The sequence below is a fragment of the Pempheris klunzingeri genome, chromosome 2 (genome assembly GCF_042242105.1).
Source record: "Pempheris klunzingeri isolate RE-2024b chromosome 2, fPemKlu1.hap1, whole genome shotgun sequence".
Lineage (NCBI taxonomy): Eukaryota > Metazoa > Chordata > Actinopteri > Acropomatiformes > Pempheridae > Pempheris > Pempheris klunzingeri.
Window position 1 is genome coordinate 21314701 of NC_092013.1, and position 61203 is coordinate 21375903.

The 61203-nt window shown below is 41.2% G+C and overlaps 4 protein-coding genes across 4 annotated transcripts in view; 3 read left to right on the plus strand and 1 right to left on the minus strand.

The window, feature by feature from the left end:
- The first annotated feature begins 378 nt into the window (after nt 1–378).
- On the plus strand, nt 379–12166 carry atrip (ATR interacting protein). The gene is made up of 17 exons (XM_070847407.1): nt 379–580; nt 1202–1527; nt 2688–2773; nt 3436–3606; nt 3704–3816; nt 4174–4421; nt 5414–5519; nt 5802–5966; nt 6441–6693; nt 7226–7279; nt 7422–7597; nt 9480–9616; nt 9781–9872; nt 10641–10727; nt 10825–10903; nt 10997–11218; nt 11838–12166. The coding sequence occupies exons 2-17, from the start codon at nt 1203–1205 to the stop codon at nt 11909–11911; spliced, it is 2388 nt and encodes a 795-aa protein (XP_070703508.1). The 5' UTR covers nt 379–580; nt 1202; the 3' UTR covers nt 11912–12166.
- Nucleotides 12167–13047: 881 nt separating this feature from the next.
- On the minus strand, nt 13048–19304 carry trib3 (tribbles pseudokinase 3). Its single transcript, XM_070848383.1, has 4 exons — nt 18825–19304; nt 15690–15968; nt 15199–15491; nt 13048–14714 (listed from the first exon to the last, which is right to left on the minus strand). The coding sequence occupies exons 2-4, from the start codon at nt 15966–15968 to the stop codon at nt 14225–14227; spliced, it is 1062 nt and encodes a 353-aa protein (XP_070704484.1). The 5' UTR covers nt 18825–19304; the 3' UTR covers nt 13048–14224.
- Nucleotides 19305–47978: 28674 nt separating this feature from the next.
- pnp4a (purine nucleoside phosphorylase 4a) lies at nt 47979–53451 on the plus strand. The gene is made up of 7 exons (XM_070846046.1): nt 47979–48123; nt 49128–49291; nt 49759–49862; nt 51333–51508; nt 51786–51976; nt 52773–52852; nt 53048–53451. Exons 1-7 carry the CDS (start codon nt 48101–48103, stop codon nt 53192–53194), a joined length of 885 nt encoding a protein of 294 aa, XP_070702147.1. The 5' UTR covers nt 47979–48100; the 3' UTR covers nt 53195–53451.
- Nucleotides 53452–61092: 7641 nt separating this feature from the next.
- rem1 (RAS (RAD and GEM)-like GTP-binding 1) overlaps nt 61093–61203 on the plus strand; it is a 6082-nt gene continuing 5971 nt past the window's right edge. The window contains exon 1 of the mRNA XM_070847371.1: nt 61093–61203. This exon is cut by the window's right edge and continues 72 nt beyond it. The gene's annotated coding sequence lies outside the window, so the exon portion shown is untranslated.

The following is a 61203-nucleotide window of genomic DNA, read 5'->3' on the forward strand; positions in this document are numbered from 1 at the left end:
CTAGCTGTTTCCCCCTCTTTCCAGTTTCTGTGCTAAGCTAACCTAATCAGCTGCTGGTTGTGGCCAATTATTTACAGTGCAGGCATGAGCTTGATTATCAATGTCATCTATTTCACGGCAAAAACATTCAGAAAACTGACGACCTATTCCTTTAAAGAATTCTTTCGCGTGTTTAGCACAATTTGTCTCAAACGGGGACCTGTACAGCACCCAGTGTCACGCATGGGCGCCTGTGATTGGTCGGACGGCCTGTGCAGTGCTGTGATTGGTCAGATTATCAGCTGCAGCGGAGCGGGCCGAGCGATGCACTTTTTAACCCTGACAACTTTAACTTCATGATGTTTAGCTGCTGGTTGGCTGTTTAACTAATTTCACCGTTTGAAGGAACACTATCACCAGACTCCTCTCACGTCTGTGTCACCAAGTGTTAATCAACATTTAAGCACTATTGAGACTTACGGAGGTGTGTTAGCTTAGCAGGACTGTTCCCTACCGGAGTCACAGCTAGTTAGCTAGCAGCTAACAGGAACGACAGCAGCATCACCGGGAAACAAGCTAACACAGGACACCTAGTTCAGAGGTAGTGTTAAGATCTTTTTCCTTTCTGACAGGCAGTAACCACTTGTTTCAGTTTGTTTCTATGAAAATCAACTGGAAGAGTCTGAAACCTGATGGTGGATAATCCATCAATCAGCTCCACTGTGTAGGATAAATATCATCAGTTGTGTTGAAGAGACGGTCTGAAAATCATCTAAAATGAGATTTGTTCTCGTCAGAAAGGAGGATCGGGGCTTAGTTGATGTTAACGTTAGTCCTCTTTAAATGAGACCAGTAAGAAAAATTGAATCGTTTGAGGATACAACTATCTGTGATGGTGCCATGAAATGTTTGTAGGCGATTGCAATACATGTTTAGTTGTTGACCTAAAATGAAACATTTCCTTAAGTGTCTACTGGCAGATTTATATACATACATAAAATCTTACCGTCTCATATCTTCCATATTGACACAGATTAAATGTTCACTGACTTTGATTATATCCATGAATCCATCATGTTATGATTTGGCTGATTTAATCTTGATCATTTTATGTGGGTATTGTGACGTACCTGGTAACTTACTAACATCATACAACACTGTAGACCAAAGTTATGTGTAGCTGTCTTAACCTGTCTATCTCTTTCCTCTCACTCCCCGACAGCATGAACTGCCCCCCCACCAAGCGCCTCCGAGGCCTCAACCAGGAAGTGGCGGTGGCCTTTGATGATCCATTTGGAGATGACGATGACTTCACCCAGGATGACTTGGATGAGATTGATATCATCGCATCGCAGGCCACTGCATCTGGGTTTGGGTCTAGACCAGGGGACAAACCGACGGAGGTGGCCCGTGGGGCCTCCTGGCGGCCGTCTGCCGGACAAAGCAAATCTGTGAACATAGCCACAACCAATCAGAGCCGAGAGAACGCATTTGGGTTCAGCAGCAGCAACAAAAGGGATGCAGGGATCCCAAGCAGAGAGCCTCTTGGTGAGTTCAGAGCAGAACTGAACATTGCTGACAGTGTTTTCCGAGCCAAATATGGTCATATTTTTAAGGACCAGCCCTGGTTCATTTACACCCCACTGACTACCCTCAACATAAACCATCCGTATGAATTTCTGCTGATCGTCCTCTGAATGATTGGTTTTTAGATTGATTTTCTTCCCTCTGGGCAGCCATTGACTTCACTTCATTTTATGAACACTGACTAACATAATCCATCACAGTATTACAGTCAGTGTTTAGTGTTTAATGTTATTGTTGTAGACAAAAGCAGCAGTGAAAATAAACCATGAGAGAGGAAGATTACTTTTTTATTCCTCCACTGGCATCAAGACAGTGATTTAAACAATCAGTGTGAAAATACGTGCAAATTTATCTGTCCAGGCGCTGAGTCCAAAATACTGTAACTGTGAATTGTATCCCATCTGATCCTGTTAAATTTCTTCTTCATCACATGAAGAAAAAAATCAGTATTTTAGCCCTTTGTCTGGTACAGAGCTTGTTTGTCTGTATGTGACAAAAAGCCAATTTTAGAGTAAGAGAAAAGTTTGATTGGCACAGATAACAATATTTTGTCCTTTGGGAGATTTGGGAGAATTCACAAACACCAACATTCAGTTATAATTCTTATAATACTTACAATTCTTAATGATACCTCCTTAAAACTAATATAAGGAATAAAAAATGACTTGATACGAGTTGCCTTAAAGAACAAATGGCTGAACTAGGTTGGAGGAACTTTCCCCTAACACCCCAGTGGGTGTAGAGACAACATGAGCACAGTCTAGATGTGAAAGAGGCAATCAGATTTGAGTCCACACTTTGAATGTGGGTGTAGATTGTCGTGTTGTATGAATCCATAAATGTAGAGAAAATACAGAAAGACTCTTAAAGAGGGGAGTACAGAGAAAAACTGTGTATCTGGTGTGTTTTTAAATCAGTTAATCTAATCAGTCGCTGTGTGTTGTCATGGTAAACGCATACTGTCAGCTGGGGAACTTATATACTGTATGAAGATGTATTGATACATGTTCTCCTCGATTTTGTTTTAAGTCCTGCTGAACCACGACAAACAGCTGTTACAGTCATTGATGAGTTTTTATGTTGAACATAAAAAAAACATTTTGGTTTTTCTGTCCGCTCAGGTAACAGGCAGCAGCATCGTGGATCCGAGAGAGACGGAGACTCCTACAGTCTGCTGGAGGCTCAGCATGCAGAGTTAAAGAGGAAGGTGAGACTCACTCGCTGCTTTCTTAACTTAAAAAAGTAACGACACAGCAGAGAGCCATACACACATGAACAGCACATACAACATGGCTTCAGCACACGAGATTCTAGAGATTCTGTTAGATTGTAATAGATTATAAAAGAAACAAGAGAAGAGTGCAATATACATAAGACTGGTGTTAAATCCTCACTGTATTTGTTAATATATCTTTACTAACACTATGATTATTGCTTTTTAATATTGTTCTGCACGCTTATAAACTTATAAACAGAACTTTAATCTCATATTCTACTGTAAGGGGACTTTATAACATCTGTCCAGAGAGTACAAATGAACCATAGCTGCTTGTTGAGGGATTTTGAGATAAAGTCATTACAACACATTCAAATTTGTATATTTTTTGAAAACTTCCATATCTGACCAGATGTTCGGTGTCAGCTTTTAGTACTTGACAGAGTTTGATAGTCAGTCTCACTGTCTGGACCGAAACAGTGTTTAGGTTTGACACTCCCACCTAATAGGACAGTGTAACCATAACAAAAATGGGTCTTCAAACCAGAGGAGATTTACTATCAGTGTGGTGAAATTGAAAATTAAGGTGCGACTTGTACCTGCTGAGAACAGACCCTAGATGAATATGTGCTGGTGAATGTGTATCTTACTAGCTGAAGGAGGTGGAAGAGGAGATTATGTTGAAGAGCGGGGAGATCCGGGTCCTTAGGGACTCTCTGAAAGTAGTTCGCCAGGAGAAGGAGTCCCAGAGACAAAACCAGGTCCTGCTGGAGACTCAGAAACAGAGAGAGCACAGCGAAAGGGAGAAGGAGCTCAACAGGAAGGTGAGGAGCTAAAACACACACACACACACACACACACACACACACAGTGCACATAATCGTCAGAATAGCATGATAATGACATGTTGTCTATGTTCAGGTTCAGTCTTTGCAGTCAGAGCTGCAGTTTAAAGAAGCAGAGATCAATGAGATGAAGACCAAACTGCACAGTTCAGACAAAAACAAGACGGCCTCGCCACTGCCTAGAAACAGGTCAGTCATCAGCATCACAGATAATTAAAGGTTTTACGGTCTTTTTTCTCTGTTTTATGTCATTATACATGGTGGCTGAATATATTTGGGGTTGAAACTGACATGACATTTGAAGTAAACTAATTCGATCAATCAGTCCAATCAATGTGTGTGAGGCTGAATACAGTAAAACGAAACCTAAAGGAAATATCCGCTGTTTTATTCTGTAGTGAAACAGTTGCAGCTGTGGCGCCAGAATGAACATGTATGACTGACGAGTGTGTGATTTAAATGAATTTACCACAACCAGTCAGAATGACGGACCTCTGTCTCCTCATCTCTCATCTGTTGTAATCTGTTCTCTCTTTTGCCTCTCAGTCCTAAAGTCCTGAGTAGTCTCGCCCAGGTGCACCACGGGAGCGGCGGCAGCTCCTCCTCTCCAACAGGAAATGGTTTCATCACCAAGGAGACGTTCGGAGCCAACATCCCATCCAGAATGACGCCTGTGAAGACACGGAGGGACGGTGGGGACAGAGCGGGGTCCAGCAGCAGATCTGGTGACAGACAGGAAGTGTCCTGCCCAGACCCCTTCCTGTCCGTCAGACCTGCACCCCTGCAGCACCGAGGTCAGTCAGGCTGTCGGTGCGCAATGCAGCTGCTTCATTAGAGGTTTAATGGAAATAGATAACCTGCAGCACAGGTTAAATTAAAGTTTCTTTGCAGAGCTTCAGACTGCTAACCTTAAGTCTAAACCTTTTGTGAGTGTGCGAGTTATAACTTCACATGGTCACATGAGTACATGATGATCTGCCCTACGCACAGCACTTGTGTGTGTGTGTGTGTGTGTGTGTGTGTGTGTGTGTGTGTGTGTGTGTGTGTGTGTCGTGGTGCACAGCGTGTGATACACGTGAACGTGGCGATGTGGCACTTAACGACACAATCCATTTAGCTCTTGCCGTGTTCCTAAAGTGAAGCGGCCTATAGATGATTATTTTAAAAAGCAAAATGAGGAGAGTGAGGAGGAGGCTGGTGGGGAGGATGCCCCCCATGATGAAGGAGCAGGCAGGAATAAGAAAAACACCACTTTCAACCACAATGGCTAGTGGTTTTACTTAGGTGAGAGTAGTAACACTACACTATGAAGATACTCTGTCACAAGTAAGAGTTCTGCATTGAAAATGTTACTTTACAAGCATTAGCATCAAAATACACGTTAAGTACTTCAAAATAATATATATTATTGGATTATGTTTATTGATGCGTCAGCGTTTGTGATCCAAATATCAAGTCACTGTCAGACGTGATATCAATCGTAGAAATTATTCATCAGTATGCATGTTTATTGATTAATACCATGCTGTACCAAAAAAAAAGTTGCAATCAAATCGTGCTGGTGGGACCAACTGATACTGGATCAGATTATCAGATTACAGACAGAAAATCTGGAGAATTAAAACTTCTCCTCTTCTTCATCTGCAGAAACACCGGCGTGTTAGATATACTACCGAACAGCTCAGATAGATATTAAACCATCCAAACATCTCACAGGAAGAAACACAATTACGTCTGATGATAAAGGGGCATTCCATTGTTTTTGTTGTTCTGTGTTGTCCCACAGGTGGCGTCCTCCTGGGGTTGTTGCTGCAGCAGCCTTTGTCTCCCAGCAGCATCGGCCTCTCTCATCTGCTGTCTATGAGTCTGACTGACATCCACCGGACATCCAGGTAAACACCCTGCACTGTAACCATGACAATGTGGATATGAATATGTATAATACAGTCCTGTAGTAGTAAAGAGTTGAGGAACCTTAAAGGCAGCCACCTCAGCTCAGTCACCACATGGTGGCGCCAAATCCAAATGACGTAGTAGTGATGTTGTAGCTTCGACAGCAGCAGCAGCAGTAGTAGTGGTGGTGGTGGTGGTTGTAGTGCCACTAGTAGCACCCATTGTAGCTCAAGCACAAAGGAGCTGAACTGTTGGTGTTGTGTTGTTTGTTTCGATTTCAGCGGTCTGTCAGAAGGTCTTCTGCTCCATTCTGATGCTGCACTCGGAAGCAGCGAAGGCCGAACCCCCAGAGCTGCTCTGAGTCCGGTCCAGAGTCTGGCTGTGACTGGACTCAACATGCTGAGTCAGAGCCGACCAGAAGCTGCAGCCAGCAGCGGAAACAAAAGGTAGACTGACTGACTGACTGACTGAGATAATAGAGCTGCTCTGCTGAAACTTTACTAACTTTTCTATCTGCTGCTTGCCAAGGAATCCAGAGCAGTGAAGCACAGTGAAAAGCTCAACAGTTTTGTGGACAGCAGAGCCCTCTTGTGGCCAAATGATGTAACAGCAGCAGACCTGTTAATGTAGATAAAACCACAGACCATCAGCTGTACACATCAGCTGGCACATTCAGCCCATAAGGCCAGTGCACCACTGAGTACTGTCTTCACACAGAAGTACAACTTTCCAGTGGCTCCCTTAAGGACAAGCCAAGGATGCTTCAAGATTGATTCATTTGCATTTTTACACTGTACATTTTTTTAAAACTTTAAGAACCAATGATAGAGAGATGCAGTGTGATTCGGTCAACTAACATTCATCCAAGCACAAATTTAAAAATAAAGTCTCAATTTTTGTGTGTGTGTGTGTGTGTGCAGGTCGTGTCCCGGAGCTGTCCTCCTCCTCCCTCTGTTGGAGCTTCATCTGTCTCGACTCTGTCAGGCTCTGGACTCGCTCCGCTCCACCTCTGCTGGCGATTCAAACTGCACCACCGCCGGCTCGCTCCCAGCATGCAGTGCTGCTGCCGGGATAGGGAGGCTGGAAGAGACTGGTTTGACTGGTCTCAGTGTGGAGGACACTGGTTTGGCTGCTCTGAGGCTCCTCTACCTGGTGCTGGCCCACAGTGACGAGGTGATGACACTGCAGTAACACCACAGACACAACAGAGCTAGAACTTCCAAACCAGACGGTACATCACCCTGATATATGCAGACGATCAAATGCCAGAAGGATGCCAGATATCAAGTTTGCTCCATTATTTACAACACTCCACGGCCACTGCATCTCTTGCTTCTTTTTCGTTTTTGATTGAGACTTTGCCGACCCAGTTTAGGTGTCTTTCTCCTTGTTATCGTGGTTGACACTTGACAGCAGTGTAACAGGCTAAAAAACAATACAAGTATATAGGCCCAATTATATTCTTATTTACGTTTGACTACACTCCCACTTGTGACAGGTGGGGGGGGGGGGTTCTCCAACACACCTAAGGAAGATCTTCAGACATGGTTACTCTGCTTTCAATAATAGTTTGTGTCTGATATAGTTTTTAATACAAAAATTACTTTTCGTTCAGTGAAGGTTTATATGAATGTAAGCGTCCGTGTTTTATGTACATGTTTACAGAGCTGTGTTTTCTGACCTTTGACCTCTGTGATGCTCCCAGGTGGTGGAGGCCGTGTTGTCCAAGGGGAGTCTGACAAGAGTTACAGACAAGAAGGTACACACAGAAGCATCACTTTTAACTTTATTGTACTGTATTTAGCTTTCCATCTTATCTCATCTCACATCAACTTTGTGATATGAATCTACATGTTGGACTTAAAATTAGCCCCCTTCCTGATCTTAACCCTCCTTTGTAGGATGAGTGCTCTGCTGCAGGCATGGGTCTGTTCTCCCAGAATGCTTTGCTGCAGTCAGTGTTGCGGCTTTGTGAAGCGGAGCAAGGCAGCGGCTCACAGAGGGAGGAACTTGTCCTGAATGCCATGAAGACCCTGTGTGTCCTAATTCAGAGGGCGCCTCATGCACACAGTGACAGGTACACACACACACACACACACACACACACACACACACACACACAGAGGCTGTGTCTTATTTTATATGCATTGAGCTAGAATGTCAAAGGTCACAGTAGGTCTCATAGTTTCTCTTTATAATAGTATGGTGACCAGATCTGAATGGAAATATGATCTAAAGTTAAGTGATCTGATAATTTATAACAGAGTTTTGCAAATTGGAGTACATTTGTTTAACAGCAATATAAAAGCATGCGATTAAATGGATGAACATGAATTTAACTTGTGTTGATCTAACATAAGCACTGCCTCTGGTTAACACCAAGAGCCAAAGAAACCATTTGGAAAATTGGACTTTGACTGAAGAGCCACAAAAAAGACAATGTTTTTTTCCTCCATGACCAAAAGTCGGCACACAAATACAAAACATTTAAAACTCCAGTTGACAATTTCAGCCTCAAGTTTAAGTTCCAGCAGTACCATCAGTTTGAACATAAAACACCCATTTTCTAATTAAGCGTCATTCTTTAAAAAATATATTTGAGTGTGAATATTTGTTTGACCTTTAATTTATATCTGATCAATTAAATATTGTGTATCTTCAAACCTGCTTGCCTAACTTAAACACTTACCAGCCACTTCTTTCTTAACCTAACCATATGCTAACCTCACACCAAGTCTTCATCCTAAAATGTAATGATTTAAGTTATGGGGACTTGGCAAGTGCCCACATTGTGATGGTGTAAAAAAGGTTACATCCCCACAACATGAATAATACATGTCCACACACACACACACATGATGCAACACTCACCTGGGAGCAATGTTGCTGGAGGTAGAGGAGCGGCTGAGCAGGGAGTGTTTGTGGGTTTTATGGTTTTTCCACTTGGACTTTCAGATCTTCTATAATATCTGTAAACAACCTGCATTGACTTACTGTCACTGTGGTGATGTAAGAGAGAATAGGAGTAACTGGAATATAAAGACGGCTGCAGGAGGTGAACACCTGGAAGATCAGCTTCAGGAGACAAACTGCTGATTTATTTAAAGAAATGTAACAACAGTACCCTCTGCTCAGGGATCAATCCTTTGAACCCTTTTAGTGCAGTTTGTGTCAGAAAATGTACAACTATTACTGAGAATCACACCTCAGTCAGTTTTTAACTGAGAGCTCATTCACACGATGCTGAAATAGATCAACTCCTCCCAGTGAAAACGTATCTAAATAACTAAAAAGTAATGTGAAATAAATAAAAAGATGCTTTGTATGACTTCACATTGACATAATCATCAGTTCGACTGCTTGTCTTCACTGGAGGTGTTTTTCCAGTCGATTGTCTCACGGAACAGATTTATTTCTCAATCAGTCCACCTGTCTGCACAGGCAGTAACGGCTTGTGTTTTGCTTGTACTGTAGGCACATGAACGCAGCTGAAAGAATTTTTTCATGTTTCAATGTGTCTATTGTCTCCGTTCTGGGAGGACCACTGCTGCTGATCTGCTAATGATCTGCGTGGACAGTCGGACTTGTTCTTCAATATTAGTTATTGTTAAGTGATTGTTTTTTGTTTCCATGGTTACAGAGCAAAGAGAAACTGCTACTAGCTAATGCAGTATGACCAACCTGAATGTCAACCAATGTGTTGTTTTTTTAGTTTATTTATTTACTTTTAGACTCTTGCATCATCATCAGTATCAGCCTCAAAAAATGTATTTGTCCAAACTAATGACAAATAGATTCTTCAGTCTGACCAACAGTCCAGAAACAAAAAGAGATTCAGAGAAAGCACAACTTCTGTTTAGTTTTTACTGCTGTAATCACTAAAATGATGACCAGTAATTTATTAGTTTACACTGGTCACATTTCTCTCTCTCTCTCTCTCTCTCTCTCTTCTCTCTCAGGTTGCAGTGTGTGTTGCAGGTGGTGTGTGTGTGTTTGTCAGCAGACAGCAGGTTGCGGACACTTTCAGAGTGTGTGTCTGTCCTCACGTTCTTGTCAGACCACCAGACGCTGGCTCAGCAGCTCTGCTCTCAGCACGGTGAGGCTGCAACAGCTCTGTTACTGCACTGACCTGAACTCATCTGTAATTTAATGTCATTTATACAGCGAGTAACCACCCAGTGATGGTTGTTGTATTTTTTAAATTTTGCAACTGTACCTGAACATCAGCAGATGTTTGATGTTTGTCGTTGCTCTCTTTAGACCCGTGTGTTTTCCTGAAGTTGTTCCAGTTCATCAGAACCAGACCAGACAACCAGGCAACACACAGAGACTGGATTCTGCTGGACCTGCAGGTAACACACATACACACATACACTGCTGAGATATACTCAATCCAACATCCTCCAGGAGATGTAGATGAATAACAGCAAAGTTAATGTCTTATTATGTCTCAAGCAAATTGTTATATGCAGTCGGAGTGTTTCCACCTGCTCTGAATCTCTACACATCCAAGACTGTTTATAAAGATGCACCATGCGTCTCTGCTTCCCTCCACTGTACCAAAACAAAAACAAAATATTCCAGATGCACCCACTGCAATCTTGCACTGGTTTTGGAGTCAGAGTCTGCGTAGCTGTGATCGGGGCTGGAGCTGCGATCACTACTGCACAGACTCTGGCTCTGTATTCACCCTACAACCCAACCACGGGTTGGAGTTTGCTATCAATCATGATGTTTCAACCTGTTTTTATAACATCAAATATCTGATTAAAACCAAACTGATCAAAATGAACACACGTGAAATGATAGAAGCCATCTTCTGGAACAACTAATGTGATGTGTACTTTGGTACTTTGGGGGATCTGTCATGTCGTCCATCTTTATATGCAATCTATGTAACACATCCATCACGTCCTCCAGGCTTCCTCCCTCTGCTAATCTCTCTCTCTCTAACAACAACATGTGTCTTTGAAGTCTCAATATCAAAATTTCTTTTCAAAATGCTCAAACTGAGATATTGGCACACGTTTTGAGACGGTCTACATTGCACTGACTCTGTCCATTTACAGCATCATGGTACAGGCGATTCCAGTAGCCATTGTTGTTTTTTCGTGTCTCAGGTGGTTTGTTTGCTGAGCAGACTGATGACTCAGAGAGTAGAGAGCTGGACCAGCAGTCAGCACAGCACCTGTCAATGTCACACTGAGGTACAACCTCTCACCCTCTGCTCTGTCTCTTTATAGAATGGCACTAAACTTTGTGTTGCACCTTTCTACACAAGCCTCTCTCTCTCTCTTCTCTCAGTTGGTTCAGACAGTGGTGATTGTTTTCCACCGACAGTGGTTGGATCTTCGTGGTTCTCAGGAGCCGACGGCCTCAACAGGTCTGCCACATTCAGACTGAAAACTTCCCAGCAATCTGTCCTCATCATAAAATCATCAACTACCACCCGCTTTTTCTGTTTTTCTCTCCTCAGGCCTAGCCCCACCCCCACAGCACTGCTCCGCCCCCTCGTTGCCATGGTGGCGTGGCCCAGGGGCGTCTCTGCTCAGAGAGTGTCTGCTGCTGCTGCACTGGCTGCTGCTGCACCACAACAGCTTCTCAGAGAGCTGCAGGCCGCTGCTGCACATGTATGACCAGGTGATCCCTGCTGTACGAGACACGCTGAGGAAGATCCCCGGGCTGAGCGAGAGTGAGGGTACGCACACACGCACATTTTCCTCCAAACATGTTGAACAAGCAACACCGTAAACACACTGTAAATGGAAGCTAGCCTAGCAACACCGAGGCTACAGAGCACCACTCTCTGCAGGAGCTTTCTCCTTTAAACAGAATATCTGCCGTTTGAAAAATGCAAATATTTAGAGTCCTCAAGTGTCTCTATTACAGTCCTCACTTTTTCTAAACCTTATTTCTGGAAAAGAAAAATAGTGTCTTATGCTCAGGCCAATACATCACATCTGTCTACACTGTTTTGCATTTAACGTGTTAGCGGTCACTTCCTGGCTGATGCACTTCATCAGGTCAGTATCAGTGCTTTCCCACGTCACACCTCATACCAAAGTCGTTGCTTTTCGGAACCAACTTCTTTGTCACCAGCAGCATTATTTTCACTTCCAGCCATGCGTGTTGCTGTTGTATTAACTTGGTGTAACGTGTCGCAATATTGTTAAAAAATGTTCATAGCATTAAGATTTATGCACACAGGCACATCAATGTCCTGGTGTCCGCATACTTTTGGCCATATATAGTGACATCATTTAGAAGTCAGAAGTAGGCAGACTCATGTTTTCCACTTCCCGTTTCCTGTCCGTCAGAGCTTGCGTTGGAAGAGATTTGCCGTTCCGAGGGCGACGACACTGATGACATGGACACCGATACTGGCTCCTGATTGGCCGCTGCTACTGACTCCAGCAATGAGCAGACCTGAGGCACAGTTAACTGACTGTTGATTGGGCGTTTCATTTTGACAGAACCGGGATTTTTTTTCTGTCAAACTTATCTGTGATGAAGTGGATGTTGGGTAAATGAAGGATTGAAGTCTGACTGAAGTGACGGGCAGATTCACAGGATTTCTTCTACTGTCTGATGGGATTTAACAATAAAACATAAAGGTGAGAAATACTGTTGCTGTCAGGAGTTCATGGTCTGGACATTATTTCTTAATTCCTGTCAGTTTGGCTGCTGTTACTGTTACCTATCAGTATGCCCACTACTTCTTAACTAACTACTGCTTTATACTGTTGGCTTATTAAAAAAATCCACCTAGTAATTTTTTCCATTTTTAAGTTTTATATTTACTCTGATACTAATTTCGCTTACTGCTTTGCAAGGAAACGAAAAAATGTAAATGTGAAGAGTCTCCAGACTCTGAAGGAATTGTTCAGCCTTAGATGAGGTATTATTTGCTTTTTTGCAGTTAGAAAAGATTAGTACCACTCTGATATCTGCCTTGTTAAATTTGAAGTTTAGTTTAGCTGACTGACCGGGAACAGTTCAGAGCTCTGACACCTGCCTATCAGCCCCCTAATTCACAATTCAGTCTCTGTTGACTCTGAGCAGTTTCCTGGCAACCAGAAGACACTTGAGGAAGTTACTGGTCCCAGCTGAGAAATAATCTGACACATAACACCACAGACGATGGCAAATAGTTTTTAAAGTTACTGTATGGAACTGTGGGCACAGCTTGTTGAGACACTACATTACCTGAAATTAAACTGCCTGTAGCTTCTCCTCTCTGGAGGGTTTTTGGCATGTGTGACAAGTGTTTCGTCGTCGTCTTGGGTAAAATGTAATGGCGCTTGAGATGATTTCACTCTCTGCTGTGAGCTCAGCTCTGACACTATATATATATCCATTGTTTGACACTCTGCAGTACAGAAAACAAAACGTTTTACTCTCAACAAGGCAAATAACTGTCGGCCAGATGTACTGTTGGGGATGAAGATTCAGAACACTGTAGGAATTAATACCAGTGATAAAATGTTTCCTTAATTAGAACCAAACAAAAACCAGAGTGGGACCAGAACAGTTTGTGAAACATCTTTATTTACTCTCCAGCTGTAGCTGAGGTCTGTTGTACATATTCAGAGGAAGGCATACAATTGGCTGCAGGTCTGCTGGGTCGTCATCGGACAGCCTCAGTCAGAGGAAAGACTGTAAGAGTGTAAGAAATAATTCCAGGCCTGTTATCTCAAGATCACAGCTTCATTATGTCCTCGTTCTAATTCAACACATGATGCTTATTTCAGTTCCTTTATCCTGAGCTTTAATTACACTGTTGGACTGACACATCACAGATAGTTTCCTAATGACCAAACCTGCTGTGCTGAGCAGTGATGAACATGTTTATTATCTACTGAGGATGAGGTGTCATGCCACAAAAAAACATGAGTATGGTGTTTGTTATTTCAGAATAACTGTTTTATGAGGATCACAAAATGATGTCAATGAAATTTTGATGTTGAGATAACAGGACTGAAATACTTTTAGAGATCGTGGTGACTCGGCTGCTGAGACACTTAAGTCAGAGCAAAACTGTATTTCTATGTTGGCATCGTTGGCCACTTAATGCTGCATTCGTGTCATTTCCCTCATTTTTTCTGTTTTTCAGAAAGATTTCTGTTGCTGGTGATTTTCCAAAACTGACAACACTAACCAATCTTTTTCTGATAGTCTTAGGGTGCAACCAGGAAGCATAAACACTGAGAAAGAAGCTGTGTCCCTTTTTTTTTTTTTTTTTTTTCTGCCTCCTTCAAGGTCCACTTTTTAAAACCAATGGTGTGTTCAGGTGGTGTGACATCTTTCCTGCAGGATGTCAATAATGAGTTTTAGCCTGATATGCATCTCTGGCAACTGAGAAATTCACCACTTTACGAGCTGACAAATAGCACCTGAACACACCATTTGTTCTGGTTTGTGTCAGATACTGATGTAGCTACAGCGAGAGGAAGGCACCTGAGGGTCGGGTCAAGTAATCCAGGATCAGACTATGTGTGTGTGTGTGTGTTTGTGCTCTCCTGTATGTCTATCTTTGTGAGGAATCAGTTTTCTGACAGGGAGTGAGGGCATTTTTTCTGATCCCCATTTCAGCAACAGCTGTTTGTGGGTTCAGATTTGGTTTTAGGTTTAAAGTTAGAATCAGAATCAGGGTTAAAGTTAATTAATGTCACTGCACGTCCTCACAAGTATAGAAGTACAAGTGTTAGTGTTTTTCTGTCCATGTTGGCACCACCTGGTCGTCCTCCTCTGGTTTATTCTGTAGTGTTTTGTGTGAGCTGTGATGTGTCTTGTGCATGTTGTGACGTGGCGTGCAGGGATTGGTCAGCCACGGGTGCATCAGCAGCTCCGACGCCTCCAGCCTCTCTGCGGGCGACTTCCTCAACATGCAGCCAATCAGACACTTGGCTTGTGGCGACAGCCAATCAGGCAGGTTGAAGGCCCCACGACGGATCTTGGCGAACAGCGCGGCAGGCTGCGTGTCCTGAAACGGGTATCGTCCAATCAGCATGGTGTACAGAGACACGCCCAGGCTCCAGATGTCTGCGGCACGGCCTGAGTAAGATCTGTTCCCATTGGTCAGCAGCTCAGGGCTGACGTAGGCGGGGCAGCCGTGTCTGTCTGTCAGAGAGTCGTCATTTTGGCTACCGTGCAGGAGGACGCAGTCGTTGAGGCCAAGCAGGGCGAGACGTGTCCTGTAGAAAGAGAACCACACAGATCAGACTTTTAATGTAGTTGATGCATCATTACAGTAGAATCAGTGTTAGTGGTTCAGTTAACAGTGGTGTCAGAGGTATTAGAGGTCAGATTTGTTCCTGTTAAGTGGACGTAGGCAGCTTTTCAATGCTAGCACTACAGGTGTAAGAAGTACTGGTAGTACAGTTTTAGTATTATATTATTGTTGCAGTATTTGGAGTAAGTTACTCAGTAGAAATCATATCAGTCATTAATATTTTCAGTAGTATTAGCAGTATCAGCAGTATTAAGAAGTTAATTTTGTAGATCAAGTAATATTGGGGTTGAATTAGCATCAGTATTTGTAGCAATATTAGTAGTAGCTTTTTAGTGTCATGTGTAATAGTAGAATTAGTCAGCTGTGTATATCAGTACTACCTGCCCGTCTCACCTGTGTGTAGTATGCAGTATTAGTAGTTTTACCAGAGTACTAGTCAGGCTCACCTGTATTTGTCGATGAAGACGAACCTGCGGAGCTTCAGGTCTCTCAGAATGACTCCACGGCGATGACAGTGTGCCACGGCGTTCAGCATCTGAGAAAACAGATGCCCCGCCTCCTCCTCACTCAGACGCTTCCTGCTTCGCACGTACGCGTGCATGTCACCGTGGTGAGGGGGCAGGAAGACGTACACGCTGTCCTGGCCAATTACCACGTCCAGCAGGCCACAGATATTGTCATGGTGACCCAACCGGGGGTAGGCAGCTAATCGTTCCTGGTAACCACGCAGAGGAAGTACCTGTAATCATAGCAATCAGGAGGGATGGTTAAAGTAACACAGCAATAGTTACTACAATTTTAAAAAAAATTTTGTGTGGATGTATTTTTAAAGTATTGCTGCTGAGTATTTTCAGCAGGATTAGAACTATTACTAACAGTATCAGCAGTATTCTCACCATTTCTTTAAATAATATTTCAGTCATATTGGAAGTTGTACCTGGCAGGTGTATTGCTCCTTTGTATATGCATGCGCGGCCCTGTAAGTCTCCTCCCCCTCGCAGCGCTCAAACAGGAAGTAGGGTCCCACTCTGGATGGGGACTCGCTCTGGTTGGACTTGGGGGCGGGGCTTGTGGGCCTGAGGCAGGGTGATAGGCCGGTGGCGGGAGGGTGTGGGCTCAGACGGGCTACTTTACATTTCAGTAAATTGTCCTGGGGCTCATCCAATAACCTCTTCAGACACAGCTGGGACTTGACGGTAGTCACGCCCATGCTCATCTGTGATTGGAGGAAAGAAGTGACATGATCAGGTTAATTAGTACTTAGAGCTTTGTTGTTACTGTGAAGAAGCTGCAGGTGTTTAAACAGGACATTAACTCAGACTGGATCAAAGCTGCTGCCGCATAAAAATGAGTGGAAAGCTTGACTAGAACTTAGTAACAACATTTTAACTTCATTAGCATCCCATCAGTAGTGGTGTCTCACCGCTCTCCTTTCACCTAGCCTTTGAGTGTGGCTGTTTGAAACAGTTAGTTCAGACAACACATCGTACAAGCTAGTTCTTATCAAGTATAGCCCAACCCTTGTGCTAAATGCATAAAAAAAACACGTTAATTTATGAGAACGTGAGAAGAGTTTTGCAGGTATCTAGTCATAAAACAAACTGGTGGACAAATGAAAATGATGGTGATGCTTCACTGTGTTCACCTGCTAGTTTCTGTGTCTGCTGTTTGGTGCTGAGCAGATACTGTACAGCCTGTTTTTAGAGCTTTTTAACCATAATATAAAGTTGAGATTGGCTGCATGTATTTCAGAAATATCTTTTACTGCATTTCAAGCATCAAAGGCATCCTAGGTTCATGCATTGTATGCAGATTGTTTACTGTGATCAGTTCTTTAAGAAGTTGTTTTATTTAAAGAATGGTTATAGTTGAAACTCTGTTAGGTGAGTTAGGTTTCATGTCTGCACGGCAGCGCCCTCTGCTGGTGACATAACAGCTGAACCTCCCTCCACTGGGCCCTCTTCAGTTTTACTTTCACATACAGTAATAAGAGATGTATTAGTATCACACGTCACTGTGTTGAGTGTCTCTGCTGCTCACATGTTACACTGTTAACATGTCTATAGGCTTCATGATGCAACTTCCTGTAAGCTGACAGACGCTTCAGCTTTCAGATCGTTGCATCAGAGCACAACAGTTTATAGTTTAAACAGGCTTTAAATATAGTCAACACCTACCACACACTCACACACACACTCACACTCACACACAAACAAATTGTGAGTGCATGTGCGTTTTTTCTTTCTATATAGTTTTGCTGAACCTGTGGTTGCCGTGTTGACGCTGTGTGGAAACCTGCTGTTGGCCAACGCTGCTTTCACCCTGGTGAAGCACTCTGAGTCACAGTGTCACCACGGCAACGTCATCCCCTGGCACACACACACACACACACACACACCGAGTGAATCTGTGCTGTTTGGTGTCTCATCGTCAGCTCTGGGTTTCTCCATCACTTTATTTTCAGCTGCAGTTTCACAATCGGAGTTCAGACTGCTAACAACATGACTAAAAAACTTGACTAGATTCTACTCAACAAGACGGAGGCCTTGCTGAAAAGTGTCACTCTGGTCTTTTTCAAATCTGCTCTCTGTCATCGTTACAAACTCACCTTAAAAAGGTACAAGTGCTACAACTAACAATTACTTATTTGTTTTGTGGATGTTTACGTTAGAAAACTGTAAATTTTCCAACGTGACTTCTTCAAACGTCGCATTCTGTCCGCATCCCAAAGAAATTCAGTTTACTATCATAGAAGACAAAGAAAACCAGCAAATACTCTCAAAGGAATGAATTAAATGACAAACTGATGCTCAAAATTGCTGCTGATTTATGTTTTATTGATAAATTGACTGTTTCAGCTCTAAAACTCACTGTTCATACAATATTTCAAAATATTTGCTTCTTCTACATTGTAAGTTATTGGCAGTATCGGTAGCATTTTTGCAGTATGCAGCATGAGTAGAACTTAGATCAGTAGTATTATGAAGTTCTTTTGCAGTCAGTGGTAGTGTTAATAATACTAAGGCTGAGTTAGCATCAGTGTTTCTAGCAGTATTAGTAGAGTAGTAGAAGAAGTTGACCTTTTTCCCTGCTGTCGTTTGTCTTCTTTGGTGCCATGTTAACATGGATTACTGATTTGACCAACAGCGTCTCTGTGCTGATATGAACATGTTAACATGAGCGCAGTCAGAAGTAGAGATGCCCTGATCACATTTTCGTTGCTTATTTAGCTCCTCATCCTTTAATCTGAATATCTGTCATTACAGTGCTCACAGCGCACACTCCCGCTGCAGTGAAGCTACATTAGACGTTTAATAAGGTCAAGCCTCAAGCCTTCCTTCCCAGCATCCCACCGTCTTCATCAGTGGATGGAGTTTGCTCAGTTGTCATAGAGACAGTTGTCCTGGCTGACTTAAAAGTTTGGAAAATGGCAGCAGTAGACAAAACCATCCCAACTCATGGGCCAGAACATTCAGCTGCATCACACAGTGAGCGGAAATGTGACAAAAAAGTCCTAAAAGCTCAAACTGTGACAGCTTACACGCTAGCAGACCCATCTCCATGACAACTGGACACACTCACCTGCTGATGAAGACCATGTGTATGGCTGAAAGTACTGGAAAAACCTAGCAGCTTGGGATCATTTCGCCAAACTATTATTTCCCAGATAAAGTACCAACTTTGATAGTTAAAAACTTGAACTGAAAAGCTGCTGGACTCAGGCTCAGTGCCTTTACTCATGTACTATTACTAAGTGCTATTTTGAGGCGTAAATGTATTTTGTTTACATTTTCTGCTACGTTATACATTGCAGAGATAAAGATTGTACTTTTTACTACATTTATCACACAGCTTTAGATAATAATTACTGTACAAAGTATTAAAATGAGCTCCACAACAAAAGGGTGCAGTTTGCACTTGAACGCATCCGGAGAAGTTCTCCAGCATAAAGTGATAAAACACACACACAGACTTTTATCGGTACTTTAAGTGCATTTTGCCGATTGTACTTTAGTTTTTGTACTCCAGTAAAATTCTGAGTGAACGACCTTTACTCGGGTCAGTTTCTTACCTTGTTCTCTTCTCTCGGGCTACAGACAGACAGACGGACAGACTGATCCGGACTGCGGGTCAACAGGAAACCAGTAGATCCAGTAGAAACCCAGTGGAGTCAGTGTGGCGCTGGTGGTGTCTGTCGGTCTGTGTGTGTAGCTGAGGACATACAGACAGCAGGACTGGGACCAGCAGCGGGGACACTGGGAGAGCTGGAGCCCACCGGTGACGTCTTTGTCTCCTTATATTTGTCGGGTCGGTTGCGCAACCTGTCGTCAGTCAGCTGTCGGTTCTTGAGCTTCTTCCGTCTGATGAAATTGAAGTGACGGTGAAAAACGCCCAACACAAACCGAAACAGTTTAAAGAAAAAACTGAAACTTATTTATACGTGTATGTGTGTATATCCGGGGCTGAGGCGAACAGAGCCGAGTCGAAGCGAGTCCTTTAGTCCGGGTTTGAAGTGGGGAAGCCTCCGTGCCTCGGTGCGGTTCTGGTCCGGTGTGACCCTCCTGCTGCGGCCGGACTGACTCCGGCTCTGTTTGGTGACGTTATTTCCTACCGCGGTGTCGTCATCCCGCGGGGGGGCGGGGCTTAGATGTTGCAACCCGCAGCGGATCATTCATCAGAAAACGGACACGAGACTCCGCAGGCATGTGTGCCCTTGTTTCCCTGCTGAGCACAGAGGCTTAACGCTGTGTAGCAAGTCAACATTTCACTCAAGCAAAAACACTCAGCACCTACAAAATATACTTAAAAGACCAAAAGTAAAAGTCCTCAGTATTCAGAATAATGGTTTATATTATTTATTATGTGTTTACCACTTGCAGCAGGTAAAGGTGCAGCTTATTTTATTTTAAAAACTTGATATAATGCTGGGTAGTTTACCCTGAGGATCAATACAGATTTATCTCAATCTATAATATTACATCATATTGTTACTCGTCAAGTGAATCAGAATCTGTAAAGTAAACTGACAGATAAATGTAGTTGAACAAAAAGGTAAATGTTTTTGCCCACCATATGTTGTGCTGTGGAAAATGAAAATACTCAAGCAAAGTACAAGTATATCAAAGTTAAGTAAAGTACTTAGTTAACTGTAGTTTGTTATTTTACGGCAGCTTAGGAACACGAGTGAACACAGCCTGGGTGGAAAGATACAGATAATCTGTTCATTTTAATAATTTTGATAGTTTTCTTGTTTGTTGCAGTTAAGAATAACGCAACTGTCTATATTCATATGTAATTTTTTTACAAAAAGATCTTTCATAGAATCAAATATTTTGTGTTTCAAGAAAGGCAACATTTGTGGATGATTTATATTATCATTATTATTACCTTTTTTATTTAAAATTATCTTCAACCTCTCTCTATTTCTGGCAACTGTTCCGAAAGGGCCTGAAGTCAGTCATCATAGTGCCACTACTTAAGAAAACACCAGTAATCCGAAGGACTATCTTCTGGTTGTCCTCACACCAACAATAATGTACATAAGTGCTTTCCGACCGGTCCTCTCCAATATCAAAGCCACCATCACTGCCTCTGTGGACTCAAAGTAGTTCACTTCACACACACGACTGTTCCTGGATTTGCCACTACCACCATCGTTGGGCTTGCAGATGACTGATTGGCCTGACCTCCAACAGCGATCAATCAGCCCACAGAGCTGAGGTGCTGAACCTGGTGAGCTTGTGCTCTGAGAACAACCTCTGCCTCAATACTGCAAAGACCAAAGAGCTAATCATCAACTTCAGAAGGTCACAGAATGACGAGTTCACCCCAGTCTTCATCAGCGGAGACCGAGCGGAGAGTGTCCAGCCTCAGGTGTCCGGGTATTCCCATCTCAGAGAACATCATTAACACCGCCGCGCTGGTCAAGAAAGCACCGCTGCTTTGTCACTCCCTCTGGTGTTTGATATCGACTAACAAGGCGCCCTGCAGCAAGGTCAGGGCCCGCCGTGTCTCATACTGACGCTAAAGGGAATGAGAATCAATTAAGTGAAGGGAATGCCAGAGCCAAGGCTGGAGTATGTACTGGGTCAGTACTCTGGGCTTTCAGACTGCCTCCAAGCCTGAGGCTGTCCGTGGCCCAAGACTTCTGAAGGAAGTTGATCACCAGGCCGTCAGTGCACACGGCACAAGCTGAAGGGTGACCCTTGGTTTGGTAGCTTTTGACAAAGCTATAGCGACATTTGACGACGTGGGAATGAGAACGAGTTGGCCAGCACAAAGATCTTTGGGACACAGTTCCCAGCTCTGGAGGGCATCTACAGCTCACACCAGCATCAGTAAGGACTCCACACACCTATCCATCTTCGCCTGCACCTCCAGGTTGAGAAGTAGCTTCTTCCCCAGAGCCTCGTCTGCTCTCAGTCAGTCTTCCAAGTATCCCCCATAAACTGTCTAAGTGCCCCCACACCGGTCTGTATTACACCAAATGAGCTACACAGGAGTCCCCTCTGCTGCATTCTGTGCTTGCATCTGGATGTTGTGTTCATAATCTCAGTTCTGGGATCAATACTTTCATCCTCATTGTGTTTTTAAGAAGAGTTTATATCTACATTCCTGTACTGCGCTGGTTCTGTTGCTGTTTTGCACATCTGAGCTGTAGCACTCTTTACAACCACCGGACACCTTATTGCTATTCTATTTCTATTTCTCTTACAAATTGTTCTCTTTTTACCTACATATATACAGTGGGGCAAAAAAGTATTTAGTCAGCCACCAATTGTGCAAGTTCTCCCACTTAAAAAGATGAGAGAGGCCTGTAATTTTCATCATAGGTACACTTCAACTATGAGAGACAGAATGGGGGGAAAGAATCCAGGAAATCACATTGTAGGATTTTTAATGAATTAATTGGTAAATTCCTCGGTAAAATAAGTATTTGGTCACCTACAAACAAGCAAGATTTCTGGCTCTCACAGACCTGTAACTTCTTCTTTAAGAGGCTCCTCTGTCCTCCACTCGTTACCTGTATTAATGGCACCTGTTTGAACTCGTTATCAGTATAAAAGACACCTGTCCACAACCTCAAACAGTCACACTCCAAACTCCACTATGGCCAAGACCAAAGAGCTGTCAAAGGACACCAGAAACAAAATTGTAGACCTGCACCAGGCTGGGAAGACTGAATCTGCAATAGGTAAGCAACTTGGTGTGAAGAAATCAACTGTGGGAGCAATTATTAGAAAATGGAAGACATACAAGACCACTGATAATCTCCCTCCATCTGGGGCTCCACGCAAGATCTCACCCCGTGGGGTCAAAATGATCAGAAGAACGGTGAGCAAAAATCCCAGAACCATACGGGGGGACCTAATGAATGACCTGCAGAGAGCTGGGACCAAAGTAACAAAGGCTACCATCAGTAACACACTACGCCGTCAGGGACTCAAATCCTGCAGTGCCAGACGTGTCCCCCTGCTTAAGCCAGTTCATGTCCAGGCCCGTCTGAAGTTTGCTAGAGAGCATTTGGATGATCCAGAAGAGGATTGGGAGAATGTCATATGGTCAGATGAAACCAAAATAGAACTTTTTGGTAAAAACTCAACTTGTCGTGTTTGGAGGAGAAAGAATGCTGAGTTGCATCCAAAGAACACCATACCTACTGTGAAGCATGGGGGTGGAAACATCATGCTTTGGGGCTGTTTTTCTGCAAAGTGACCAGAACGACTTATCCGTGTAAAGGAAAGAATGAATGGGGCCATGTATCGTGAGATTTTGAGTGAAAACCTCCTTCCATCAGCAAGGGCATTGAAGATGAAATGTGGCTGGGTCTTTCAGCATGACAATGAACCCAAACAACCCGGGCAATGAAGGAGTGGCTTCGTAAGAAGCATTTCAAGGTCCTGGAGTGGCCTAGCCAGTCTCCAGATCTCAACCCCATAGAAAATCTTTGGAGGGAGTTGAAAGTCTGTGTTGCCCAGCGACAGCCCCAAAACATCACTGCTCTAGAGGAGATCTGCATGGAGGAATGGGCCAAAATACCAGCAACAGTGTGTGAAAACCTTGTGAAGATTTTGACCTCTGTCATTGCCAACAAAGGGTATATAACAAAGTATAGAGATGAACTTTTGTTATTGACCAAATACTTATTTTCCACTATAATTTGCAAATAAATCCTTTAAAAATTTGACAATTGATTTTCTGGATTTTTTTTTTCTCATTTTGTCTCTCATAGTTGAGGTATGATGAAAATTACAGGCCTCTCTCATCTTTTTAAGTGGGAGAACTTGCACAATTGGTGGCTGACTAAATACTTTTTTGCCCCACTGTATACATATATACTGTACATATGTATATGTATTCATTTTTGTTGGGTTTTAGTTTGTTTGTTTTTATGGCATCGGGTACAAAAGCCACAAACGTTGTCTCATTGTACTTGTACAGTAACAATAGAGAAATTCTATTCTATTGTCTGCTGCATCTCTTTGTTGTTATTGCCAAAACAAATCCTACGAGACACCGTTCACCAGCAAATGGTGCTCCAGTAGTGAGTTATGCTAAGCAGAGACAACTCTCTGAAACCTTTCTGTTGATAGTATGGGAAGGAGGATGAATGTTAAAAATATCATAGAGACAGCAGCACAGTGGTGATGTCAGCGGCTGCAACAGTCAGAGATTTAATTTAACACAACAGCTGCTTGTTTTTATATATGGAACATTATAACATTATATACTGACACACTGGGCAGGATTTAAATGCACCACAGAGGAAAAGAGCTGGAAATAAAAGATTTTCCCATTTCTGCAGTTGTAAACTTTACAATCACACACCAACGAAAGATGAAGTACCTCCTATTTTGTTTTTATAGTGACAGCTCTATAAGAAGAATTAAATGTACAGCAAAATGCTAAAAAATACTGTAATAGGTGTGATACTGTAGATGTGAGGTTCTTCTCCAACAGTAACGGACCGGTCACAGTCTTGTTTGTGAACTCATTCAGGCGGACAGGTGACCGGCAGAGCTGCAGCCACCTGCTGACCTTTGACCTTAATCTGTGCTCAGTCTGCTGTCTGAGGCTGAGCGGACATTCAGCCGCTGCACTCGTTCATCTGGTCATCTGAGTGTGTCCCATATTCAGACGTGTGTGACACGTTTCAGCTTTTACTGATGTCAGTCCACCTGATCAGTTAATGAACAGTCGATCATCTGCTCTGACTCTCCAGGATAACAGAACATTAGATAAACTACAGACACATTCACACTGGTTAGTCAGTACTGAAACTGTTCAGCTGGGGTGGAACAACAGCTGCATCAAATATTAAAATATTAGTTTGTCATGTTTTTATATTCAAACTCAGACTTCAAAGTGTTTATTTATTATTCTCTCTCAACTAAGCTGTTCACTCTGTGGTTAGAAATTAAAGATGATAGTCGGTGGATGGTACTGATCATCAGTCGCGCCACCACTTTCATGAATTGTCATGATGACCCCAGAGGATGAGTCATACTGACTCGTGAACCTCTGATTTTTCACCTGGTGCCATCATCAAGTCAAAATTTGAATTTGTCCAATACTTTGCTTAAGGCTAATTAGCAAATGTTAGCATGCTAACACACTCAATGCCAACAATTTGCAGTGAAAAAGGCTGCGAAGATAGCAGAAAAGGGATTTATTCATGTTTTGTTGTTTGTAATTTAAGTGGAATTAATCTGCAGATGCTCCACTTCAGAACAATACCAAACTTTTCTGTGGATGGCAACAAAGGCCAAAATGTGACCTGCCACAGACGAGCTAAGGCTGGTTTTTAGATAAGCCGATTGCCCAAAATACTTATTGCAGTGTGATGTCAAAGTGAACATTTTTTTTATGAGTTGCAGCCCCTAGAGGAGTGAGGAGGCAGCAGTCAATGACAGTAAAAATCAATCAATAAAATACGTTTTCGAAAAAGTGGGAGTTACCGCAACCACAAGAGGTCGTTCAATTATCAGACTGGTCAGTCCAGTAGCATGCGAGATTAGCTGCGAACAGACAGATATATATATACACACACCTGATGACATTAATATTCTGGTGACAGATTGAAGTAAGCAGGAAATTCTCAATTTTCTTACATTTGAATACAAGACAGGGACCGTTTGATAAAACACCAGAAGAAGAGGATCCATTAACCAAAAACTGTTAACCTGTTGCATCAAAAAATAGTCTAATTGACTTGTACAAAGACCGAACTGCCTGTTATTTAACTTTTTGTCGTTTGTTTTAGTTAGTTATATATGTATGTCATGTTATATACATTCTTTATGTTTAAGTTTTACACGGCTCTGTTGTCCATAAACTGAGTTGTGCCATTGAAAATATCTTTGAGTTCACATTAATGGAGAAAAGTCTATGCAGATTTTACCCCAGTGTAAAAATATTACTTCAGTAAAATGTACTTGTAAGAATAATATAGAATAATGTAGAATAATAATGAATAAAGAATAGAATTACTCACTATGTAAAAATAGCACTTTCAGGGTGTTAAATGGTCCCAAAAGATGTTATTTTATTTTAAGATCATTTATAAAGACGTAAAGAAGTTAATACTGTGTGCAAGATAAAAATACTTCAGGGGCTCCTCTGTCTTTGCAGCTTTGAAGTTAGTACATGATGACCTCATGTAAATCCCAAATAAAACAGAGGACATGTTGAACCTTTAATTTGAGCCCTAAGTGCTTAATTCACTGCAGCATAAAGGATGACTTAGGTGTTCTTAAACCTGGGCCCTACTTTTACATAGTTTGGTTTCGAAATGACAGCGAGGTACAAAGAATGTTGGAACTGGTCCAGGAGATCACCAGTCATGCTGCAATGGCTGTAATATAATCCTTCTGTCCAACTCGGGTTTACGGCACTTGTTCAGTACACATAAAAGACAATTGCAATGCGCAAGTTGACAGAGTTTTGAAAGATCTCCACCCTGGAAGAGGTTTTTCCAAAAGCTCTTTTTTCAGTGATCTTGTTTTTACCAGTGACAGGCTCAGACTGTTACTCTAAGTGTCTGATAACATTATGCAAAGGATCCCTACAGAGACAGACCTGGAAGATGAGGCTTTTATTTAAGCAGAAACGACAATTCAATTCAATGTCCAATGCTTCAATGCTACTGGACCCCACTGAAAAAAACAGTAATTATACCTTGGAGAACACATGAATTGCTGGTCTACTGCTACACCAGCTGAGATGATCAACCGATTGATTACTAATTAGTCTACTTGACTAATCTACCAATTCGAAAAACCTTTTGTAACTAGCAGTTATTTCTAACCCATAATAGGACCTACTTTTAAGAATATCAAAGGAAAACAAAATCAGACAGACGCTGCAACAACAGAAACATACAGATACAAGCTTGTTGTCCCACCAAAAAAACTTTTTACTCATTTTCCAGCAACTCTTACAGATAGACAGCTTTAATAACTTCATGTGTCACATGCCATAGCAACAACATGCGTGTCCCAGCTGCGTACATCACTTTTTAGCACATCTGTATTTGCTTGTGTTTTTTTAAGTTTCTTAAGGGCTGCCATTAATTTGCCCCCAAAAAACCTGGGTGATAATCTTTTAATATATGATCCTTACAGTAACTGTTATTTTTAACATTATATATTTGGGAATGGCACCTTACCATTTATATCATATTATTGTGTTATTATTCATGATCTTTACATTTCTGGCTGAACATTTGATTTTTGCACCGTACTGATATTTGCACTCTTTCCTACTTTGCACCTCAACATCTGCACAATAATTTCCCTCAGGATAAATAAACTATTGTCTTATCTTAAAAAGACTGTAACTCTCGACTTGGTTTGTTGAACTGGGATCCATGAAATAACAAATTATCTTCATGTGAACTTTAGAAGTAACACAGAACAAGTGGACTGTGGATTTCTTGCAGTGCGGTGGGTGAAGTAGAGAGGGATCCTTTTACAGCCGGTGTGGACAAGAAGAGCGATCACAGACTAAACAGCTCTTCACGTGGACGCCTGGACACGTGAGTGAACCTGTGAATTAAATCTCTGCAGGAAGCTGAGCCTGACATCTGCTGCTTTACAGGAAATAAGGTCACACATTCATTATGTAGATCACGTGTGTGTGTGTGTGTGTGTGTGTGTGTGTGTGGTGACCATTGACCTTTGTGCGTTTGTGTGTGTGCATGTGTGTGTGTTGTCAGCTCTGCTGTGATCGGACTGATTCCCAAACACAGGTAAAGAGGCTGACTGACCTCGTTACACACACACATACACAGCAGGTTATCTCCACATGGTTAGTGTGTTTTTACGCCACATGATGAAATATTGAAGAAACAGAGGAGGAGAAACACTGTGTGTATGTGTGTGTATGTGTGTGTATGTGTGTGTGTGTGTGTGTGTGTTAAACTTTACTGTCTCTTTCATAACCGATGTGATGAAATCAGGGGCCAAGTGTCTGATTCAACTACGGCCTGCCACGAGAACACACACACACACACACTGAAAACAACTCTCCCAACACACACTCACACACACACAGACACAAACACATTTGTTCTCTTTCACACTGTCCTCGTTCTTAGGATTATCACCTGTGTGACACCTGTGCCGCCGTGACACTGAAGATTTGATCTTCACCTCTGTGTGTGTGTGTGTGTGTGTGTGTGTGTGTGTGTGTGTGTGTGTGTGAGAGAGAGAGAGAGAGAGAGAGACTGTTTAAATCCACTTCCTGTGTGTAGACGCGCCGTCTGGTCTCTGTGCTCTGTTCTGGTGGTCTCTCTGTGCTGTAGGGCATCCTGGTGTATTGCGCCTCGGGGAGCTGCCGCTGAGTTTAATATTTGGCTGTTTGAGTGGGAGTGTTAACAGACAGTTTAAGCCTCGGGGTGGCTGGAAGACACAATATCCTCCAGCAGCTGATCTGGTGGTCTGTGCAGTGCAGGTGAAACCAGTTAGCAGCAGAGTTTTTTTTCCCAATATAGTTTTCTGCTGGTTAAATAACTGCTAGACAGCTTGTAAACAAATAGCTGTACTTCCATGTGGCGAAGTACATTTACTCAAATACTGTGCTTGTACCTGAGTATTTCTGTTCTGTGCCACTTCAGACTGCTACTTTGCTACATCTCGGAGGCGATTGTTCTTTTTAATCCACTACATTCGTCTGATAGCTTTAATTACTTCAAAAAAATGTCTGATCCGTCGTGTCCAGTGAAAACCACGTATCTCCAAATTTGCTCATTTTTAATTTAAATTAAATGATAAAGGGAAATAATAGAAATTAAAATAGATGAAAACAAAACTAACAAGATAAAAGGCGACAAAGACGTTAGAGCAAGTGTGTAGCTTTCCATCACATGGTCTTCATCGGAAGATTGACATTGAGATTACTGATTCTGAATCATAACATTTATTATTTTCACACACACACACACACACACAGGCATACTTATATATAACACACACAACAGGGTTGTGTTATATAATGATATCTCAAATGATACTGACTTTCTCTCATTTTAAAGTTCAAGTTTTGCATTCAGGAAGTAACTTCATCCACCTACAACTCCATGTGCTCCAAGTGATCTGATGGAAAGCTGCAGAACAGCCAGTAAATGGACCCTGTGGTGGGACTGCTTTCTCAGCTGCTTTTTACCGCGGTCAAGACTGAACCGTGAACCTGAGGGGAAAACATGCCTTAGCAGGTAAGTGAGGACAGCAGCTCCTGCTGCTGCAGCACATTCAGACGGACTTGACCTATGTAAGAGCTCCACCCTGTCAGTGCTGTGCTGCACAGTATGAGAGCGGAGCACGCAGCCAATGAGAGATGACACAAGCAGGATTACTGGGTGGCCTGAGTGCAGTTACTCTTTATACTCTCCAAAGGATCAATGCTCTCGACAGAAAATGAAAAAGCTGAATAAGTTCCTTCCTTCCATCGCGTCAAAGAAATGAAAAGCAGCATTTTTAATAAACAGCAACCTGCTGTCGTTCTGCAGGAAAGTGTGTAATGTTATGCAGCTAAATGAAAAGGGCGGGCTGCCTGAGAAGGACAAAAAGAGCCTAAGTGACATTGTCAGGATCTGCTCCAAGATCAATGGAGTCCAGCAGAAGGACCTTGGCTGCCTGTGGAAGAGGCACATATGTTGTTGTGGTGATCCATAAAACGTCGACCTGATCCTGTCCTTTCAAAGGCCTTCTTAGTTACGCCCTCAACACAAACAAACAGATGTGCAAACTCCTTTATTCCCTCTGCTGTCAGGCTGCTTAACATAATCTGGATGTAACATTTTCTGCTGTAACATCTCGTTGACCTGGTTTTGTCACTGGCGTGTTGTTGCTGTGGTTTTGTTTGCAACATTGTGATGTGCTCTATTTTATTCCATTTATTCCTCTTTTATGGGTTGATTATAAAAAGAATTGCCCTTTTGGATTAGTAAATCATTCTGAATCAAATCTAAATATGAGAAATTATGCCATCGTTCGTTCTCTAAAGTATCCATTCACTTATTATTATTTGTATATTTTTATGTTTATTTCAGTTTCTACATGTAGTTCAGCCAGGTTTTACCTCACAGGAGCAGCAGAGACTTAACAAATAAACTGTAATGTAATATTGATTAAGACCGGGGTAAAATTCACAAACTACTCATGTAATTAAAATTAGCCCAAACTTTATCAGCTGCAACATTAAAGTGATGAACACATCATGATTATAATCTAACAATATACATGATTCTATAATGGCACAATCTGCATGATTAATACTTTTACTTTTCATACATATGTACATATTTCGATGATAATAGTTTTGTGCATTTACAAAAAAATTTGGAATTCAGGGCCTAACAACAGTAACGCTATTTCTAAGCTATATTGCGCTATTTTTACTTGTGACTGACCCTTTACAATATGTAAAAAGAAGGTCAAGCTCTTCATACCAAATAAGAAATACAGAAGTCCCCACACCCAGCCAGGCAACAGTGATGCAGATAACTCATTTATTTACCCACCAGTCAGCGAGAAGAGTATTCACGCAAACTGTGGGTTTATTTCTTCAATATTTGATTCCTTTCTTTGTTTAACTACCTGTAGCAGGACTATATTTGAAACATATGTTGGCACTGTCGTTGAGACTGCTTTTAAATACATTTTCCTGCCTGTGAAGTTGTAGCAGAAAGGTACTTTGGGAAAGATAAATTCTATGTTGTCAGTGCTCACACCCCATCAGCCTCAGCTGAGCTTTGTGTTCAGTGTTAATTAGCTAATGTTAGCATGTTAGACCAGATGGTGAACGTAGCTGTTACACACACGCAGCGTGTTAGTGTTGTCATTGTGAGCATGCTAATGTTAGCTCTTAGCTCATAACGATGCTATGCTTTGGTGCAGCCTCATAGATCTGCCTGCATGGCTGCAGACATTTACTGTCTGTTTGATTTTCATTATGGATTGAATTTTTCAAACAGTTTCTGTCAGTTAGACATTTGTGCTCCATTGAAAGTTTGAGCTTTTAAGTTATATAGTTGTTGGTTATTATAGTTATGACATTCTTTGCTCTTTTTTGTGGGGCTCTCATCTCATGAAACCTGATCTTGTCTGAGCCTCTTCATTACAGTCTCCGCTGTAATCCCTCACCACACACACTCTCACTCTCAGAGGTCACCAGGGATGATGCAAAACTGAGATAAGAAGATACTTAAATACTGTGTGTGTGTGTGTGTGTGTGTGTGTGTGTGTGTGTGTGTGTGTGTGTGTGTGTGTGTGTGTGTGTGTGGTGGGGGGTAGATCTCTATAAACACACACACATACAGTGAGGCCAGCCTGGGATTGTCTCTGTGATGAAACCAGCAGTAATGTCTGCTGTTGGCATGACGACTCCATCCACTGTGACATAAATCTGTGTGTGTGTGAGTGCGGATGTGTATGGGTGTGTGTAATGGGTGTTCTGACCTTTGACCCCCTAACTTTGTCTTTTAAATGGTGATAAATCTCAAATCATATTATTATCACTATTATTATTGCTGTTATCGGTATCATTTTCATTCTGATACTTCATTCTCAACATGAGAAATACAGTATAAGAAATGGCAGCGTGTCCCTGAGATGGAGATGATTCCAGATTTGGTTCAATAACTTTTGTGTTTAGATTTCATCAAATGTTATAATGAGAATGAGAATCCTGTTGAATCCCTTATTAAACCCAGTCAGGTTTTAAGTTCATCTAAAGCTACACATTCTGGAGACATTTCTTAGTTTTTTTTCATCCATTATTCACATCTGAGTCCATTCACACTGATGCACAATCAACACATATATAAAACACATGTACCTCAGACCAGCAGTGCACATGTTGTTGTGGTGATCCAGCTGTAATAGGATAAGCTGAAAAAATGAATGTTGTTGTTTATCTTAAAGTTTTAAAGAGTAACATAACAGTAGGTGAAGAGTAGCCACACTTTGCGGCCGTCTCTGTTGGAAGTTTGTTTCACCTCTGACTCTTCAGTGATTATTGCAGTCCACACAAAGACCTGTAAAACACCCATCAAAGGTGCATCTTAAAGTTATCTCTTTACTTCATGTTCATAATGAACATTTTTTTGGACACTATTGAAATCACTGATTACCTTCCCGGTGTTTAACACTGGTGATTAAAATATCACCATAGCATATGGACAGTGGTGAAAATCAGAAGTGCACATGCGCTCGGCCCCAGAAGGATTGCATCAAACAGAACCATGCATACGCGCAGCTTTATGCATCTCATGTAAAGAATGTACATTATTTATGCATGTTGCTGCATGTTTAGCCTTGAATCTTCATCTTTTTGCAGTTTTCTGAAATTTTATTCCACTTTTTTGAGCATGATAATGAACACGAGTAATCAAAGAAAGACATCACAGATCTACCTGAATTCTGATTCTGATTTGTCTGAGAGTCTATATATATATACACACATATAAAGTGGTAAAGGGTGTGACGACAGTATTGACGGTAACCGTGATATTTAAAAAATGAAATACTGATATCGTGTTACAAGCGCACACATAAGAATGTCATATAAATAATGCAGCGCCTCTTAAACTTAGCAGTTTTTTTGCTTTGTCCACCTGCCCAAAGGAGACACACTAGCTGCTGTCCTGTACTGTACTGACGTTACTGCTGTGCTAAATCATGATGGAGGAGATGATGGACACGAGCAACACAGAGCAACAATGTGGATGCTTTTTGCGTTCCGTAAAAAAGAGGATGTTGGTAGACGCCCCAGTCGGCAGGAAATCTATGACACCAACCTGTTCACCCACCTTAACCTCCATCGTCCTGAAGATTTCACAGCAGTAGAGAAAGTAGCAGTAGTTAAATTGTTACTCCTAAACTTGGAAATGTTACATTGAGGTCTTAGTTGTGCCGCTAACGCTAAGTTATAGCGGTGCTGGACTTGACAGTATTGTTACACCATGGTCACTTGTCAAAGAAAAAAAATGAAAACCATAAAATGATTTTTTTTGTGTGTTTTGTAATCTAAATCTAAAATATTTCCCAGGCAACACCTGAGGGTTTGGCTAACACCTTGAAAAAGTATCACCATCCCATTAACACTGTCCTCAAATCAATGCCAAGACTTTTATGAACAAATGAATGGCCATGTGTAACTTTACTGTCGGCCACAGCCTGAAATAAGGAGTTGAATGTGGGATGTGAGATGATCGCTTGTGCCGAGTTCACCCTACAGGATCGTTGGTTTTCCACTCACCAACAGTTTTTTCAGATCACAGACAAAAGCCCCACATCACAGGCATGAGCGACAATCGCTGTGTGTAAACTGTTCAGAGAGGTGATGTGATCCAAGCTTGTGTGTTACAGTCTCCATCCTGGGGTGTTCAGATGAGGACCTGAAAGAGGACACTCACTACTGGACAGAAAGTAGCTTGTTAATGTGTTGCAATAAATTGTAAGCAGAGGCTCTGACTGCATTCCTGTTGCTGTGGTTAAACATTTAATGTAGCCGGCGTATTAAATTTGAACAGACAGTTTCACTGGAACTACTCAGTGGGTGTCACATTTTAATGGACACCCTGCAGCCAGTCAGAATCAAGTATTTACCCAGACCATTATATAAGTCACAGTACACCATCAAAGTGGTTAGCTGTCAGCCTGTGCTCCCACACACAAACTCTCTGTCCCCTACTCCCTGCAAGTGATTTTGTTTCAGTTGACATCGTATTGATGGCAGATGTTTGGCTGTGTGACTCTTTTGTCAGTTCATCAGGTTGTCTTTTACCATCCATTGATGGTTTTGCACATTTACACATCTGCCTCCCAACATTTGTATTTGTAGTGCAATGTGCCAGAAAAAGAACAAAGTGCACAATAAACAAAGTAAAGATTATTTCGACTGTAAGCAGCATTGTTATTATCATTAGTTCACATTTTCTATAGATGTTGTGATAATATTGTCCTCGATAATCATGTGGTGTGAAATCTGTCCTAATACTCAAAATCAGGGCTACAGATCGCACGCACAATAAGATGAGGTGAGAGCTCTCTCTCTCTTTGTATATATATATATATGTGTATATACACACACACACACATATATGTACATACCTCTACATCTCTCAGAGTTCTGCCTGCTGCAGGTAAACTTTTTGTGCGTGCAATCTGTAGCCCTGATTTTGACTTAGCCTGCTGTTTTCCTAATATAACTGAGGGTTTATGAATCAAGCGAATCAACCTCTCAGGATCATCTCAGCAGTGTCTCCCCCGGTGTGTTGCATCAGCAGCTAATTAAGCACCGTAATCTTCCCCCCATGTGCCCCCCAAATCCTTCCCTTATTTACCAAAATGAAAGACTCATCATAACAGCAGAGAGCGAGACGTGGTGTTTATTCTCATGATCCTGATGAACGTTCAGATCAGCCGAAGTTCTCACTTCAGTTTCTGTCTGGTTCAGTAAATCCCTGATGAGGATTTATTAAACCAGACCGAGTGATGGAAAAACATCTGCTGCAGCTCAGTGAACTACAAGCGTGAGAGTTCACATCATATGGGCTGGATGGTAGAAATGGGAAATATATGTTCATTAAATCTTGCTTTAACCCTTTCATGCATGTATTATGATAACCTCAGTCAGGATTTTTTTTACTAAGTGTTTTTATTCATCTTTAGGCATAAAAAACAAGAACTTTTTTTTTCCAACCCAAATTTTATAAAGATATATTTACATGTCCAGTAGTTGAAATATAGCCAGTGATGCATGATGTACACTTCAGTGGACATGTGATTAATCCTTATTTCCTCCCAATATAAAATCAATACTTGGAAAATTTTGCAATTGCATGACTCCTTAGATGCTACTTGATGTCCCCATATTTTTCTTACCTGCAAGGGTCTTTTTTTTACAGAAGGTTTGAACAGAATAAAATGAGCAACTTGGTGTTTCTGGCTGTCTGTCGACCATCTTGGTTTCACTCTTTTTTTTCACTTGCAATGGCTTCCCACTGGGTAGCAGTGTATGAGATGAGGCTGTAGCATCCACTGTAGTGGCTGATGTGCAACTATGCCATCAAAACTCATGCATATACAAGAAAACATCTTTTGAATAGCTGTACACTGTAGTGACCTCTATGCATGAAAGGGTTAACACCACTGAACGACAGCACTTCTGTGCTTTCAGAAAAATCGTACTGTCCTAGTTGTGATAACAATTTGGACGTTGAACGCTATTACAGGTTGGAAACTGCTAACTCCGATATGACTTAGCATAGCCTTAATCCAAATGTCCAGATTTCCATGGATTTGCTGTTTTCCGGGAAAAAAAAGTGGAGAAAGTGGAATTTTCTGCCTCACTGATTTCTTCTTGTGTCTGTTCAGTGCTGTGAGCCTATGAATGGTGTGGGCTATAATGTATAATGCTGACAGGTGACTGATGACCAGCTACAGACAGGATTCAAGACGACTATCAGCTCCAATCATGTGGTGCGTCACGATGTGTAGTGTCTCAGCGTTTCTTTCAGACTTTTTTTTTTGTCTGAAAATTGATTAATTCATGTCATAAATAAATTTCATTTTCTATTTCTTGATTCAGATCCTCATGTTTGCCGACTGATTCATTTCCTCCAAGTAAGTAAGCAGGGGAATAGGAAGTAAGGAAGGGGATATTGGGCCCCTACTTTACACCCCGGGCCTGTCGAGGATCACAATATACCAGTTTCAATCAATCATACCGACATAGTATTTTGACAACATCCATTAACAACAACCATCCTTCATAAAAAAGTTCCCTTCCATTCAAAAATATGTTTTTCTTCCTGTTCCTACAATTGAATGTTGGAGCTTCATGGACTTGTGTATGTGCAGAGTTTGGCACTACAAGGCTGTTTTCACATTCATCTACTGAAAATGGAAAGTTTCCTTGTGCTCATTGAAAATCCAATTTTAAGGGGCGGGTCTACAGGCATGATTTGTGACATCACAAACAGTGTGGAGGCCAATCCTGGCCAATATTCAACTTGCAAAGGTGTGATGAGGAAAACTTGAAGCATCCAGTGAAGGAAACAGCTGCTGTCCAGCTGTTCAATTTATAGACCCTAGATTTTTAATGAAGGAGAAGGAGGTGATGTCATTATAGAGACTTTAACAAGGTAAAGGACATTAGGTCCATCATAAAATGACTTGGTTCCTCAGGATACATGAACGGTCTTAATTGTTCTTGAACATTCAGTGGTCATGTTCAAACAACTAGTTGTGGAAAGATGAACAAATCGAACTTCCATACAAAAACAACATAAACTTTGCTGTATTAAAAGCACTCCAACATGATATAAATAATGAACATCTCAGTGTGATGTCGTATATTTGTTTGGTTGCAACATTAATGATTCACAGGAGGACACTGCGATAAAAGTGTATTTAGTACATAAAATAAGTGATAAATAAAATGTTTGGACAGTCTGAATATTCTAGATGTGGAAAAAAAGTTTAAAGTTTTCAGCATCAAGACGAGAGAATAAAAACTGACAGTTTATAAAAACCTAAACTATGTAAATATAGAAGAGAGATCAAATATTAATTCTTATTTTAACTCTTAAATGTGTTTATGTGTGTGTGTGTGTGTGTGTGTGTGTGTGTGTGTGTGTGTGTGTGTACGCGCATGTGGCCATGGTTTCATTGCTCTCCTGTGCAACCATCAAATGCAACTTGAGGCAATACCCTTCACAAACACACACACACACACACATACACTCGCCCATCTCCGACTGAAACAAACAAAACAAACAAACACACACACTCCCTCTAACACCATCCGGCTGCTTTCTGCCGTAACGAGGTGCAATCAACACGCAATGCTGACCAACACACACACACACACACACACACAACACACACACAGGCTGGTTGAAGGATGAAGTCAGCCTCTGATTGCAGAGGAGTTACAGAGTGTTGACTTGTTCCTGTGCGTATGTGTGTGGGTGTGCGCGTGCGTGTGTGTGTGTGTGTGGGTGTGTGTGTGTTGACCTCATACTGCCATGATGTCACACGTACACTGTAACAGTTGCATTAGCAGCCGTCTTCACGTCCACAAACATTAAAGTTTCTAACATTTATGCAAAAAAGTGAACTCAAAGGAACTCAGAGATGTCTGTTTTTTTCTCTATCAATTTAATTCTTTCACTTTCATTTTTTTCTCGTATTTTCTTTTATTATTTATTTCACTTCCTCACCAAACACTGAATGGTGTAAAGGTAAGGCCATAGTTTCCACTGAGGACACTGGGATCATATCCTTTGCATTTTTTAAATACCTTGAAATACAATTTAGAGGCAACAGACAGTACAATGATTGAAGAAATAAAGTGTGAATAGTTCAAACACAACATTTTACAACATTTTTCTTTGAATCTAGTCAAAAATCTTTAAAAAAAACACACAAATATCCGTGCAGATTCTGTTCACCACAGTTTCTGCATGAAACTTAACACAGCATACTGAAAATCCTCCATCACTGTCACGTCTGTTTCTTGGCTACGTTAAACAAAGTCTTTACGATCTGTTGTTGCTATCAGCTGTTCATAGTAAATACATAGTAAAGTCAATAGTTTCCAGTGTTCTGATAAATTCTGTAGTAATACATTATGAGAATATGTTAACTTACAAATAAGTTCAAATTAGAGTTTGTGTTCCCCTCAGCCTGATGTTTGTCTGCATAACATAAGAAATGGAGCAGCGTTTTGATTGGCTGTAGCATGAACCTATTTGCAGTAAATATATGAACAGTTTTAAGCTAATTTGCATGTAGGAGCTGATTATTAACACAAACACACTGATGAGTATGAGCATCATAAAACAGTTTCAGCTGCATTTGTTGAAGGTTCAGTGTCAGAGGATGTTTGTGCTCTGAATTATTGATGAACAACTGCTAATTAACGTGTTTTTATAGTGTCTTACTGAAGAAGCCAGTTCAGTTATCTCACATCTGCTGGATGGTGTGTGTGTGTGTGTGTGTGTGTGTGTGCGTGCATCAGTGGGATCTGCACAGAATGTCAGCATGATGCAACACACACACAATCACCAATAACCCAGCGCACGCACACACATGTGCACACACACACACACACACACACACACCAGCACACACATTTTAGCAATGAATGACACTCAGATGCTCTGGATATGAAGGACTTCAGTCAGATCACACAGGCTGTTAACTGACTCAAGAAACAGTTTTTCAAACTGTGAAGTCACAACTCAGGTGATTTATTTTCGTCAGATTCACATAAACTCTGATTTGCATCATGATTTGCGTGTGATTGTTCAGTCAGTGTTTGTTTCTGTCACCACAGTGATTCACCAGGACTGAATGAGATGAAGAGCAACTTTTAGCCACCAGAGGGAGACAAACTCCACCAACTAACCAGGTCTCCCTCTCTTTCTCTCCACAAAATCATGAACATTAAACAAGTACTTATATGTTGTAATAGATGCTGCCGAATTTAGTGATCAGTGATTAGCTGTACTTTTCTCTAAACAAGAATTTATATTTTATCTTTGTGGTAGTACCATATGTACATTTAAAGGGTAACTTCACAAAGTATTATTATTATTATTATTATTATTATTTGCAGCGTTATTTTATTCTGCTGTCATTTAATTCTACTGTCGGTCTATTGTGTTTGTCTGTTTTTCTAGAGAAATTCAGTAATTCTCCTCTATAAGTGAAATATATTACAGAATATAAAATATAGTCACAATGTGTCATCTGGACAGTTGCAGATTAGACAAACCTGCTGATCAGTGAGCATTACAGGTGCTGGTAGGTGGGTTCTGTTACTCTTGGACAGAGCCAGGCTAGCTGTTTCCCACCGTTTTGAGTCTTTATGCTAAGCTAAGCTAACCAGCTTCTGCTCTACCTTCAAGTAGAAAGTATAGACCTGACGGTGGTATTGATCTTTACTTTACCTACATGATTTGTTTATTTATCAAGGAAAAGACACATTAACATTTTGCTGCATACTACTTAGTTTTACTTAATCACACTGTATGTGATTTCTGCCATTATGGGTCTCTCAGTCAAAAACACAGAAAGATGTGGTTTAAAAGTTGAATGACTGTTAATGAATATAATACTATGACAGTTGTATGATTTACACTTACCGTCGGACATGTGCAACTATTTAATTCTTATATTACTTAGTTTCCAAGTAACTTATTTCCATCGTGGAAGCACTTCTATATTAGTCACACCTGAATCACAACTTGATGATAATTTACGTTATAAGTAGGCTAAAATTGAACTTAAACACTGCTGGTGCTCTTGTCCCATAACCTTCTTGGGTTGCTTGGTTCACCTGTATGTCTGTGCTTTATGTGGATGGCTTGGGGAGCAGAATACACAGCAAATAGGACTAAATCCATCTCCATCACAAAGGCTGCAGTGGCTATTTAGCTAGTCTGCTGACTTCCCGCCACACTCTGACATATCATCTGGTGTTTCCTGTGTTTCCCAGCGATACAAGAGGGGTAAAGAGGATATGAAGATATTTGGAAACATTTGGGATAATGTAGCTACACAACTCAGCCAAATATATGACATAGGTTTAGTCATTTTTAGACATGTTCATGTGGACATGTTGCAAATTCTAAGTTACATTTTCAATGCAAGACTACTGAGTACTGCCACAGTGTAGTATTAGTACTTCTATGTACTTATGAGTACTGCCTCCACCACTGACACCTGGGCTACTGGACTGACTTCCTGTGTCTTCACTACCAGACTAGCATCTCCGTCACATGGTTCACAGCAGTGTCCCTCTGATTAGCGTCAGCTGTCCACATGATACACACAACCACACACACACGCACACACACACACACACACACACACACACACACACACACACACACACACACACACACACACACACACACACACACACACACACACTGATCATCACCGACACAATTTGGATGAAGTGTGTGACACGCTGTCATATGTCGACCCCTGATCTTTGACCATTTGCCCACGGGACATACACACAATTGGAGATTATTTCGTTTGATGAATCTTTGTTTTCTTTCAAAGAGAGATCATTAAGGTTTTTTCTGGGGCTATTCAAGTCAAATGAGGGACAACTTGCTCCACATTAACAAATGCACGAGTGGAATGAAAACACACGTGGATACATGAATATTAGATTACAGAACACACAGTGTTTTTGTGTCTTTACTCATGCTAAGGAGTTTTCTCACAGGGGTTAAATTTAGTAACAAGGGACACTTTTCATTTAAATATTTTGAATATAAAATGTGATTTGATTTCACACAATTTTAACCAGAAAACTTAGATTAGTTACAGTTCAGTATTATTATTCACAATTATAGGAACATCTCAAGACTTTACCAACTCATTCTGTTCCTGCTGTGTCATTCAGACGTCACAATGACCCATCTGTTTCACTCAGTCAGAAAGAAAATAGAACCTTCCTTCATCAGTTTGTGGGGCAAAAACATCCAGCAGACAGTCTGAGTCGACTCACCAAGAATCTGAAATATTCTCGGACATGTTCAGGATTTTACACACTCACTTTGTTTTACGTCAGTTTGTTCTATTTACACTGAGACAGAAACTCTTATGACCTTCAGAGACACAAAAGATAACTTTCATCTGTGATGGAAAACTAACTGACTTAACAGCAACTTTTTAAAGATGACATGTTAGATAGATATGTTTTGACTAAGCCTGTTACATGATAACATAAATTTACTGTATTACACATTTAAATTGAAGTTGACTGTAAATGCATTCCTGGGGCAGCATGGTGGTGCTGTGGTTAGCACTGTTGCCTCGCAGCAAGAAGGTCTGGGGTTCGAATCCCGGTTTGAACCCGGGGTGTTTCTGCGTGGAGTTTGCATGTTCTCCCCATGCTAGCGTGGGTTCTCTCCGGGTACTCCAGCTTCCTCCCACAATCCAAAGACATGCACATTAGGTTAATTGGTAACTCTAAATTGCCCGTAGGTGTGAGTGTGAGAGTGAAAGGTTGTCTGTCTGTCTGTCTGTATGTGGCCCTGTGATTGGCTGGCGACCAGTCCAGGGTGCCTCCCGCCCGAAATCCAGCTCCCCCCGCGACCCTGACGGATAAGTGGTATAGAAAATGGATGGATGTAGATGCGTTCCAAATTTTAAAGCAAGTACTCACCTGATGACGCTACATATATAGTCACATGGCTATCTATCTCTCTATCTATCTATCTATCTACCTGCTTGCATGCTAATATTTGGCTCTGGTCATGAACCAGAGTCTGATCTCAACATTAGACTGACTGCTGACAGTTCAGCTACCTATAGAAATCATTTGAGGGGGGGATGAGGGTGGATGCCATCCCCCTTGTTAGCAAAATGATCATAATGCAGACCCCCCCCTTGTTAGGGGCTGTTCAGATGTTGTGTATTATGTGCAAACAAGTTCATTATGGAGGCATGTGACACACTCACACACAAAATCTCAACTTTTTTTGAATGCAACCCATGCACCGTGGTTCATGTGACAAGAATTAAACAAACATCTTCACCATGTTGGGCTCCCCTTAGGCCATCTCCCCAGTTAGAAATGAACAAGTCGCCTTCTGCCGATGTCCTAAGCTGTTCACCACATGTGGTCCAAAGTTGTATCATATACAGGGTTTTGTGTGAAGTACTATTTAAATATTTTCTGGCATCGAGTTGAGGCAGCAGGATTGAAATAAGAGGTGTACACGAAAGACTGCTTGTACATCACAAACGCCCAAGAATGCCAAACATCTGAATGACATTTTAATGGACGCAGTCACATTTTTCGCATTTTGACTGACGTGAAGGAGTGCGATAATGTTGAGCGTTCAGCTGAGCATTAAACACACAGAGGCAGCAGCATCCAGAACAGAGAGCAGCAGAGAAAACTCAGTAAATCCAACATGTGACGGTAAAACTGAAAGTCAAATGATACAAATTTATCCGTTCATGTCTTGAACTGCAGTAGTGAATTTAATTTTATCCGTAAAGCTGATCATATCACTGTCAGAAAGGAATTCAGATCCATTCTTTTAAAAAAAATCTATCTATCTATTTTTTTTCCTTACTTATTTTTTTATTTATTACAAAATATGCTCTTCGTCCGTCCCCTCTAGAACAACGCATAGAAGTGGTTGTTTGAGCTGATGACCTGATCAGCCAATGAAGGTCTGTACCAAATTTCTTTGCTCTCCATCCAATAATTGTTGAGATAGTTCATTTCAACGAATATGGTGGGCCGACTGACATTGCCGTCCATAGAACGATGAACAAATGCTACTTAAACAAGGTTAAAGTCCAGTATTTTATGTAGTTCACTGGTTGTTCACTCATGGTTGAATAATAAAATAGTTATACACAAGTTCATATCCCGTATATTGTGCATTTACTGTATATGTGTTATGTAAAATACCAGATTTATCCTCAGTGTAATGTGACATCAGTCAGTCTGTTTCTGTGTAACCACCAGCTGTGCTCTGCTCATTAACCTGCTAACCAGCATCCATATGGCTCCTGTTAAATAGCACACACGCACACACAGAAGTTTGCACAGCTATCCTTATCAGGACATTGCATTTACTTCCATTCATTGTGGACAGCCTAACCCTAATCTTAGCCATAACCAATTCATACCTGACCTTAACTAGTACCTCAGAGATGTTGTTTAGCCTCATTAGGATGGCACGAGTCTCCATGAGGACTATTGGTCCTGACATCGTCAGTGTTATTATTGGTACGCACACACAGATATATACACACAGACTGTAGCATGTGTTAAACGTAAAGACAAGATACTGAATAAAGAAGAGAGACAGACAGTCTGTTTTAGTTTCAGAGAGGAGAACATTGGTGTCACATGAACCTTCTACTAAACGTAACCTGAGTTTTTCATTCAGGCAGATTTTTGGATTTTATTGTTTTTACAGGTGACCTTTGATTTGTGGTAGAGCTATATGTCTTCGTCACTCACAGAAAACAGTTTCTCCTGAGCATTGTCAGTTTCAGGTACTCTGCAAACACATGGCAATCTAATTGCAAAGCGGAAACAATAAAGGCTCACGTTTCCCTGGTCCATTTTGATCTGATCCAGCTCTGGTTCCAGTCTAGCTCTGGACCTCATCCACCAGACCCACATGAGCCTTATTAGCAGCAGCTGATCAGAGCAGCAGCAGGGTAACGTGCAGTGAGTAAGCAGTCATGAGACTGAAGTTTCAATTAAAATGGAACTGACTGACGAGCTGCTTCTCGTTAAGACGCCACATCTCAGCTCTGATTGGCTCAATCCAGCTCCAAGTCTCGAGTCTCAAGCTGATGATGTTCACAGAGTTCACGTATGATACTAAATTCAAAAACGTTCAATTAAATGTAAATGTGTCACATTAATTGATGTGTCTGGTTGCGTTTAGTTTTGGACCCAAAAGCAAGACTTGGACAAAAGACTGGCTGTGCTACAAAGCATTGAGGTGAATGAAAGCTGGAGTATGGTGAAGGAACCTGGATATGTTGGAGCAGGCAGGCGGGAGGTGTACTGGACGAGGCAAGCAGAATAAAATCGCGGGAGGGAGTGAACATGGGGCACAGGTGAAACACAGAGTTAGACTGAATCAAGCAAATTACGGGAATGACTGAATCTTAACGTAACATTCAGCTAAGCTGGAAGACACTGGTTTTAGCAGGTTTTAACAGAGAGATGTGGAATGTAGGATGGATTCTCATGGTGATCGGTAACTTCAGCATGACTGCAGATGGGTTTATGATCCACTCCACAACAAATGGTCCAATGTAACAAGATGACGGTTTCTTAGATTCAGTGGTCCTAGTGGGATATGCATTGAAGACATTGAGGGTCCAGCGGCAGTCAGCAATGCCCCAGTCACCATTCTGCCCCAGAATGGTATCTGGACTGGATGAAGACTCCTTGGAGACAAGCTGGCAGGAGAGAGCATCAGGTTTCAAATTACTGGGGCGAGGTCTGAAGCTGAAAGTAAAAAAAGTAGGCATAAGGTTGGAGCTTTTGCTCTGGTTTGGGGTGCAGGGAAAGGACTGGTTGGACTAGGATGGGGGCGGAGATGAAAGAACTGTACAACTCAGAGAAAAGTTTTCTTTGCCTCTTGAGGCCAGGAAACTAAATGGAAGAGTAGGTGAGTTTGGTGAGGAGTGCTGCTACACTACTGTAATCTGTGGTGAAGAGGCAGTAGAAGTTGGCAAAACCAAGAAACCGCTGCAGCTGCCTATGTGATGTGAGAGTAGGCCACTCTGCCACTGCTCTGACCTTTTACAGGTCCATCCGAGGTTCAAAAACAGTGTCATAGTAGAGAGTACTTATTCTTTTTCTTCTATTTTCTCTTTTTTAGATACACAGCTTCACGTCAGCAGGTAGTCCTGCAATGGCTTGTTCCATCTCCATAGAATATTACTCTATGGGGGATTCGGATGTTTGCCGGTTCTGACTCATGGTTCTCCTCCGGGTCAGCTGGTGGACCCCTCGCGGGTCCTCCAAGGCCCTCTTGGCCTGCCGGTCCGGAGCCAACTTGTAAGTCCGAGTCGCTCATTACTCAAAGCCTCCCTTTTGTAATTTGGGACAGGGATGAGCAGTGAACTGTTGGTTTATTCAGCACCGCTTCTCTGGCGTAGCTCCTCTTGAGCTAGGCTCGAACAGTTGCTCCTTTCTGCGCAGCGATTTCTCTCGTTGTTGCACACTCTTAGGGGCCTGGAGTAGAATGGGATGTCTCGGCCCTTCTTTGATGCTCCAGCGCCCAGGTCGAAGTCCTCTCGACCTCTCTCTCTCTCACGGGTCTCTGCAGTGTCGACGGATGGTCATTCCCGTCGGGGGTCCTTTGGCTCGGTGAGTCGTTGCAGCTCCTTCTCGGGATGCTCCATCTGCTGGGCTCTGTTGCAGGATCACTGGACCTACTCCGTCGAGCCCCACATTGGGCGCCAACTGTCAGATCCGCGTCTTGTAACCGCCATACGGCAGCTGACAAACAGCTCTCCGTTATAAGGGTCCGAGCCTGCTTAGTGTTTCACCTATTGGCTATTTAAGCTGTTGCGAGGAGATTCGCCTAGCTTATCTCACTACCTACGTCCGAGCACCTGCCCTACTTCCACTGGTGAGGCACCTGTGTTAGTTAGTTATAGTTAAAAAGAGGAACTAAGTTGTGGAGTTTCTCTAACAAGGAGCATCTATTTATTAATTTTATCAACCATGTGGTGCTGATCTTGCTTAATCATCATTTAATGTCACGTACACACCTCATGATTTACCATACCATACTTAAACTGTCAAATCACACTGTTATCTTCATACATTCTCTTTATAAATCATCAGTACATTTCATAAAATCACTCACTAACAATCATTCATGCATATTTCATGTATTATGCTTTTACTCACATCAACACTGATCCAACACACACATATTGCTGCTTTCATGAGTCACTCAGTCCGAGGCCTAAAGGCCTCAAGAACACTTCTGGGCTGTGAGGGGATTCAACCTTACTTGACAGCTCCTCGCCAGAGGTGATGGGAGAAGAACGGCTAGGGCCTCAGGGGAAGAGGTGGTGGTTGAGAGTGGTGAAAAATTATGACCCCCCTATTCCTATTTGGTCCACGTGCTGTTTTCCGATGCGCGGTGCTACCGGCGGCTCTGTGTTTCAGTGACAGTCGCCGATAGTGAGGAAACTAACCACACCAATGTGTAAAAGCCAGTAAGTCATTTATTATGCCACCTGTTCAACAAGCTGTTGTTACAAGTTTGTAACATGAAAAGTGGCATTTCTCCTGTTTTGTCCAAAATCAGCCTCTTTTTTTTTTCTATCAGCACGCTGATTAAGCTAATAGCTGGTTAAGCTAATAGCCTATAGCTAATGATTGCTAACAAGCTCATTTTACTGACATTTTAGATGATGATTTAGATCAAAGACTAAATAATGTAGTTATCTGTAATGTCCATAAAGACAGACTGGACAAGCTGAACATGAAAATGATCTGCCAGGAGTTTGTTGGATCCAGTGACACCAGAAGAAGTACATTTGGTTCTTTTGTTTAGAGAAGTGGTGCTTATCTTCTGTGAGGTGGACATGTCTTAGTGTGGTTGACAGACATTGTATTTTAGTTTTTCACAGATAGATAAGGTAGCATACAGTAGATACATTGATAAATGGATGGTTAAAACATTTTATTTTATTTATAGGCTTACAGTTACAATTCATAATTTAAATCTATAAGGGCTGTGCATTTTTAAGTTGCCTTATTTTGTGGCATAGTTGTAATATCTTGTTGTATTTTTGTTTGTTGACACTACAATAAATATATATTTTTGAAGAATAGTTTGATGTTGTTGGATTATTCTTGAAGGTATTTCCTCTAGTTTTAGAACTTATTTTGAGCTTCAGTTTCTTGTAAAGCTACTTTGATGGACTGTAGTGGAAATTAGAGGAGGGTGCAAAGAAATTCTGTTCTGTTCTGTGGTCATATAAGGTGTATCATTGCCACCTTCCACCTAATACCATTGTTGGTTGAACATACAACAACCTGTATACAGGTAGGATATGGACTAATACGGAACAATGCTATAACTACTATTATTACTTTTTAATAACATTATTTAAAACATTTGAACATGCTGGGCGCTCAACCCTGCAAGGCAAGTTGCAAAGGAACATCAAGGAGAGAGGTATAGGGCCAGACAGCAATTTTTTCATGTCCCCTTCAGGATATAGGCTACTCTCTGAAATTTTACTGTTTATTGTCCCCCCCAACAATGAAATGGGATTTTCGCCCCTAATCACAGGATGCCAACTCATCCATTAAAAGTTCATTGAGCCCATTCAAAAGTGCTTCCCATCACTGTTCGACTTAGTGTTTGCTGCCAGCAATCTGACCTCCGTCAAATTTACAGATCCCTGATTTAAAATAAGTTTGGCAGCATTACCACATTTTCTAGATTTAATCATCAGTCAAAGTTTGGAATGGGTCCGTTGCAACTTTGTCAAGAACTGCTTATCTTTCACACTCGACACTGCACTCCTGTAGGACCTCAGTGATACACCCACTAAGTGTGACTTTGATCTGATGAACAGTACTCGAGATATGCACATACCTCTGAGGAAGAGAGACGGCCATATTAGAGAGGTTGTATATAAATTTGCCACATTGGAGAGGTCTTTCTCAGATAAATAAATTTGCACTCGGCACTGCGCTTCCTTGGGTCCCAAGCCATACACCTGTCAAGTGCGTGAAGACAAACAAAGACAGAAAATGACAATGACAGAGATTCTTTACTTTATAGTTATATGTATATGGAAGTTACAAGCTAACAATGAATCACAAGCTGACTAATTTTTCAGGCAAGCAATTATATGAGATACAACATGTTAACAAGAGGATTTTAGAGGTGCTGGTAGGCAGGTTTTGTTACCATAGGATAGAGTCAGGCTAATTGTTTCCACCTGTTTCCAATCTTTCTGCTCAGCTCAGCTAAGCAGCTACTGGCTGTAGCTTCTTATTCAACATACAGATATGAGAGTTGTAGCAAACTTCTCATCTTACAGTCGACATGAAAGTGAATGAGAGTAACTGAGAGAAACTGTTTATAGTGATCATGGTTACAGTGACCAGCTGCTTATATGAATGAATCATAAAGGTTAGTACAAAATTATTCATGAACAAATGCTTTTTAAATAATTTGCTTATACTGATGAAGAAGCTTGTTTACAGTATTTATTTGGGGTCTCTTCATACAAGTTTCATACATGTGGGGGAAAAAAATTAAAGACCACAGTATTTCTTATTATTCTACTTTACTCCCATGATGCTTTGCATCACACTAACCAGCTGGTTACCTGAGGCTGGTACTGCATGCGCATTGAATTCATGACAGTAAAAAAAGTTATTTTCTCTAAATGAAAACCATAGCCTCCACGAAACTTATGACAAACTGTCAAAAACAAGCTAACAAGAAGCAGCAGTGAAACTTTTTTGTTGGCTACCTTTGTTGTCGACTCAATCACAACTGACAGACAGAAAACAAATGAGCACAGGGAAAGCACCTGTTGGTGAGGCTGCTCTCAACAAGTGGATCTAATGTAATAATTAGTAAATCTGTCCATTTAATATCTTTATATTCATGTATTCACAAAGTACACTTAGATGGTAATCTGCATGAGAAATACAGAAAAAGAAAATTAGTTACATTAATTACTTGCCTAAAGTGATCGACCAACGCAGACATGATCACTATAAGCAGTTTCCAAAATGTTAAAATCTAAGTGTAAAACTAATGTGGTGCTTGGTGCTAATTTAGCTGTCAGTGTTGTAAATTAATGAGTAAGTGACCCAAAATAACTTTATTTAACTTTATCTAAACTTTATTTAGATTGATTCACCACAATTCAAACTACAAAGTGAATACTCCAGCCCCAATGAAAGTGAGTGAGTTAACACTGAAGTGAAATCATATTACTGTCAGGGGGTGTGATGCAAAACCAAATGTTGCTTACACAACCCAAAAAAAGAGAGAAATCTTTGCGCGTGCACACACACACACACACACACTGTAGCCCCATTGGCTGCTGCTGATGAATGGGCGAGTTGTTGACCAATCAGGTGCATGTGATCAGTAAATATGTAGGCCGGTCAGCACCAGCTGGCCACATTCTGACTGTGACTCCTTCACACACACTTATACGCACACAAACACACACAGTTGGTGACTGAAGCTGCTCACAGAAACACACGCAATCATCAGTCTCCTTTGTATTCATCACCATCATCATTGTCCGTCATCCGTCCATTATGCACAGCAAAGAACAGATCAGGTAAGAAAACCTTTTTATAATAAATGTTTGTTTTTATTGTATTTGTATGTGTTTCCTAAATCATTTACCTTGTGACACTTAAAATTGAAGCAGTGTCTACTTGTGAGTTGTGTGACTTGTGACACTGCATATTTCTACGATGACCAGTTCAGTGTTCACGCACACAAAACTCTGTGATACTTTGTAAAACAGCTTGAGATTGACAGTGTCATTTTGTTGTATGACTCACCTACTGCTGGAATTTAAAAACAATGGAAGAAAACAAGACTGTGGGAAAAAGGGAGTAAGAGCTGGGAATTTTACAGAAAAAGAGAAATGCATGAAACTGCATGTATATATTGTTAAATACCGTAGGCAAAATTGTGCCATATGGTAAGAAAATGGCAAGCAGACAGTCTCTCAAAGCTCAGATGGAGGAGTTATTGAAAATCATAAAATGTTTTTTTTTCACGTTCCCAAGTAATGACAGGTGTCCTCATCGATGTTAGCGTATAGCAAATAATACAGCATAATATAGCACATTAAGAACATAATTTAATTCCCATTTAATCTGAAATGCATGATACCTACCAAATTGTTCATTTAAATTAAATCTATTAAATTGTCGATTTCTTTTTTGACAAATATTTATCATGTCACATGAGATAAAAGGGGCAGAGGATCATTTCACTTTGTCTTTACAAACAATGTGCTAATTATATTCTACATGTAGAAGCTGCTTGATTAGTCCTCTGCTGCTAAAAGACTAATAATACCATTAACATTTCTATATTTTGGTGAATACAACATTTAGGGACTTTTTTTAACGGAATTTTCATTAAAAAAAAAAGACCTGAGGGCAATCGGAATAGATCCTAATAAACCTGAGGATAAGTAGACCTGATCCACAATGTGGTGGATGATGATGATCTGACTGTCTGGTCTGAGGTGAATGCACACTTCATAATAAAATCCTTCTCTAAGTAATTAATTAAGTAATTTCCTCCTCTTCTTCCTTTCTGCAGTCATGACGAATACCAGAAGACAGCTGATTGGTTGTTGTCTCAGACAAAGCACCGCCCCCAGGTGGCAATCATCTGCGGGTCCGGACTGGGCATGCTTGCTGACACCCTCAAGTGTCAGGACTCCTTTGCTTACTCTGACATACCAGGCTTCCCACAGAGCACAGGTACCCTCGATATAACAACAAGAACTGTCTATACGGGGGTTAACTCCATCTACTGAGTGCAAGGCCTACAAGGCCTACTGTTTTCGGCAGAACAGACATTACTAAGTTAATCAATGTTAGATTCTCAATTATTTATCTGGGCTAAAATCACAAACTGTACTTTTAGTCTTTAAAGTTGGGCTGAACTGGTCATTGACCCAAATTTCTGCCAGGAATCCAATCAGTCATCAAACAGCCAGGTCAATTGGGCAATTTTCAAAATCCAGCTGACCGTGTTATGGTCAATACAAAGTCAGAGTCTGGATTAATCCATGCAGTCTCTGCCCAACATCTGAGGTACAGGTAGATAAAACTGAACACGACTGTCAAAGAAAAGGAAGAAAAAAGATTGTCTGTTTACATATCAGCTGTAAAGTGTTGCTGTCCCCGTCTCCCCCTGTAATCCCGACGGTGTGTGTGTGCTGCAGTGCAGGGGCATGCAGGTCAGCTGGTGTTCGGGGAGCTGAAGGGGAAGTCATGTGTGTGCATGCAGGGTCGCTTCCACATGTATGAAGGACACTCGCTCTGCAAGGTACACACACACGCATCTCACACATGCACACACACCAGCGGTAAAGGAATACTTCAACATTTTGGGAAGCAAATGTTTTCCCCTTTTGCAGAGAGTTAGATGAGAAGAATTATATCATGAAGCCACAGCTACATGTAGAAGCCAGCCCGAAACAAACTAGCCTGCTCTGTCCAAAGGTAACACAATCCACCAACCAGCACCTCTAAATCTCACTGATTAACACTCTGTATTTATTTTGTTTAATCCGTACAAAAAAAATCAAGTGTAGATGAAGGAGGTCTTGCGCCATAATGTTCCTTGGCCAAAACCAGTAAAGGATTGTGTTATCTTCAGACAGAGCCAGGCTTGTAGTTTCCCCCTGTTTCCAGTCTTAATGCTAAGCTACGTTAGCTGGCTTCTGCTGGCAGTAGCTTCATATTAGTGTATTGTGGAGGATTGTGGAAATAAGATAAGATAAGACAAACCTTCACTGATCTCCACAGGGGAAAATCATGTGTCGTAGCAGCACAAATAAATACAGATAAATAGAAAGAGAAACAGAATCAGATCATCAGATCTGTTCCTCACAAAGACAAAAACACGAGATGTCAATGTTTCCCAAAGGTTGACGTTTAAAATTTATTTTTTTGCCTTTAGGATCAGCTGCTCGTGCTAATAAAATCACATTTTTCCAGACCACAGGAGTGCATGAATGGACCGTTATGCAGTTCACATTCAACTGTTTACACACGATAAGCACACAGGACACAATAAACAGTAAACACAGATAAATCCTACATGGGAAACACTACACAAACTCACACTCACATACTGTGCGTGAGCTGATTAAAACACCTCAGTCACACAGCCTCGGTGTGCAGTTACACAAATATAACTGTGATCAGCAGCATTAGACTAAACCTGTAACATGACCTGTGTGTGTGTGTGTGCGTGCATGCGTGCGTGCGTGTGTGTGTGTATGCACGTGTGTGTCCGGTGAACCCAGCTCAGGTCATGCATGAGAGTTTGGTCACATGCAGCCTTTTAGGAGACTGTTCAATGCTGCTATTGTTTCCCTCTATATCACACACACTCTCTCTCTCTCTCTCTCTCTCTCTCTCTCTCTCTCTCTGTGTCTGCCTCACTTGTGTCATGCTGAGAATACCTGACTGTCCTCTAGCTGGTGCTCTATAGAGGCTCCTTCACAACAACACAATTTATTCCTGCTCAGACATCTCAGAGGATTTTTTATATTTTTTATTAAATTTGGGAGCTGGATTTGTGCACATACCTAAAGGAATAGCACTTTATTTTGTCTGGATGGCAAAAAGACCCAAAAGCTGAGAGTTTCAACTTAATCAAATGTCAAAAAATAAGCAATACTTCTGAGCGACTGTCTCAATAACAAAGAACCTTAACAGGAACCTTCTTATATTTAAAAGACAAATGATTACCAAGGTTATGATGAGACTCTGTCTGTCTGTTCATTAGACAACGTTTCCAGTCCGAGTCTTCAAGCTGTTGGGGGTGGAGACTCTGATCGTGACAAACGCTGCCGGCTCATTGGCCGATGGCCTCCAGCCTGGTGACATCATGATCATCAAAGATCACGTCAACTTCCCCGGATTGGTCGGTCTGAACCCGCTGAGCGGACCGAATGACGACAAGTCAGTCAGATAAAAACCTGGTTGTGTGTTGTTTTTATTAGTGTTAGTGTTGTTTAACTTTGATTACCGTGACTCTTGTTGTATTGTTATTTGTTTTTCCTTTTGTTTCCTTTTAAATTAAGTTTTTGTCTCTTATATAAATATTCGTCAAGCTGTTGTTGTTTATTCTGATCATTCGATGTAATGCTGCTTGTGTTAACTTAGTTGTCATAGTAACAATGTTACTTTGTTGTTGAGGGCTTTATTTCAGTTGTTGCTTATAATTTGTTGTTTACAGGTTTGGGCCACGTTTCCCAGCCATGTCAGGTTGCTATGACAAAGAACTGTGTTGCCAAGCGATGGAGATAGGCAAGCAGTTGGGCGTTTCCGGCCTCATGCAGGAGGGCGTGTATGCCATGGTGGGTGGGCCAAACTTTGAAACCATCGCTGAGGCCAGACTGTTGCATCGACTCGGGGTGGATGCTGTCGGTGAGACACACACACACAGAAACAGACACCAGACTAACAGTGTAGTCCTGATGCGGCAGCGTTACAGCCACCAGATAACCAAACATAATCCTGATGATTTAACTGTTCTCAGAGCCTGACTGGTCATTAAAATCCATTTGGCACATCCTCTGATGAGCAGGAAGTCTTTTCTGAATTACAAAAAAGTGTAGACACGATCCTGTCACCCCACCAGTGGGATTCATTTTCAGCCCCAGAGCTTTATGCCTCAGAGCAAAACTAGCCAGACTAGCTCACAACCTATTATGCTGGAGATATACTGTGTAATAATTATAGCTTCATTATGTAAGTCCGCTATAGTGCACTATTCTTTACAACCTTGTAAATCATGTAGGGGATAATGTACAGCCAGCCGGTCATCATTGCAAAAAGAACCTTGACAGGGTGATGCTTATCCTGAAGGGGTACCTTTTGCAATAATGACCGCAGCTCGCTGTACATTATCCCGCTAATTACACGCCTTCGTATTCAGAAAATAAACATTATGACACAAAATACTGCGATACAGTAATTACAGACTGTAGAATGCCATGTCAGATGATTCAGAATCGAGTATTCAACAACGCTGTGTGATTTTAGCACCATGTAGAATGAAAATAAACACATAAATGGCAGGTTTGTGGTTTGAACCTTGAACCTTTCTGTGGGACGTTTCCATGTTCTCCCCGTGTTTTCTCTGGTAACTAGTATTATTCACAGTATTATCATCAGTGTCAGAAGTACCGTTGTGAGTACTTCAGGTGTTGTGTGTTTACAGGTATGAGTACGGCTCCCGAGGTTGTCGTGGCAACTCACTGCGGTCTGAGAGTCTTTGGCCTCTCTCTGATAACCAACAAGGTAAACACACTGATCAATTTGTCAATATATTGATGGATTCTGACTAATAATAACAAAGCTGCCCGATAGAAAGTGACTAATCCACCAAATAATAAGATAAGATAAATTCAGGGTAGCTGTTTAGTTGAATGACTGAGTGAATGAATACATTGATTGATTGATTGATTGATTGATTGATTGATTGATCTGTGACAGGTGGTGAAGAGTTACGATGACTCAGACAGTGTGAACCACGAGGGCGTCCTGGAGGTCGGCCGGCTTCGCTCTCACACTGTGCAGCAGCTGGTGACCGAACTGATCAGCAGGATGGAGATCAATAACAACACCAATAGTGCTATTTGAACACACACACAAACACTGTGTATATATTAGATTGTTGTATTTACAGCACTTTTTTATGCCTTTCTCCTATTTTCATCATCCTTCATGTTATTTTTTAACTTTATTGTAATAAAAACTTTATTTATATCAACCTGGTGCCTAATAATGATCGATCATGGTAAATTTTAATGTGACTATTAATATTATTATCTTTTATGTCAATTCTACAGATTAATATATCAATGACCACTGTGTCTGATGGTGCTTTGATATAAAAACATATGAAACTCGTGCTGTAGATTGTTCCTGATGATATGTGGGATTTTATTTTGTAAAAAAAATTCATTGAATTCCTGACCCATGTTAATCAATTAAAACATGCTGACAAACCTGCTTCCTGTTTGTGTTGTCCACAAGTCAAGTCTGTTCATGTGCAGTTTCTCTAATGTGCATTAGATGCTGCTGTGATAAAACACTGACTGAGTTGAAGTGAATAAGAAAACCCTGCAAATTCTCTACATTGTCCACACAATTATACATTTCTAGGGACAAAAACTAAGATAGTGAAATGGACGAAGAAAAATCAGTTTTTGATTTTGACATGCCAAACAAAAAATGAAATGAAAAAAGAAAACACACCTGGAAAAGGCCTTTACATGTTTAAACAACAGTCTCCAGCCATGCTAGCAGCTCTGTGATGCTGTACTTGGGGATAGTGGTGCTCTGGGCTAAATGCTAATGTTAGCATGTTATCGATGCTAAAACACTGATGATTAGCAGGTAACACATTCACCATGTTCACCATCTTAGTTTAGTATGTTAGCATGCTAACATTCGCTATTTGGCACTAAAGTACACCAGAGAGTGATTGCAGTGTTATTAGTTTTCACGCTTTTAGTTGTAAAAAGAAGTTCTGGACTAATTACAAATTAGAGCAGATTAAGGTGCTTGATGAAAAGTAAAAGGATCCCCAAAGTCATTAGGATTCATTCTCTGGTCAAAACTGCACTAAATGTCAATGCAGCCAATAGTTATATATTGACCAACCAACATTGCCATCCCAAGAGAGATGCAGCCAGAATGGCTAAAAGCGTAACTACATAGAAACTTCTACATCAGTGGAGTGATGACTCATGTGTTACCTCTGAGTAATGAAACATGACTGCTGTTGGTTACATGGTCTCATTTCAAATTACAACTCCATATGGATGACCATAGACAGTGAGTGACAGCTGGACCCCCAGAGTCTGTGGTGGTCCGGAAGAACGGCTGATTTCTGTTTTTTACGTGTACTGACAGTGAAGTGAATATAGCTGTACTGCGGTGGTGTGGAGTAAAAGACACACAGATTATTTTTGGTTTAAAGGACAGAATAACTGGATTTTCTCTCTAAAATGACAAATAATCACAGTTTCAGTTAACTCTTTCCTGCTGGGCCCACAATCAGCTGATAGTAGAATGGGATGACTCTACATATAATTGACTTAAAACAATGAATTCATTGTGAAATTATTGAAGATGCTTAATTTGAATGATGATCAGTTTAGTGCAGTTGATATTCAGCCTTTCAGCTATTCTGATTGGTCGAGGAAACTCAAACAAAACAGAATGTTTTCTTTCAACTTGAACTTTTCTGATGACAACAAACTGACTTCCTTCAAACTACAGGATCCAAACAGGACAGACAGGTGTGGTAAAAATGCAAATCCATACATGCTTGAGGAGAAATGTTTTACAGAGACTGTATGTTGTACTGTAAATATGATGGTGGCTTTGTGTTACACCAGACTGTGACTGTGACTGTGAAGTGCTGCTAGTGTCCCAGAGAGGCAGCAATGTTCATTACAGCAACTAAATGAACAAATAACATTGTGATGATTTATCTGTTCTTAGATCCTTACCAGTCGTAGATTTTAAAAATGCATAGTTTTACCTGAGGGTGGCGCTACAGCAAAGGTCAGAGGGTCATTCAAATCTACAGGTTCATCCCCTGGAGAGCAGGAATGACATCTGTGCGGCTGTTCTCTCACTCTGAACCAAAGTGTTGGACAGGCTTTGCCATCCTGAATACAATTATTTCCTGTCCAAGATCAGGAAAGAAACTCTAAACCTCAATGTTATCTACCTTTCTTTTTCCCACAACAAGTGTGTGGTGTTGAGGAGCAGAGCCTCAGGTGATGGTGACGTCTGAACTCTTCTTTGTGTCCCTGGTGTTTCTGGTGCTGGTCCTGATAGTTCTGCTGGTTCTCTGCTGGACCCTCAGGCGCAGCAGAAACAGGTAGAGCTGCTTTAAAAACCTGCCTCAACACTAATGTTATAGTAATTTAGTTTAATTTAGTTATGCCTGTCCCGAATGAGTCGCTTACATGACTTGGTAAACTTGTAACAAAATAAAGGACCCTGGGCTTTACCTGGTCTTGTCCTTAAAGTTAAACTTCCTCTCAGCTCAGTGCTGATGATGTCACTCATTAATGGCGTTCTCAGGCCTGTGGTGTTTAGCGTTATTGTACTTGGTTGGTTTTCCTTGTCAGTACAGGCCTGACATCAAACAGGACTGAAATCCATTTCCATCTTTAGTCTGGCATTGACTCCACTAGAGAACCAACATAGTCGCTAGAATCAATGTCATTTTAAGTCGGCACTGATGCACAACCATGCAAGCATACTGTTTTTTTAAGAGTGGGGTCTGAACATCCATGAGTGGAGTGTAGCAAAGTAAAAACAAACTACAATGTCAGCTGGCTGGCTAATCATTAGTCCCTCTGTGCTGCTCATTGGACCAAACAGTTTACAACCAAGAAACTCCTGTTTCATCTCATGATGCCAGATCAGGATGACCTTGGTGTAGTGGCCAGATTTAACGTTCTGGATCCAGGTAAGTTTGGTACAACTTTTTGGGCTTTTTGGATGTGAACGGAACAATCACGCAGATGTCAGCACAATTATTGTGCTTGGGTGTGGATCAAAACTACCACACAAGAGCATTTAGAGAAAGTTGTCTCGGTCTAGTCGCAAACAAACTCTTGAGCAATTTGTGTGTGTCAATCTGACCTCGATTGACCCAATTACACTTCATACTCTCTGAGCTTGACCTAAATGGCAATAAAAAGCGTCGCCCTTTCTCTAATTCTTTTTCTGACAGTGTTCTCTATGACAGATACAGATATGCAACTTGTAGAGCTATTGACAGTAATGCCACTGACTAAAGTCATGCAATTAGAGTAGCGCAAACTGCTCTGCGGTTTTTTTTCCCCATGGGAACTTACATACAGCAAGCAGAATATCTGAGCCCCTCTCCAGTCTATCTCTCATTTCTTCCTGTTTGTTTCAGATAATATTAACACTTTAAATTTCACACAGCACATCATCCGTACACTAAAAGAATGATGGAGGCACAGCAACTATAGACCACTCTGCAGCTAATAGAACACAGATTAAAAAATTGACTTGTCCATGGGTAGGCCCATTTGTCACAGATAATAGTCAGTAAAATCAATTTCCCTGGTTTGGCCAAAAGTGTTTTCCAGGTATGCTTCATTATGGGATAGATCGAAATACACTTCTTGAGTATAATGTTGAGATTGAGAAGTTGTCATGTTAGAAATGAACAGAAAGCATTGAGAGTGCATTGAGTTGTATAATAAATATATTAACTTAATGATTTACACAATTTTACAAATACATTCATTTACAAATATCTTCTGCAACAACAACAGTATGGCTTTTATTACTTCATATTTCATAGCTCTCCATCATGACAATCTATTCCTCCTGACTGATACGCAATAGTTCCATTTTGTGTAGGAGGGCACTCAGATGACGCCCCAAATGCCCCCATCTAGGGGAACACACGCATGATGATGAAAACCTGGCTTAACAAAGGAAGTTGATAACCACTGGTGTGATACTAGTTGTCTATGGTTGATGTCTTAGGCTTTGTTGAGCCAGCTGATGCAAAGAAAGCCAAGCTATGTCTTATTAAGCTATGCGCTTGGCATACGAGGATGTGGATAAATTGTTGAACAGTTGCTAACAGCTAGCTAGAGAATGAATCGAGGTCTGACCTGGACTAGCCATAGGCCTGCAAACTTCTGAAAAATTCTCTCCCCACTCACTCAGAGCACCCATCCGTACCTGCCCCCAACCACAGGTTTGAAAATGCCCTAAAAAACCATCAGTGTGTTTGTCAGATCTGCAGGTCTGCAGCTTTCAACTGTCTTTGTGGTTTCCGATTCCTCAGAAACGTCACAGTACTGAAGATCTCAGCAGCACATCCGACTCGTGTCCTGACCATCAGAACTGAGCCAGAACATGCCTTACAGCTGCTGGACCAGCTGCTGCAACAGGTCTTCCAGGAAGTGGGAGAAGAACCAGGAGCAGAACATGAGGAGGAACTAGGAGGAGAGCGTGGTTCAGATTCAGGAGCATATCCAGAGGTTTCAACAGCACCCTCTCTTCCCAGCAAAGGTGGGTGTCACTGAACCACAGGAAAATAAAATCATAATAGAAACATTTTAAATAGTTAAATTATATTCAATTTTTTTTTTATTGTTGCTGAAAGTGGTTTAGGAGACTCAGGTCAGTCAGCATGCGGCTCCACCCGCTGGAGCTGAGATGAACTATAGTCGTCCCTGATTATTTGTGTTCTGACAAAACTGTGAAAACCCGAATCATTCTGGTTAAAAGTAAATTTGACTGAAACCTGATGTTGTTTCTCTCCTGCAGTTGTGAACACACTCCAGGGCAAACTGTGGAAATGGATCACTGTTGTAGTTCCTCCTCAAGGTAAAAAACTATTTCAGAGGCCAGTATTGATCAAAATTTGCATTCCTCTTTACATAAATCAATAAGTTAAATACATACAAAGATAATGAAAATAATTGTTATATTTGGTAATGTATTTCATTGTATTTGAATTTTTACTGTGATACAGCATTTACTCTGGTGACACCTTATTATATCATTAAGATGAATTAATATAATTAATTTAACACGAATATCCTCCACACCAGCCACTCCTCCTCCTCCTCCTCCATCTCCCACCAATCAGGATCAAACCAATGACCTCGGCCTCCAACAGTTGGATGCATCCCAGCATGCCTCTCTCCCCCTTCAGGGTGCCTCCTGCAGCTCATACTGTGAAGAGGAGCAACATGATGAGTCACAAGTTTAGAGACAAATAAATGAATCAACTGCAATTCCTGCAAGAATGATTTAATATAAATAGCTTTTAATAAGCAGTCTGACTCTTGACAGATGAAACTTTAGAATAGAACTCATTGTATTCATCAAATACTACATCAAATATCCTGTCAGATTTGATTATTTTATTTAGATTTTCATAACTGACTTGAACAGAACATCAAACATCTGTGTATAGGTGTGACATTCACCTGAACTCAGCCTGTTCACAGTCAGTAGTATCAGTCCGCCTGCAGAGGGAGTGATGGAGCTGCTGGTGGAGCCGATAAAAGGACCGATGGCCTCTGTGCTGGTACTGTGTATTTTGGGCTCCCTGGATGAGATGAAATGATGTCGCTGTGGAAGGAGACTCCTCCTCTTAAATGTTAAACTTTTAAACTGAGGGGGTGGATACAATCTAAACATCTGTGATGTGTTGAGTTTCTGCAAGAACACTCACTCTGACACAGAGGAAGTGGTGTGTGTTTCTCTTTAATCCCGTAATCTAATTTTCCATGTCAGCTCCATGTGGAAACTGTGGAAACTCATTCTCCAGGGAAAGCATGAAAAATCAATAATGATAAAAATGACTAAAAATAAAAAAAATCTACTATTGTTAAGATATTAAACCGTAACTTTGAATGACTTTAACTTGAATTTAATATCTTAGTACATAACGCACTGCGAGGGCTTTCATACAGTAAGTGGATTCAGGGTTAAAGAGGCACAAGGGATTAAATATCCCCTTTCCTTAAAGTTCACAAGAGACAGATTTTAAAAAGAGGAGTGAAAATCTGTGCAGCAGAGGCCAGGATATTGTGACTTTAAGTTCCCTGTTATGGGTCAGTCTCCAAAAACACAATGGCCATAATACCAGTCTTTCATTGGACCCTCCCAGCCTCCACCAGTTTGTAACTCAGGCTTTCTGTTGTTTTCTGCAACTTGACAAAGAAGAGAGTTATCATACAAATCACAGAGTGGAGATAGGACTAATCATGAAAATGGGATGAGCAAGCGGCAACCCACCAACCACACCTGCTAATCTGAGCCTGTGTAGAGATTTTTAGGAGCATTCTTGTAGACAATACCATAGACAATAGTGAAAATGTTGCAATGATCTTTTGTAAAAACTGCATTGGTTTTATATTTACTGCAATACAATGTAATTGTATTATTTATTACAATACAATGGGATGCAGTCATAGTTTTATTTAAGCAAAAATACCAAATATTTGCTGATTCCCCTACAATGATAGGATTTGCTGCTACTCTGTTTTGGGTTTTAGACCGAAAACAAGATATCTTGGAACATCACCTTGGACTCTTCTCTTCTCACACTCTTCTCTATCTTCTGACATTTTATGGGATCATTAAATCGACTAATTATTTGTAAATTAAAATAAATATACTAAAATAAAACTAAGAATTGCAAACTGATCTATAGTTAGAAAACTGCTAGTTCGCCTGTTATCTTCTAGCTAGTTAATATCCCTGTCAGACTGATGACAGTCCTATTTGTCCTTCTTGTTCTTGCCATGTGTAAAAGGGCTTAGACTGGTCCTTCACCAGCTAGCTAAGAAACTAGTATCTTTATCTGTTAACAGTACTCCTTCATCAGCCTACGAGTTAGCTAACTGGTTCAACTAGCTAATAATTAAACTGAATCTATGCCAGTTAGTCCTCCATCATCAACCGAGCTGGTAAACTGGTGGTTCACCAGCTTGCTAGCAGACTGGCATTTTTATAAGATGGCCCTTCATCAGTAAGCTAGTTAGTAAACTGGTCCTTGTCAGCGAGCCAGTTAGTAAACTGGTCTGTCATCAGCTAATACTAAGCTGGTATCTTTAACAAGCAGTCCTTCATCAACTTGCTGGTAAACTGTTCCTTCATGGATCGAATCGGTATATTTTGTTAGTGCATTAGCATGTAGCTTGGAGCCATAAAACCTTTCTATCAGGATCTTTTTCAGGACATGGTGTGGGAACAAATCAGAGGTCAGCGATCTCAACTACACTATTAATACAACTACATTCTTAATTTAAATTAGCTTGTTTAAGTGTATACGCTGTGCCATCGCCGTGAGCCAAGGGAAGGTTTTCCTCAAATTTGGGAATAATGATGAGAGCCTCTCTGGATGTTGTATTGCCGATCTGGTCTGTAGTGCTGGTGCAGATACTGGTAGTTAGTTAACACTAATTACAGCTGTATATTGAAACACATTCATTTGCTAGCTAGTTATTTAACTTTTTCTGTTAGCTAACTATATTATCTGGGTTTCAACATCATTGTCTCTTTTAATATGTTCTATATAGAAGAAACAAGGTAATGGATTAAGTATCCATTTACAACTATCCAGTCCACAGTGTTGTCTGTATTTTTGAGGTTGATTTTATCTCCAGACGAAGTCAGAGAAAGATGCTGTCATGAAATGTTTTATATATGAACTAGTCTGTTCTTACTGAACTGTTTCACGACCCCAAACTGTGTCTTGGGTCAGACAGGAAGTGACCAAAATGTTTCCTAAACCAACCTACCCTCCACACTGATAAAACAACACACACACATGCACATACATGCACACACACACACACACTTCCACACACACGCACACAAACTCCCTGCTCAGTTATCTGTTTCTCCTCTGCTGTCGCTCTGACACACACAGGCACACACACACACACACACACACACACACACACACACACACACACACACATTCACACACACAGAGACAGAGGGAGGAAGATAACTCTGTGATTCCACTGCTGAATTTTTAACGCTGTTGTGGAACTTTTTTTTTCCAGACGGGTTACTGTGGCACCGGGGTACTGTTACACCGACAGAGACAG

Coding starts and splice junctions, on each gene's coding strand:
- pnp4a (XM_070846046.1), top strand. CDS start 48,101: ATGCACAGCAAAGAACAGATCAG. Junction 48,124..49,127: donor CACAGCAAAGAACAGATCAG/GTAAGAAAACCT, acceptor TCCTTTCTGCAG/TCATGACGAATACCAGAAGA. Junction 51,509..51,785: donor AGCGGACCGAATGACGACAA/GTCAGTCAGATA, acceptor TGTTGTTTACAG/GTTTGGGCCACGTTTCCCAG.
- atrip (XM_070847407.1), top strand. CDS start 1,203: ATGAACTGCCCCCCCACCAAGCGCCTCCGAGGCCTCAACCAGGAAGTG. Junction 9,617..9,780: donor GCAGCTCTGCTCTCAGCACG/GTGAGGCTGCAA, acceptor TGCTCTCTTTAG/ACCCGTGTGTTTTCCTGAAG. Junction 9,873..10,640: donor GGATTCTGCTGGACCTGCAG/GTAACACACATA, acceptor TTCGTGTCTCAG/GTGGTTTGTTTGCTGAGCAG.
- trib3 (XM_070848383.1), bottom strand. CDS start 15,968: ATGAGCATGGGCGTGACTACCGTCAAGTCCCAGCTGTGTCTGAAGAGG. Junction 15,492..15,689: donor AGGAGCAATACACCTGCCAG/GTACAACTTCCA, acceptor CTATGATTACAG/GTACTTCCTCTGCGTGGTTA. Junction 14,715..15,198: donor GTCTTCATCGACAAATACAG/GTGAGCCTGACT, acceptor CTCTTTCTACAG/GACACGTCTCGCCCTGCTTG.